Source organism: Mesoplodon mirus, assembly GCF_964341445.2.
Source record: "Mesoplodon mirus genome assembly, chromosome: 6".
In the NCBI taxonomy this organism is placed as follows: Eukaryota; Metazoa; Chordata; class Mammalia; order Artiodactyla; family Ziphiidae; genus Mesoplodon; species Mesoplodon mirus.
The window spans coordinates 130,855,692-130,927,780 of NC_138982.1; the positions used below are offsets into that span (position 1 = coordinate 130,855,692).

Here is a 72,089-nt window from a genome sequence, read left to right on the forward strand (position 1 = left end):
GGAATGATATTCTGGAAAAGATTGAGTATAAGAAATAGTATGAATTATACTCTCTTTTTGTGATTATTCCCTCTGCAATGTCACTATTAACCAAAGCCAATAAATAGTAAACTTCTCATTTATTCATTATTCCTACTGTTGAAATTATGATGAGGCTCCAACATAACAGCTTCCCTCAATCATCATTTTGGACAAACAGAACATTCTTTAGAAGCATATGGATGTGTGGGTGTGGGTCTGTGGTGCGTGGTGTGGGGGAAGGATCATGAAGGCCTGGAAAAAATAATACTTTGAAACTCAAAAAGCAAATTGCACCTATTTCAGCAAATTGGAAATTGATGGTGTGTAACTCTGAAGGGCTTAGCAGTAGCTATTATTTCCATCCAGGCTATTATTAACTGGTAATATTTTCTCTAGTAAACATTCAATTACCATAGCAACAGGAGTCATGTCATGTGGACACAAGCACTCCCCGGTTTTGCCAGAGAAACGGATGGTGTTTTAAATGAACTTTAGAAAATGTAAAGAGACCTGCCAAAAAAATATTTTGGGAATACTAAATTCAATTTTTACTGGAGACAAAGGAAAGAAGAGAACTCTGATAAATTGGAAACTTCACAAACTCCGCTTCTGTTATACTGCACCTGGAACCTTCTCAACAAGCACAGAAGTGTCTTTCCTCCTGTCTGAGCCAAACCCTCTGCTGTGCCCTAGGTGTCATCCCATGTCCCCTTCTCATGCACTTACTTACAAAGTCAAATACAGCTTCTAAATCTTCTAGCTTCAGTCTCTTCCCCCACTGTCTCCCCATGGATATCCTTTAAATTATCATTTGTATTGACATGCAACATGCCTGAAAAACATAGCAAATCATAAGAGTACAGCACAATAAACTATTTCAAAGTGAACTAAAAAAAAAACCTATGTACCCACTGCACAGTCAAGAAATAGAATACAGCAGTACCCAGAAAGTCTATATACACTCTAGTCTATATATTAGTCCCCTGACCTGAAAGGTGACTGCTAGGAGTTAATTTTCCTTGTGTTTGAAATTTATATAAATTGGCTTCATATTACACACTCTGTAGCATCCAGCTTCATCCACTCAAAAATATAGTCAGTAGAATTATCCATATTTTTGCATGGAAGAAAAGTATGTCCATTTCATTACTCTATTAGTTTTCTACGGCTGCTGTACCCACAAAGTAGGTTGCTTAACAGAAGTTTGTTGTCTCACAATTTTGGAAGCTAGATATCCAAGATCGAGGTGTCAGCAGGGCTAATTCCTTGTAAAGGAAGATCTGTTCCATGCTCGTCTCTCCATTTCTGGTGGTTTGCTGGCAATCGTTGGCACTTCCGGGCTTGTAGGTGTATCATTTTGTTCTCTGCCTTCATGTTCGCAAGGCATTCTCCCTGTTTGTATCTCTCTCTCTTCACAAGGCATTCTTTTTATAAGGTCACCAGTCATATTGGATTAGAGACCCAACCTATTTCAGTGTGACTTCATCTTAAATAATTATAACCACAATGACCTGATTTCCAAATAAGGTCACATTCTAAGGTTCTGAGGATTAGGACTCCAACATGTGAATTTGGAGGAGAACACAAAGCCATAACAAGTGCTATAAATTATTCCATTGTATAAATATACCACAGTTTATTTATTCATTCTACTGTTGTTGGATATTGGGTAATACCTAATTTGGGCTACTCTACACTGGGACCAGGGTTGATCCTTGACAAAATCAAAGAGCATGAAATTTGCCTTTGACATTGCTTATTTCTTTGTGATGGGCATCCCACTGTATATTTTCCTCCCTTCTCAATGTCTTTTTTCTCTACAGATTCTATATTTTTCCAGCTGCTTAACAATTAATAACAATAAGGTTTGCTGATTTGGTCTTCGGAAGTTACACCTCTGCCCAAATTTCCCTGTAGAAGGAGATTCCAGAAGAACAGAAATCATTTAAACTGAATGGAATGCCTCTCTAGACTTGAACTTCAGAATGTGGGAAATATTCAGAGGAGAGCTGGTATGATTTTTCCCAAATCAAACAGGAAATCCCATGGAGACTTCCATTACACAATAGGACCCACACATAGTGTGCTAGTAGATACCACATGATAAAATGATAACAGGTACTTCATTACTTCCTCAATAATGCTGCACGGAAAACATCCACTTTGACTATCCATAGCTTAGAACAACAATTATTTATTCTCACAGAACTGAGTGTCAGCTACAGTTTGGCTGAGCCAGGCTGGACTCCTGATCCAAGCTGCAAGATAGGTTCAAGTCTGCTCAACATTTTTTTTTCCTGGGGTCCAAATTTCAGAGGCAAGAAAGGTAAGGTTAGTGGGCAAAAACATTTCAAGCCTCTGTTCAATTCAGCATCTCAACCTCACCTCAATTCAACATCTAATTGACTAAGGTAAGTACCATGACCAAGTAAACAGAAGTAGGGCAAGGAGGTATATTCCTCCATGGAGATGAGGAGACTGAATATTTGTTAAATAGTAAGGTAATCCACCACAGAAAAGATGAGAAATTTCTATGTTTAGATGACATAAGGTAGAGATAGAGACAAGTTGAAATTATTTGCCTCTGACTTGATGATTTTCTTAGATTAGCTAAGGACTTCTTAGGCTGAATATCTTTCCTGATATTCAAGATATAATGGTGAGCTGACAAGATATAATGGTGATTGCATTAGTTTGCTAAGGCTGTCATAACAGATACCATAGACTGGGTGGCTTAAACAATAGAAATTTATTGTCTCACAATTCTGCAGGCTAGAAGTCCAAGATCAAGCTGTTGACAGGGTTGGTTGCTTCTGAGGCCTCTCTCTTGGCTGGTAGATAACTGACTTCTTCCTGTGTCCTCACATGGTCTTACTTCAGTGTGTGTCTGTGTCCAAATTTCTTCTACCTATAAGGACACCAATCATACTGGACTAGGGTCCACCCTAATGACCTCATTTAAAATTAATTACTTCTTTAAAGACCTTATTTCCAGATACCATAACATTCTGAGGTACCAGGAGTTAGGATTTCAACATAGGAATTTGGGAGGGACACAACTCAGCCATAACAGTGGCCAAGAGCATAGACTATGGAATCAAAGAGAAGTGGATTTGAATCATGCATCCACCACTTTCGAACTGTATGACCAACTTTTCCAAACTCTCCAAACCCCAGTTGTCCCATCTCTAAAACTGGAGATCATAATACCTCCTCAACAGATTGCCTTGCCATTGCTTTTAGGAGTAAATGAGATAAAACACATAAATTACTGCCACAGTATCTGACACAGTATTATAAAACACAAATAATTACAGCTGCTGTTATTATATAACATTTAACATGTAACATATTATATAACATACGATCGATTTGTAAAATCATGTAATATAAAAATCCCCTTTCATCCCAATGAAAACAAGATACCTTCATTTGTAGGCCAGAAACAACCCCTAAATAATTTTATATATTTTTATAAACCCTTTTTCTTTTTAATTAAAGAAAAAAAAACCCACTTTCTTAGTCTTTCCCTACAAAGGTCTTCTGAGCCAGGTATGCACGTTATTTTGCAGCTGAAGAATGTGGATCACATGGAAGTTTAGTGATATGACTGGCAACATGGAGTTAGTGGAAGATAAGCTACTACAAGAATCCAGTCTTTCTCTACAAGCTTGGCTCACAGATCTCAACTGAACTGACTTTACTCCTTTCTTTGCTTTGATGATCACACACAGTTTGATTGGAAAGTTACACTATAATTTCACAGTGATTACATGCCCCTGAAGATCATTTTGTAAGTAAATGTTTTGAAACCAAAGATAATAATTGTTATATGACCATAACCCTTTTTCTTATGCCATATTCTCCACCAAGAATTTAACCAAGCTAAAGTTACACTTCGGAGTCTCAGTAGCCTGCTCTGGGCTCTGTTCTGCAGTTCTGGAACTACAATGCCATCAGGCTCTCTGGAGATGCATTACTGTTTTCTGGCCTCTGGGATAACATCTATCCTTTCTACTTAAGCACAAATACAAAGAAAACTGCCACAGTGCTCTCGACACGAGGGCTCTCAAACACAGCACGCTAAGATGAATCAGAACACAGGTCTTGCATAAGTCATTCAAAAGTGGAACATCCTGTCCAGAAGCTCTGAAATGTGTTCCCAATATCTGGACATACCAAAGGTCCTACTCCCTTTTTAGAAGCTTCCTAATTGCTTGGCCACATTGCCTCCAGGAACATTGCCAGGTTTGAGAATTCTGTACTCTAGGTTGGTAGCTCAGAGCTAACTCTACCTAATAACTCCAGAGGGTAACTCAGAATTGTGGCTTATTGAGTTCTCTGTTGACAAATAAAGCAATAAACTACAGTACTGTGTAATAGGGACCCCTGTTCTAGGTAGTCTATATTTCCTGCATTTTCAAACCTGTCTGAAATTTTATAACAAGTGATAAAAATTTAGATTGTACCCATATATAGACCTACAGAGTGAATAAGCAATTCTTTACCCATAAGATTATCCTTCTAGCTCATAAGTCCCAGAGTAAAGAGCAAAAGAGAAGTATCTTGACAATTACATCTGCCTTTGGCATTGGACAATAAATTATATTTATCAGCTACCATTTTTCCAGAGTCACAAGAGAAAATGTGACACTTTTTAAAGATAATAACAAAAAAGGCTTACAGTTTACATTCCTTCAGTCTCTGTCACTTAGTTCTCAGAACCCTGTCTCACTCTTCTGTTGTCATGTGGTAAAACTCATCTGGAACACATAATGTTTATATTGATTTTCCTTTTTATTCCATCTTCACTGTTTGGTGTAAAAGCAAAGGCTTTCTGGGCTTAATAATGTTTTTCACTCATTTCGTGGCAATGATTTTTAGAAACAGAAATGATAGCAGTTTCCATATTCACAGTTCCCAATAAACTTGTCAACAAAAATTCTCAAAGAGCTCTCATTAATCACTTTTAGTCATTTCTTCCATGCAAATGAAGAGGGCTAGAACTGATCTGAGCTGTGCTTGCAGTGGATTCCATGGCAAAATCTAAAATAATATTGCTTTTTTTTCCCCAAAGAATTGAAGTTGTCCCTCTATAATTCCTAGATACTGATAATACTAGGGAATCTGACTTTCCTGAAGACAGGAAAATAAGGAGAATGCACCTCCTGTTTGAAGCAGGAAAAACAAGAAAAAGGAGAAAAAAAAAAAAAGCACCTTCTTTAGAACCGTCTTAGGAAAACATATAATTTATGTTTAACAGTTTATATTGTGCTCATTTGAATCCGGAGGATATTGTTTTGAACATTGAACTATTGAAATCAAGAGATAAACAATAGAGAGGATCAAAATTAAAAGTTAAATTCTTGCATGTGTGTAGATGTGTGTCTCTGTGTGTGTTTTCTTCAAATGGGCAAACCAGCTTGTATTTTCTTTCATCTGAAACCTGCTTTGGCAAGGATTGCCCTTCCAGAACTTCGGATAAACTATTTAGGTGGGATTTCTGGATTGGTTGCTGGAAATGCGATCCCAATTGGCTCCCTGATTTCCTGTGTAACCTGGAGAGCTTAATCTCTGTACCCTGTTTCCTCATCAGTAACTTTATTCAAATGTGGTTGGGGGTGAGGGCGGAGCGGTGGGAAAGTCACACGGAGGTCAAGAGGGCAAAGGGAGAAACGCAAGGGATCACTTTTTTTAAGAGTAGTAACGTAGATTGCCTGAATATCTCATCAAGCCTTCATGGGCCACACATTTTTGCTGGGAGGATTCATTATAAAAAGCAAGAAAGAGAAAAGATTTTGTAGGTACATCTATCTATATATCCCAAAACTATTATAGTTCTTTAAACTTAGGCTATGGATAAGATATAGAATGAAGGTGGAGTGGTATAAGTTTCTACATATCCATGACCCTCTCTCCTCAACTAAAGCCACTAAACCATCAGATTTGAAAGCAGAGAAGAGTGAGAATGTTATTTAAGTCAGTTTAGCTTTCTTAATGTGACTGTGAAACAGTGGTTTTCACCCCTGAGTGGGCATCAGGATCTCATCTAAATCTTTCAAAAAATATAAACGTTTGGCCCCACACTTACACTACTGAATTAGAATTTCTGAAATACTCATAAATCCCCACAGGTAATTTTGAGAAGCAGCCAAAATTGGGAAATATGTAGGCCTGAATGATTCTGATTTTTTTGGCACTCATAAAGAACATTCTAATCACTGATTGCTATTTTTCTTTACTCATTTTAAAAACGTTAAGTAGACATAGTCTGAACTAAGCACTTGAGTTTGTGTTGAAGAGTTACAATAGGTACTTTCCTGCCTAACACTGTCCAAAAAAGTTATTTGTATTTCAAATTCCTACCACCCCACCATGTAGATCAGCAGAATCTTAGCCCTTGAAAATATCTTTCCCTGGGTCAAGTTTTCACAGCCATGGCACTATTGACATTTTAAGTTGGATGACTCTGTTGTGAGGGACTGCCCTGTGCATGATAGGATGTTTAGCAGCAACCCTGGCCTCTGTCTACTAAGTGCAGTACCGCACATTCTCCCCCCAGTTTTAGCAAACAAAAATGTCTCCTTCATTGCCAAGTGTCCCCTAGAGGGCAGAATCAGCACCAGCTGAGAACCACTGCCTTGTCTGAATGGAGGAAACACACAGCAATAGCATTACATAAAATATTTCTCACCCATCAAGCTTTCCTTGACTTGGGTCTTTCAGAACACTCAGGTGATCTTCCTGATGCTCTGGCAGTAGGGAGAACTTGTTCCATCCATTGATGGAAAAGATTCTCCCTACTGCTACCACCATTTGTTGCATCCTTTAATTACCACCTCTACTCTACTATCCCTGCTGTCTCTACCAAGGAGAGGTAATTACTAACCACTAATCACTGCTCCATTCCACCATTTCTAGGGGCAATCATGGCACTATTAAAGGCTATTCTCCTTCCACAGACCTCTCCTGTGAAGCTATCCCCTCCAAGTTAAGTCCATCTCAAAGAATTAACTGCTAGAGGCTCTAGACATCAGGCATCACTGTGACCTTGGCACAGTATTTTTTTTAACATCTTTATTAGAGTATAATTGCTTTACAATGGTGTGTTAGTTTCTGCCTTATAACAAAGTGAATCAGCTATATGTATACATATATTGCCATATCTCTTCCCTCTTGTGTCTCCCTCACTCCCACCTTCCCTCTCCCACTCCTCTAGGTGGTCACAAAGCACCGAGCTGATCTCCCTGTGCTATGTGGCTGCTTCCCACTAACTATCTACTTTATATTTGGTAGTATATATATGTACATGTCACTCTCTCACTTCGTCCCAGCTTACCTTTCCCCCTTCCCGTGCCCTCAAGTCCACTCTCTAGTAGGTCTGTGTCTTTATTGGCACAGTAATTTGATGGACCCTGAAAATGAGTGAATTGTATTCCCTCTGAGGCATAATAACTATGGTTAATTATTTGTCATTGTACTTTTTCATTTCTTTTACCATATTCTTCCCTGAATAACTGAAGTAACAGGGAGGGCTTTCTTTATACAATCTTGGAGAGATATAGTCTGAAACAAAGTTACCTGAAGCACTGGATAGGTTTTGTAAGTCAATAGTAGAAGCAAATGTCATGAAAGCCAAGATGGTACATATGCCCATTCTGGGACTCAAATTACATCCAAAGGGTAAGAAGGTAAATGGGAAAGAGAAAATCTTGAACTGACAAAATTTAAATACTAAATTGATAAATGTAAAGGCAGAGTAATTATTTCAACTTAAATTGGAAATTCGAGTTTTCCTTGACAGTGGCAAGGAAGCTGTTAGAGTTAGGCTTGGGTATAGAAAAGTTATTTTTAAAAATATATTTCTGCAGGTGTGAATCTGTAAATGTTTAATGACAACCCCTACACCATTTTCACCCTGGACAAAAGCCTCTGAACTCTCCAAATGATCTTCCCACTTCTGCTTGAGCCAACAGTTTTTCCATTTCCCCCTCAGTGGAAAAGCAAACTCAATTCTATGACAATAGTTTTTTTTTAGCTTTTTTTTGTCCAAAAGATTGGTAATATCATGTAAAACTTTTGAGTTCACAAAGTGCTTTCTTGTCCATTATCTCAATAATTATCTTCATTTTTCAACTAAGAATCAGGCAAAGAAAGATGAAGTAACTTGCTCAAAGTCAATAAATAACAATTCTCAGACTACCATGTTGATCTGCTGATTTAAACATTGTGTACTGTACAATGTAGCCTGTTAGCTAAATATTCCAAAGTGTTTTCGGTTGACAGGAAATAAATTTTATGAATATCTTAGATTATAAAATAATTGAAGCAGAGGACTACCTTCCATGTTTGTTGATTTGCATCATTTGGTACATAACAAAACAGTATTGCAAGGGGCACAGATGGAAATGAGATCCTTGCAATGTTATGACAGCATCTTGGCTGGTTTCTTAACAACCTATTTTGTTTTATGTAGGCACCACTTTCTCTTGGCAGATCCCTGGCTTGACTTCCTTTTCATTCTGTGTTGTTTTTGCTGCTGAGGATCTCTGGGATAAGCCTCATCACGTACTGAAAGCCTGTGTCCTGGAATGGTTTGTCTTACAGTTCAAATACTGACTATTCAAACCTCCCTGACCCTTTCCTCTAAAGGTCAGTACATAATGGAGTCATTGTCGCTCATGCTCAGATACAAATACTGTGTTCAGTTTTATATTCCATTCTAATGAATACGGTGAATACATATCATTCCTCTTCCTGTCCACACCCTTCCCAAGGATCTATAAAAAGGGAGGGGACAGGTGGGGTTTTCCCTTTTTTTAATCAGGTTTCCTGGAGTTTTCTATTGTTTCAACTGGGAATAGTCTACTAATAAGCAATTAATATTCTGAATTTATCATCTTATCACAGAAATTTCCAAATCCTTTTTGATAAATAGAAATCATTTTCCAAATGTTCTCAAGGGAAGCAGGAACATCCCTAACTACTAGTCATCTGGTACAAGAACATTTGGTCATCCTAGCTCACAATCCTGATACAAAAATTTTCACCCAGTATAAAAGGCAACTGCTTAATATTAGTTATGACTAGGAAAATTCTGGGACAAAATACTATTAGTGATGCATTTTATTAACTGGATATTATTCTCATTCCTTCACTGCTTCCTATTTATGGAAACTTATGGGTAGGTGAATTATGCTAGTTACAACTATTAGACAAACAAATTCTCTAAATAAAATTCTCAGTAAATTGAGTAGGAGGAGAGAAGAGAGAGAGGAGAAGGGGAATGTGAAAGATAAGAAGCCCATAATTATCATCAGTACAGAGTGAAATTATTACAGCTACAGATTTGGCTTCTCTTAAACTCTGGAGGCTTGGCAAAAAGATCTAAATCTGCAGGGTTTTTCCAATGAATGTGTAAATATAGTATGAATTGTCATTTCTATAAAAGCCCTTTGAGGTTGTATGTGACTGTATTTTTGGCTATTTAGGGCAATTTCATCTTATTCCGTGACTACCACCAGCTGAGGTTTCTTCCTTTGCCTCCCCCATAACCAAAGGTCTACCTGACATCTCTGCTTAAATGGTTCATTGGTACCAGAACCTCATATATCCCAACTGAAGCAATTCCTTTAAGTAAAATGGAACAAGCATCTGAAATTCCTAAACTTGACATATTTTATGTCTATTAAAAAATATGTTTGACAGGTGAATACAAAAGTAGAATATGCTAGGGACTTCCCTGGCAGTCCAGTCGTTAAGACTTTGGGCTTCCAATGCAGGGGGCATGGGTCTGATCCCTGGATGGGGACTGAGATCCCACATGCTGCAGACAAAAAAAAAAAAAAAAAAAAAAAGTAGAATATGCTACTATAAAAAACTAAATTAACTATATGGGAATGAGGACATTAATACCTTAGTTAATATTATTCCAGTGTTTACTTGCTTTTTTGATTCTCCTAAAGGCATGGGTAATTATTAGGTTAAAAAACTGATGGTATTAAGTACCTTTATTATAATCATAATGTGTTCCTATGACACCATTTTCCCCTAAAACTCCTGTGTGTCTTCCCTCTTTCTTCCTATCCTTATTTGCTTACCTATTATTCTTCATTTTATTTACTTTACTATTTAGGATCTTTAATGCTCAATTAATTAAAAATATATGATCAATTATCTAAACAAAATTCTTTATTTTCAAAAATAAATATGGATTACCAGCCATTTAAAAATCAAAATATTCAATATATCAGAAAATAGACATTACTACAAGTGGGTTTATTTTTGCTTATTTGTAACACTTGGTTACTGTTCTAATCTAACAGTTCATAGTGATAATCTTTACTTTAAACAATCTCATAATGCTGTTAATGGTTTTATTTTTTACACTTGACCCATCCATAAAAGTACCTACATGACATTATAATTTAGCATTATTAGTGGTTAAATTCCAAGCTAAAGCACTCAATTAGAATGAGACCTCTGATTCTTGAATCAACAATTTTCATATGTTCTATTTTTAGAATGTATAAGTTATGTAGTCTGTGATGTGTCCAATAGGGTGAACATGATGAAATGTATAAAACCTTACAAGTAAGAATGAGGCCCATTAGTCAAATTGTGCTTTTAATCTGTAAAGGCATTACATCATGAGTCATTTAGAGGAAAGGGTAGAGTTTCCTCTTGAATTCATTACAGAATGAAAAGTAACATTTAGAAGATAGAGTGTACAAAATGAAATTGTACCTCTCAGGTATAAGTATTTTTCCCATGAGAAAGTACACCTTCTATTTAAAAAGAGACCAACAGTATTCTTTCTCTAATTCTTAATACAAAAATAACTGAAACCTATGAGCTCATTAGTGAAATCTCTAGGACTCCTGATGCTAAAAAGAGGGAGTGAAAATCAAGGCCATATAAATATATAGCAAAGAGAGATTGTTTCATTTAGGGAAATGGTATATGTAGATTTTTTAACTTGTGTCTAGAAAATTTTCTAGCAACAAAAAAATCCAGTCAAAACATATTTCTTGAAGAGCGCTGGGTAAATAAATTGGATGGCTTCTCTCACATTCTTACCTTATGATTTACCAAATTAATATTCAGGAATTTCCAAAATTCATATCCTTGATTAAACATTAAAACAAGTGAAAATTAAAATTTTAATGTATTTTTTTAAGATGGCAATAAGTAGGCCATAATATAAAAAGCTAGTGAGTATCAGTTCTCTTCTCTTCCAACCAATATCCTGACCTCTCAGCTTTCTCGTTGTAAATGGGGAGTTTTACAAATCCTTACCTATTTTACAATGTTACTATGAGAATAAATTCAAGTGACGTATGTGAAAGAATTAGAAACGTGAGCTATATCAGGATCATGTAATGAATAGTTGAGAGAATTTGAGCATATTTAGCCTGCAGAAGAGATGATTTGGGGTGCATGGAATAGATGTCAAAAATATTTCAAGGATTAATCCATGGAAGCAAGATTAGAACTACTCAATATTACCTTCAACACACACACACACACACACACGCATGTGTGAATGCACACACAAACTTATAGATATATATTAACAGAGAAAAGGGTTGGAGTCAATGGAAAGGAAGACATTTCTAAAGAACTTTGAGAAGTATGAGTTTCCCTACACCGGAGATGTTCAAATATAAGTTAAAAGACATCAGACGTTATTATAGGAGCTGAAGAGAAAGTTAATTTACCAAAGGGCAACTGGGCTATATGATCTTTATGTCTATTCCAGAGTTAAGAACCTAGTATCTTGAAATGTATACAGCATAAACATATAGAATTACTACTGATCTTGTTATTTTCAACGTTCTTTGCATAAGTGCCCAAACTACCTGAAGCGTGGGCTTCATAAAGCTATAAGGTTCTTTCACAGGGACAGTATTTTTATACTTTCATCATCTCCATATGAAGGAGAAACTAAGCAAGCAGAAGTGCTAGAAATGTTAGTAGGAGCAAACCACCAAGTACGTAAATACATATGTAACAGGCTGGAAAACTGGGCAGGGAGGAACGTCACAATAGAGGATGAGGCCTTACCTAATGGCATTGCTTTGCCCTGGGATTAGCTCTGTGCCTGCAAAAAAATGAAGAAATAAATAGGTCACTTATATGGTTTGGGTTTAACCAAATTGATAAGATCTGTGATGTTGAAGACTTTGTGTCTAGCTGTGAATAGATAAAACGTGTAAAAAAATCATTTTAAGTGATTATACAAATAATTTATTATAATTATGAAGAATAAAATTGATAATCACTAAATTAAATAAATTACACATAGACTAGTTAATTCAGGTCCTAATCTTTCTTTTCCTCAATATCATTGTTCCTCGTTGTTGTTTTTCCATGAATTACCCAGATAATTTCCTCAAAGCTCTATATCTTTGCCTTTCTGCAAACACCCTGGGTGAGCTGTGAACACAATGTTAACACTCTGGCAGTGTTCTGAGGAACTTTGGCAACATCTAGCCTTTTGCTGGGAGGCCTGGAACTGCCTCTTAGCCCAATTTTAGTATCAAATTAAAAATATACTCAATATTAAATCAAAGGGACATAAAAGTTTATTTAATAAACATCTTGGGGTGTCGTGCTAGAAGTTGGAGCCATGAAGATAAACATCACCAACAATGAGATCTTGTGGTTCAACAGACCCATTTCAATCTCTCCGTATCCCACCTTAAAATATATATGTACACATATTCAGGAGTCTCAGATGAGTCCTTCATAAGGTACTTGTGTACCTTATTATAAAGAAATTTCACAAATATGGTAAATATTTGTCCTAAAAGCCCTTTAAATAGAGTACCATGTTGACCTATAAATTTTAGTCTAGATCAAATGGCAATTTTATAAAGTTTTTTATAGTAAAGGCATATATATATAACCCACTAAGTGAAACTTATTTCAAGTATTATTTCTTAAATTAGCTTTTAATTATAAATAGTTGAAAAATCAATTTTAGATAAATATGGCAATAGAGTTAAGCTGTGGCTTGCCTGAAAACTCAGATATTAGTGTACAGATATCTCACCAGAAATGGAAACAGTGAAATCTAAAGTTCTCAAAATGTTCAAGAAAAGTCATCCTATTATACAAACAGCAATACTTCATTCCTTAATCTTTTTTTTTTCTTTTTAGCCACTACAGTCCACTAAAATAGTTATCCATGTTACAAACCATTTCAACAGAAAGAAAATCTCAGAAAATTAAACATATTTAACTGTCTAGAAACCATCAACTAAATAGGAAGTTCAAACTAAAATTTTGCACTTATAAGATGATAATAGTTATATGTGCTTTATTCAAATCAGAAAATATCAATTTGTAGCAACTAAATAGAGTCCAGATGAAGGCAGAGATGTAAAAATTCACCTCTTTCCTGGTAGCTCAAAATAAAAATGGAAATACAAAAATGTTTGAACTTGAATGAGACACAACAACAGGCAAGAACAACTTGTACAGAATTTTCCGTTGCCCTTGTTTCATCTTCTTCCTCTCTCCTTCATTAATCTTGATTCTCTTAAGATGGGGAAGGAGAAGGACAGTAAGATGGGAATGGGGGTGAGTAGACAGAATTGCTGGGAAGGAAAATAACATGGACACCTTCTTCTAAGAACTGGGTCTTTTCAATTTATAATTCCCCAGGGTCTAATATAGTCCGTATAACAAAACAGACATACAATAAATATACATAATGGAATTAATGTTTTCTTCCAATCTTTGAGTTTCATTTCTCCTCCTTTCTTCTCCTCATTCTTCTTTCCTTTCACCTCCTTCTCACACAATTACCCGATTTAAGCATATGTCTTTCAAAAGCATAGCCCACTTCCCAGATACCTTTTCTAGATGAATTCAAGCTCCTAGATAAAAGTGAAAGACCATAAAAATATCAATATCTGGAGATAAAAATAACTAAAGGGGTAGGTACTCTTTTAGTTCAGAGCCAGGCAGGAAAATTCTTGCCCTATCCATCATGGTCTGCCCAATCCCATTAATTTCTTGGTCTGGTTTTGCTAGGGGATAAAATCCAGAACCCCTATGCTGACTTAAAACACTCAATTTGCTGGTATACTGACCAACTGAGTCAGAATCACCTGACATCCTTATTAAATATACAAATCCCAGGGTCTCACCCCAGACCTGTTCCATAAGAATTCTCTGGGGAGGAGAGATATGAGTATTTGCCTTTTTCTTGAGCTCCCAAAGTGATTCTCAGTGCAAAATATAGTTTGAAAACCACCGTTCTAGAACATCTGACCCAATTTCTAACTTCCTTGAACTTAGGTTTTCTACACATTTTCCTCAAGAAGATTTTTATTCATTCATTCACTATTCATTAAAGGCCTGGTTCAGACTTCCAGATTCCAAAAGAAAATTAGCCTGAGTTTAAATATGTTAAGTGTTTTTAACCTCCTACAGAAAAGTATCTGCCTAATCAATAAATTAATATATACTTCAGATCATGGATTTTTAATTTTGTTAATTAAAATTTAATTAATTTTATTAATTTTCCTTTAGAATAAATTTCTAATAGCAAAAGCAATTTCTTAAATGTTTCATTTGAATCCGTCATTATGAATATCAATAGCTCCATAAGAAAGGTTATAAACATGGTACATTAATAAAGAGTGAGGGACTTCCCTGGTGGTCTAGCGGTTAAGACTCTGCTCTTCCACTGAAAAGGTCACGGATTCGATCCCTGGTGGGGGGACTAAGATCCCACGTGTCATGCGGTGCAGCACGCCCCCCCAAAAAAAAATAAAAAATGAAAGGCTATTTGACTCAATAATGATACAGAGGATTCCCTTTGGGGTGGGATAGGGAAGGTGGGAGGGAGACACAAGAGGGAAGAGATATGGGGATATATGTATAAGTATAACTGATTCACTTTGTTATACAGCAGAAACTAACACACTATTGTAAAACAATTATACTCCAATAAAGATGTTTAAAAAAATAATGATACAGATCCAATTTGGAAGCATAATTTCCATCACACCTTCCAGCATGACGGCCTTCATGGGTGTTACACCTGTTTAGTTACACGGAGTCTCACTCTCAGAAGAGGCCCAGCACTTGGTTTAATGTACTGCTATTGCCTTCTTGAAATTATTAATAATCCAAACTTTGAACCTGAGTTGTGTAAGCTGAACCCACTGGGACCATGAAGCACGTGCATGAGCAGAGGAGATACAACCCACTGGGAGGCAGCCAACACATGTGCGGGCTTAGGAGGTGAGCTCAGCCCGTCACTGCTGGAGGTGGGCTGCGTGGAGTCTCTGGCTTGGCTAATCATTGTGCACACCTGGGGTAGCTCTGGGTTCCTCAGAACCTCCAGAAGCAGCCGTGGTAAGATAGGGACCCACATTGACATTGACAGTGGCAGCAATAGCAGCAGTGACAGCAGTGGTTGCAGCCCTGGAGGAAAGGAGGGCCTCCCATGGGGGAAGGACCCTCAGTGGGAAAGCAGCTGGTCTGACCCTGCTTGGAGCTCATCCTCATAGCATCTGCACAGCTATTAACTCCCTGGACTAGCACAGGGACAGAAACTTCCAGTACACAAGCAATAAACTTTGTCAGTAAATTATTACAAAGTCAAAGTGGACATTGCAATAAGACATATCAGTGAGCTATTAGATTTGTCATAGTTTAGAGCCTCTGGTTTTGAAAACTGCTGCAACATTGCAAAGCAGGTATCTGCAGGCTTCAGAAGGGAAATTTAAAGATCATCACATTTGATGGAAAAGATGTAGTATTATTATTTTATTCTGGCACAGAAATACTGTATTTTGTATTTGCAAGTTTATGCTGTTATACATTTATCACTATTACTCCTATTTCATTTTATAAGTAACCGATTATTTTTTAAGGAAAAAGCTGTGTATTTTACTCTTTCAACTGAACTTTATAAATTTTCTTTTTTGAATGAGGAATCCTGCATTTTCACTTTCAAGTGTGTCCTGAAAATGACATAGCCATCCCTGCCTGAGAGGAAAAGGCCTTTGAGGCCATTTTATAATTGAGAGGACTAAAATCTGTGAGAGTTACATGGCTTGGCCATCTTCCCAAAGCCAGCTAAGGAGAGTTGGTTCCTAGACTTAGAATTTGAGAAGATAGAGCCTTGAGCCCATCAAGAACCCACCTAGAACCCATCTAATTATGAGAAGGAAAGACTCAGGAGTACTTGCCTGATTAATAATAACCACAGGGAAACAGAGGAGCAGCCAATTGTACACAGTCACCAGGGACAGCAGAGGAAAGTAAAAAATAGGCGTGCGCTCAGTTCCTGGCATCCAGCAGGGGAAGGAGCCCTCAGATTCAGTAGAAACTACTTGTGTTTTTCTTCTCAGTTAAAACCTGCACTCTTTGGTGATTGCCTGTGGGCACCAGCCAAAATCCCTGTGCATTGTAAGTAATTGAGGCCTATTTTGTATACCATCACTTCCAAAATTGTAAGGTGCACACTGATCACCTGGGGATCGTGTCAAAATTCAGATTTGGATTTGGGAGATCTCAAGTGGAACCCAGGAATTTGCCTTTTTAAGCAGCTCCCAGGGACCACTGCTGCTGCTTGTCCAGCCATCATGTTTTGAGAGACAAATTTAGAGAGACCACTTCACCCTAGAACAGTGCAAATGTGATAGTGTGTACTTACTATGGTGCCATGTCAGTTGTGAAAACACTGACATAATTCCATAAAGACTAATAAACAGCCATTGGACCAGGGCCCACCCTCCCTGGTAATCCAGCTTCTCTCTAGGCCTCCCCAGGACCCAGCAACAAATGGCAGATTCCATTGGGGGCCTCCAGAGTGGATTCAGAACTGTCAGAATTCATTCTGATGGGTCAGTGACAGGCTGACCAGTTCTTCAATGTTCCGACTGTCACTCTGGGAAAGGGCTCCCAGTAAATAAGTGTTAAATGGCCCTGTGGAAAGAGTTCAAGACTTGCTGCAGTATAGACCCCTGCTTATCTTTCCCCAAACTTATTCAACTACTGGTCCTTTTTTGGCAAACGCTGATCTAGCCCACCCCACTCATCTTGCTCATGAGAAAACTGAGAATCAGAAAGTTAAGGTTATTCACCCAAAGTCCGACAGGAAGGGAGAAGCCAATGCAGGGTCAGAAATCAGTTCTCACTCTCAAATATCATGCCCTGTTGAATTTTCCTAAGATAAAAGATGATTTAGTCTGACTCTCATAGACTGGTGACAACCTATAAAGTTGATATTGTGAATCAGTTAAACTATTTGCGTTAATATTATTTAATATATAGCACCATTTCTTTAACTTCAAACTCTCAGCCTTGAAATATATTTTTATCAGGGCTTTAAAGATATTATAGGAAAATTCTCCTGTATCTAAAAATTTTAGGTCATACTGTTCAAAACGCCTCATTGCAGATGCAGAATTGAACTAAAGTGACCTGCTTAACATCACATAGCTATTTAGTGACAAATCCAAGAGCAGGACCCAGATCTCTTTACTCTTCCTGTGGCACTCACTCCTCACAACCACCATTGCATTCACTTTTATTTTTTAAGGCAAGTATCTGTGTGAATGACCAGTTTAGCAAAATGCAAGCTGCCGTGTAACCAGTGTAATCATGTAACCTGACTACAAGTTTACTTTTCTCCGGGACAAGGTGTGAACAACCACTTCTGAGAAGTGAGGGGAGCTTAACAATGATGTACTACTGTAGGCTTGAGGAAACTGCCCTCTACTGAGATGCAGAGGGGCATCCCTTAACTGTACCTAAAGGAAGAGTTTTTGAAAAACAAGGACTGAATCATTCAGTTCCCTGAGGTCCAATGAGAAATAAAGGGAGTAGGCAGAGATATAAGTAGATGGAAGCAAAATGTCTTGCCATGTACCTTGATAGAAAATTATTTTCCAGCTGCAATCATATTCACTTTTACAAGGGCATGAGCAATTGTAATACCCATCGTCCAGCATCTGGCTTCTCCGGCATGGCCTTAGGGCATATCTGTTACTGGGCTGGATGCTCTCTTGTGAGAAATCTGGGAGCTACATTCCCTGCTTTACATCCACCCCAAACCACGAGGACACAGTGGTTACCTTTGTGTTACCAGATAAGATTACAGAAGGAATTAGAGAGGTGCCTGTGATTCCGTTTAAGGCCAACGTAATTTCTACAACCTCGTCATTGAAGGGCTTTGCAGAGGAAATAAGCATCATCAGGTTGCAAGGATGATTTTCCTGTCCAATCCTAAAAAGGAACTGCCCTCAATAAATCATCTTCCTAATGGAAATGACAGAATTATTCTCCCAGGAGGGGTCAACCTGGAGGACTGCACAAACCACACGTCCCGCTCAAGGGTAATAGGAAGGAAATGCACAGCCATCGCTGCCTGGGAGGATCTAAGGCTTCCTAGGGACTGTTCATCTCTCTCCCTCTGAGGTCACTTTTAATGCCTTTTACAAGTCATTGTTTACATATAAAGATAGAACTCCTCTTAGTAAGTAGGCTGTATGTTTTTTTGTTTGTTTGTTTTGTTTTTTTTTAACTCTCTCTGTGGTTAATCACAGAGGAAAGGGAAAAAAGTCCATCATGTATTTTAAGTAAAAAGGAAAGGTGTAAAATTAATATAAAATAACTTGGTATTAATGATGCCAGCAAAAATTAAATAATATTGGGGAAAAAAATCAACTGGTAACAGGGGTAGCTTTTGTGTAAGATTTTATGTGATTATCTTTCCTTCTGTGTGCTTTTTTAATTTTAAAATTTTCTGTGCTCTAAAATTGGATTTTAAGATACTTGTTATTTAAATTCATTTATTCTATAATTCGTAACTTAAAATAATGGTTGGGCTGCATACTAATATCAGAATCTACTTTTTGAAGTGGAACAGAAAGATATGGATACTGTAATGGAATTTTAAAACCAGAAATAATAATTCACTTTCTTCATCAACTGCATTAGTTTAAGAATTTGTAATGAGCTTTGTAAATGGCATTAGGCAAAGAAACTTCAGCTCATTCTTTCTGAAATGAATTTGTTAGAACTCAAGTTTTCTTTTCCAATCAAAATGTTAGGAAATGCCACTCCCAATCTGACTGAGCAGTCAGGCCTTTGATTTCTGAGAAATTCTTGCCCAGCTCACCAGAGAATGAAAGGTCGGCTTTAAGGAAGTTTCTGGAACATGAAGAATCTCAATGAAATTGGCTGGAATTTTTTGAGTGGTGAAAAAAATATCCCTTCAATAAAGCATGGTATATGGGAGTTAAGATCACAGTTTTATCAAATTCAACCTAGGCATTTAGTCAGATCCTTTGAAACTTTTTCCCATGATTAAAATTCTTATTTGTTGCATTTTTGGCATGATGACTAAGTGATTTGGGGCACTGGCCCAAAAATCATAGATTTTTTTTTGTTCTTGTTGCAACAAATTAGAGGAAACCTTTTTTTTTTTTTAACATTCACCATGAATAGCCAGTTTTGGGGGAAAAATCACAACTTGTTATATGTTCTTTTTGCATTTTTAACTCTTTTCCCAAAGATTGCCATGATAAATTCTATGGAAAACTTGAAGACAGCAGTTCTCCAAGTATGGCCCAAGGAATCCTAGGGGTCCCCAAGACCCTTTTAGAGAGTCTACAATTTCCTCCCTCTTCCATCTAAAGATCTGCATAGAGTTATATCATAATAGATTCAATGCAGATGTATATAAGAGAGTTTAACTTCTATTAATCCAGACAATAAAAATATTTGTGAAAAAATGTAAAATAATGCCACTTTCTCAATGTTCTATTTTGAATAATATAGTTATTTTCACAAATATATGTCAGTTGTGTTAAAAATTTGTATTATTGCTTTTTATTACTTTTGTTTATTACTGTTATTTTAATGTAGTAATAAAGATTTTTAATTTTTCCATTTTAATTTATAATACAGTAAATATTGATAGCTATAACCAACCTAAATCAAAGGTCTTTGGTATCTTCAATCATTTTAAGAATATGAAGAGTTCCTGAGACCAAAAAGGTTGATAACGGCTGAAATAGAGAAATTCCTTTCAGAACAAGCTCAGAAAGGAGGCTAGAGGTTGAGAGAACACATGGAATAGAGCTATGTTCTTCTGGCTGAGGTGATCCTCAATCAGCTGGCCCACCATTTGTATAAGCCCAGCCAAGGGCAGATGTATTTGGCCTAGATTAAAAGATACCCAGCCAAACTGTAAATTTCTGAGAACTAATAATTTTTGTTTTGAGCTACTAAGTTTTGGTGTGGTTTCCTGTTCAACATTATTTTTACAATAAATAACAATTTGTTCCTCCTCTCATTTCCACAGAGAATTCACCATATATTTACAATGAATCCCACACATTTATGCTTCATTATATATTGTCCTATATTGTGAAGTGATGTTTCTAAACTGTTTGAAGGAGGAGAAAGATCAAGATAGCAGAGTGGAAAGATGGTGAGCTCACCTCCTCCAAAACTCATCAAAAATACATCTACATGTGGAGCAACTCTCACTGGAAACAAGACTGGCAGGAGAGCTCTTCTACAACCAAGGTTGTAAAGAAAGATCCACGTGGAGTCAAGTAAGAAGGGTAGAGAAGCAATCAGATTGAAACCCACATCCATGGAAGTGGTGTGTGTCTATCACAGGCTCAGAGATCCTCCCTGGGGAGTGAAGGGTTCAAGCCACATATTGGGCACCACAGCCATGGGGTTCAATGCTGGGAAAGGGAGTCCACTTAGCTGGTTTGAAAACAACTATAAGAAAGTGAGACTCTGCTCATACATGCAAGAGTGTATGTACATGCTTGCTCACTCCCAGGAAGAGCATGAAGGAAGCAGATTGAAAACTGCCTGAAGCTCTGACTGGCTCGCTGGAACCACACCAACCTGCAACCCAGCTCACACCAGATGCCTGCTCCAGCCTCTCTTGCTCCAGCATTGCTTCCCACTAGGCTGGACGCTGCCATTCCCAATGAGGGTACACATATACATAGAGGAAATGAAACCTGCTTGAGCCCAAACCTCAGGACTTTTGCTCCAACCCTTTGGGCCCCAGCCACCTCATAAGGCAGTGACAGTCACTGAGCACAGGATAAGCCTCAGTTCACACCTGGATCTGGTTTTAGCCCTACCTCATATCAAGATGGCAGTTGTCAGCACACCCAGGGATAAGACATGACCCATGCTCACTTAAGATCCTGCTCTCCCACCAAAGTCACTGGCCACATACAGACTGCATAGGGATGCCCCCTTAAAGTACACCCCTTCAAGACCAGGACAGGTAACTCTTTCACCTAATTTCATAGAGACAAAGAAATTTAAACAAATGAGAAGATAGAAGAATGTTTCAAACAAGAGAATGAGAAAAAATAAACCTGAAAAAAACCCTAACAAAACAGAGAAATAAGTTACTAAACAAAGAGTTCAAAGCGGCAGTAATAAAAATGCTAACTGAACTCTGGAAAAGAATAAATGAACACAGTGAGAACTTTAACAAGGAACTAGAAAATACAAAAAAGAAACAGAACTAAAGAACACAATAACTGAAATGAATAATACTCTAGAAGAAATTAACAGCTGACTAGGTGATATAGAAAAATGCATAAGCAGTCTGGAAGATAGAATAGTGGAAATCAACAAATCAGAGCAGCAAAAGAAAAACAGTTTTTTGTTTTTGTTTTTTTTTTAATGAGGATAGTTTAAGGGACCTCTGAGGCAATATCAAACATACTAATATTTACATGATTGTGATCTCAGAAGAAGAGAGAGAGAAAGGGGCCAAAAATATATTTGATTAAATTATGGCTGAAAACTTCCCAAGCCTGAAGAAGAAAGATGTACATCCAGATACAGAAAGTACAGAGAGTCAAAAACAAGATAAACCCAAAGAGACCAACACCAAGATATATAATAATAAATTAAAAATAGAGAATTCTAAAGGCAGAAAGAGAAAAACAAAGAGTAACATGGGAACAACCATAAGGCTATCAACTGATTTTTCTGCAGACACTTTGCAGGCCAGAAGGGAGTGGCATGATATACTTAAAGGGCTGAAAGGGAAAAACCTACAACCTGGGATACTCTACCCAGCTAGGTTATCATTCAGAATTGAGAGACAATAAAGAACTCCTCAGATAAGCAAAAACTAAAAGAGTTCATTGATACTAAACTGACCCCATAAGAAATGTTAAAGGTTCTTCCTTAATAGAAGAGAAAAAGTTACAAGAAATAAAAATTTATAGGATAGAAAAAAAAATTCCATTAGTAAAAGCAAAAATTGCAAAAATCAACTATACTAGAATAAACAGTTAAGGGATAAACATGAAGGTGTGAAATATGACATCAAAAACACAAAATGTGGGGGGTGACTAAAAAATGTAGATCTTTTAGAACATGTTTGAACTTAAATGACTATCAGTCTAAAATAAGTATATATAATTATAAATCAACATATATGAACCCCATGGTAACCACAAATCAAAAACCTACAACAGATACACAAAAACAAAAGAGAAAGCAATACAATCATATTGCTAAAGAAAATCATCAAACAGGGGAAGAGACAAAGAAGAAAAAAGGAACTGAGAAGAGCTACAAAAACAACCAGAAAACAAGTAAGAAAATAGCAATAAGTACATACCTATGAATCACTTTAAATGTCAATGGACTCCATATGAATAACCCAGCAATTCCACTGCTGTGTATACATCTGAAACAAACAAAAACACAAATTTGAAAAATACATGCATCCCAATGTTCATAGCAGCATTATTTAAGATTGCTCAGATATGGAATCAACCTAAGTGTCCATCAACAGATGAATGGATAAAGAAGATGTGGTATATATATATATATATATATATATATATATATATATATACACACACACAATGGAATACTACTTAGCCATAAAAAATGAAATTTTGCCATTTGCAGCAACATGGATGGACTTGGAAGGCATTATGCTAAGTGAAATAAGTCAGACAGAGAAAGAAAAATACTGTATGATAACACATATGTGGAATCTAAAAAATACAACAAACTAGTGAATATAACAAAAAGAAACAGACTCACAGATATTGAGAACAAGTTAGTAGTTTCCAGTGGGGAGAGGGAAGAGGGGGGGGTAATATAAGTGTAGCAGTTTAAGAGGTGCACACTGTTAGATATAAAATAAGCTACAAAGAAGTATTTTACAACATGGGGAATATAGCCAATATTTTATAACAACAATAAATGGAATATAACCTTTAAAAATTATGAATCATTATATTGTACCCTGTAACTTATTGCACATCAACTATAATTCAATAAAAAAGTCAGTGCACTAAATGCTCCAATGAAAAGGCATAGGGTGGCTGATTGGATAAAAAAAAAAGAGAACCATCTATATGCTACTTACAAGAGACTCACTTGAGAGATAAAAACACACACAAACTGAAAGTCAAGGGATATAAAATGGTATTCCATGAAAATGTAAATGAAAAGAAAACTGGGCTAGCAATACTCACACCAGACAAAATGAACTTTAAAATGGAATCTGTAACAAGAGAAGAAATATATAACAAAGAAGGGCATTATATAATGATAAAGGATAAATACAAGAAGAGGATATAGTACTCGTTAATATATATGCATCTAATAAAAGAGCACCTAAATATACAAAGCAAATATTAACAGATATAAGGGTAGAAATTGAGGGAAAAGTTGACTGTAATGCAATATTAGTAGGGGACTTTAACACCCCACTTACATCAGTGGACCGATTATTGAGAAAGAAAATCAATAAAGAAACAGTGGCCTTAAATGACATATTAGACCGGTTGGACTTAACAGATAACTATGGGACATTCCATCCAAAAACAGCAGAATACACATTCCTTTCAAGTCCGTACAGAAAGTTCTCCAGGGTAGATCACTTTCCAGGCCACAAAACAAGTCTCAACAAATTTAAGAGGATAAAAATTATATTAAGCATCTTTTCTGACCGTAAAGGAATGAAACTAGAAATCAATTTCAGGAAGAAAAATGGGGAAAACACAAACACATGGATATTAAACAATATGCTACTGAAGAAAACCAATGGATCAATGATGAAATCAAAAAGGAAATCAGAAAATACCTCAAGACAAATGAAAGTAAAAACATAACTTCCAAAATCCGTGGGACTCAGTAAAAGCAGTTCTCAGAGGGAAGTTTATAACAATAAAGGTCTACATCAAGAAACAAGAAAAATCTCAAACAATCTAACATACCATCTAAAGGAGTTAGAAAAAGAAGAACAAAATCCAAAGTCAGCAGAAGGAAGAAAATAATAAAGATCAGAGAGGAAATAAACAAAATAGAGACCAAAAAAGATAACAGAAAATAATCAATGAAACAAAGAGCTGTTTTTTTGAAAAGATAAACAGAATTGATGTCTTTAGCCAGGTTCACCAGGAAAAAATAGAGAGGACACAAATAAACAAAATAAGAAAATAAACCAAAGAAATTGCAGTAATCAATATCACAGAGATACAAAAAATCATAATACTACAAACAGTTATATATGAACATATTGGGCAAGCTAGAAGAAATTAATAAATTAGGATGAATAAATTCCCCAAATCATCCCACAAGGCCATCATTATGCTGATATCAAAACAAAACAAAGATTCTATAAAAAGAAGAATATTAGAGGCCAATATCTCTGATGAATATAAATGCAAAAATCCTCAACAAAATATTAGCAAACTGAATTCAACAATATATTAGAAAGATCATACACCAAGATCAAGTGGGATTTATTCCAGGGATGCAAGCATAGTTCAATATCTGCAAATCAATCAATATGATACACCACATCAACAAAATGAAGTATAAAAATCACATGATCATCTCAATAAACACAGAAAAAGGATTTGACAAAATTCAATACCCATTCATGATAAAAACTCTTATCAAAGTTGGTGTACAGGAAATATATCTCAACAAATAAGGGTCATATGTGTCAAACCCAAAGATAACATCATACTCAATGATGAAAAGCTGAAAGCTTTTTCTCTAAAATCAGGAACAAGACAAAAATGCCCTCTCTTGTCACTTCTATTTAACACAGTTTTGGAAGTCCTAGACACAGCAATCAAACAAGAAAAAGAAATAAAAGAATCCAAATTGGAAGGGAAGAAGTAAAACTGTCACTATTTACAGATGACATGATACTATATATAGTATATCTAAAGTCTCTGCCAAAAAAACGATTAGAACTAATAAATGAATTCAGTAAAATTTCAGGTCACAAGATTAGTATACAGAAATGTTTTGCTTTTCCACAAACTAAACAGGAACCATCAGAAATAGAAAGCAAGAAAACAATCCCATTTAAAATCACATCAAAAAAATAAAATAAAATATCTAGGAATGAACTTAACCAAGGAGGTGAAAGACCTATGCTCAGAAAACTGCAAAACATTGATCATGGAAATTGAAGATAATATAAAGAAATAGAAAGATATCCCGTGTACATGAATTGGAAGAATTAATATTATTAAAATATCCATACTGCCCAAAGTAATCTAGATTTAGTGCAATCTCAATTGAAATACTCATGACATTTTTCACAGAACTAGAGCAAATAATTCTAACATTTATATGGAACTACAAAAGACCCCAAATAGCAAAAGCTACAATGATATATTGCACAGTACAGGGAATAAAGCCAATAATTTATAAAAACTTTAAATGGACTATAATCTATAAAAATGTTAAATCACTATGTGTACACATGAAACTAATATAATATTGTAAATCAACTATACTTTATTTTTTAATGACATAAAAAATTTAAACTACTTGAGGGAATATATCATACCTTTTCTTTTATGGTTCAGTAAATATTTAATTCATGGACTATTTGGGAACCTGAAATTTCTAGACAGAGAAGGATTCTTTAAAATTCCTTATTTCTTACCTCACTCTCTTTTACCCCCTTAATGTCAAAAGAGAGAGAACTTCCCTTTTGAGGAATTAGTTTATCTTTCTTGTGTTTTGTTTGTTTGTTTGTTTTTCTCCAAGGTTCAAACTCAGTGGGCCCCAGAACTCAATGGGTATACAACAATGGCCTGATCATACAACATACAACAATGGCCTGATCTGCCAGAAGAAAACATTTTCAATGTAATAATTTTCACATTCCTATCATCAAAATTCTAGAACTCTGTAATCTGCTTTCTCCATTACTTTTGCTATTACTATTATTTGGGGAACTGTTCAAAAGAAAAGTGAGGAGGAGAAGAACTAAGATGGCAGAGTAGAAGGACATGCTCTCAATCCCTCTTGCGAGAACACCAGAATCACAACTAGCTGCTGGACAATCATTGACAGGAAGACACTGGAACTCACCAAAAGAAGATACCCCACATCCAAAGACAAAGGAGAAGTCATAATGACATGGTAGGAGGGGTTCAATCACAGTAAAATCAAATCCCATAACTGGTGGGTGGGTGACTCACAGACTGGAGAACACTTATACCACAGAAGTCCACCCACTGGAGTGAAGGTTCTGAGCCCCACGTCAGGCTTCCCAATCTGGGGTTCCAGCAACAGGAGGAGGAATTCCTAGAGAATCAGACTTTGAAGCCTAGTGGGAATGGATTGCAGGATTTCGACAGGACTGGGGGAAACAGGGACTCCATTCTTGGAGGCCACACACAAAGTAGTGTGTGCATCAGGACCCAGGGGAAGGAGCAGTGACCCCAGGGAAGACTGAACCAGACCTACCTGATAGTGTTGGAGGGTCTCCTGCAGAGGCGGGGGGTGGTGCTGTGGCTCACCTTGGGGACAAGGACACTGGCAGCAGAAGTTCTGGGAAGTACTCCTTGGTGTGAGCCCTCCCAGAGTCTGTCATTAACCCCACCAAAGACCCCAGGTAGGCTCCAGTGTTGGGTTGCCTCAGGCCAAACACACAACTGGGAGGGAAACCAGGCCCAACCATCAATAATCAAGTGGATTAAAGTTTTACTGAGCTCTGACCACCAGAGCAACACCCAGCTCTACTCACCACCAGTCCCTCCCATCAAGCCTCTTAGATAGCCTCATCCAACAGAGGGCAGACAGCAGAAGCAAGAAGAACTACAATCCTGCAGCCTGCGGAACAAAAACCACATTCACAGAAAGACAAAGAAAATGAAATGGCAGAGGGCTATTACCAGATGAAGGAATAAGATAAAACCCCAGAAAAACAACTAAGTGAAGTGGAGATAGGCAACATTCCAGAAAAAGAATTCAGAATAATGATAGTGAAGATGATCCAGGACCTCGGAAAAACAATAGAGGCAAAGATAGAGAAGATGCAAGAAATGTTTAAAATAGAGAAGAGGCAAGAAATGTTTAGCATAGAGAAGATGCAAGAAATGTTTAACAAAGACCTAGAAGAATTAAAGAACAAACAAACAGAGATGAACAATACAATAACTGAAATGAAAACTACACTAGAAGGAATCAATAGCAGAATAACTGAGGCAGAAGAATGGATAAGTGACCTGGAAGACAGAATAGTGGAAGTCACTGCTACAGAACAGAATAAAGAAAAAAGAATGAAAAGAAATGAAGACAGCCTAAGAGACTTCTGGGACAATATTAAACACAACAATATTCGCATTATAGGGGTCCTAGAAGGAAAAGAGAGACAGAAAGGACCTGAGAAAATATTTGAAGAGATTATAGTTGAAAATTTCCCTACCATGGGAAAGGAAAGAGCCACCCAAGTCCAGGAAGCACAGCAAGTCCCGTAGAAGATAAACCCAAGGAGCAACATGCCGAGACATATAGTAATCAAATTATCAAAGATTAAAGACAAAGAAAAATTATTGAAAGGGAAAAACAAAAAATAACATACAATGGAATTCCCATAAGGTTAACAGCTGATATCTCGGCAGAAACTCTACAAGCCAGAAGGGAGTGGCATGATATACTTAAAGTGATGAAAGGGAAGAACCTACAACCAAGATTACTCTACCTGGCAAGGGTCTCATTCAGATTTGCTAGAGAAATTAAAAGCTTTACAGACAAACAAAAGCTAAGAGAATTCAGCACCACCAAACCAGCTCTACAACAAAGGCTAAAGGAACTTCTCGAAGTGGGAAACAAAAGAAGAAAAAGACCTACAAAATATATCCAAAACAATTAAGAAAATGGTCACAGAAACATACATATTGATAATTACCTTAAACATGAATGGATTAAATGTTCCAACCAAAACACACAGGCTTGCTGAATGGATACATAAACAAGACCCATATATATGCTGTCTACAAGAGACCCACTTCAGACCTAGAGACACATATAGACTGAAAGTTAGGGGATGGAAAAAGATATTCCATGCAAACGGAAAACAAAAGGAAGCTAGAGTAGCTATACTCATATCAGATAAAATAGACTTCAAAATAAAGAATGTTACAAGAGACAAGAAAGGACAGAACATAATGATCAAGGGATGAATCCAAGAAGAAGATATAACAATTATAAATATATATGCACCCAACATAGGAGCACCTCAATACGTAAGGCAATTGTTAACAGCTATAAAAGAGGAAATCAACAGTAACAAAATAATAGTGGGGTATTTTAACTCCTCACTTACACCAATGGACAGATCATCCAAAATGAAAATAAGTAAGGAAACAGAAACTTTAAATGACAAAACAGACCAGATAGATTGAATTGATAATTATAAGACATTCATTCCAAAAACAGCATATTACACTTTCTTCTCAAGTGCGCACAGAACATTCTCGAAGATAGATCACATCTTCGGTCACAAATCAAGCATCAGTAAATTTAAGAAAATTGAAGTCATATCAAGCATCACTTCTGACCACAACACTATCAGATTAGAAATGAATGATGGGGAAAAAACATAAAAAACACAAACACATGGAGGCTAAACAATACGTTACTAAATAACCAAGAGATCACTGAAGAAATCAAAGAGGAAATTAACAAATATCTAGAGACAAATGATGATGAAAGCATGATGATCCAAAACCTATGGGATGCAGCAAAAGCACTTCTAAGAGGCAAGTTTATAGCTATACAAGCCTACCTCAAGAAATAAGAAAAATCTCAAATAAACAATCTAACCTTACAACTAAAGGAACTAGAGAAAGAAGAAAAAAACAAAACCCAAAGTTAGCAGAAGGAAAGAAATAATAAAGATCAGAGTAGAAATAAATGAAATAGAAATAAAGAAAACAATAGAAAAGATCAATAAAACTAAAAGCTGGTTCTTTGAGAAGATAAACAAAATTGATAAACCATTAGCCAGGTGCACCAAGAAAAAGAGGGTCAAGACTCAAATCAATAAAATAAGAAATGAAAAAGAAGTTATGACAGACACTGCAGAAATGCACAGCGTCCTAAGAGACACCTACAAGTAACTCTATGCCAATAAAATGGACAACCTGGAAGAAATGGACAAATTCTTAGAAAGGTATAACCTTCTAAGAGTGAACTAGGAAGAAAAGGAAAATATCAATAGACCAATCACAAGTAATGAAATTGAAACTGTGATTGAAAATCTTCCAACAAAAAAAAAGTCCAAGACCAGATGGCTTCACAGGTGACTTCTCTCAAACATTTAGAGAAGCGTTAACACCCATTCTTCTCAAACTCTTCCAAAAAATTTCAGAGGAAGGAACACTCCCAAATTCATTATATGAGGCCACCATCACCCTGATACCAAAACCAGACAAAGATACTACAAAAAAAGAAAATTACAGAACAATATCACTGATGACTATAGATGCAAAAATCCTCAACAAAATATGAGCAAACAGAATCCAACAACACGTTAAAAGGATCATACACCATGATCAAGTTAGATTTATCCCAGGGATGCAAGGATTCTTCAATATACGCAAATCAATCAATGTGATACACCATATTAACAAATTGAAGAATAAAAGCCATATGATCATCTCAATAGATGCAGAAAAAGCTTTTCACAAAATTCAACGCCGATTTATGATAAAAACTCTCCAGAAAGTGGGCATAGAGGGAATCTACCTCAACATAATAAAGACCATATACGACAAACCCACAGCAAACATCATTCTCAAAGGTGAAAAACTGAAAGCATTTCCTCTAAGATCAGGAATGAGACAAGGATATCCACTCTCACCACTATTATTCAACGTAGTTTTGGAAGTGCTAGCCACGGCAGTCAGAGAAGAAAAAGGAATACAAATTGGAAAAGAAGAAGTAGAACTGTCACTGTTTGCAGATGACATGATACTATACATAGAGAATCTTAAAAATGCCACCAGAAAAATACTACAGCTAACCAATGAATTTCATAAAGTTGAAGGATACAAAATTAATGCACACAAATCTCTTGCATTCCTATACACTAATGATGAAAAATCTGAAAAGGAAATTATGGAAAGACTCCCATTTACAATTGCAACACAAAGAATAAAATACCTAGGAATAAACCTATCTAGGGAGACAAAAGACCTGTATGCAGAAAACTATAAGACACTGATGAAAGAAATTAAAGTTGATACCAACAGATAGTGAGATATACCATGTTCTTGGATTGGAAGAATCAATATTGTGAAAATGGCTATACTACCCAAAGCAATCGACAGATTCAATGCAATCCCTATCACATCAATGTGGCATTTTTTACGGAACTAGAACAAATCATCTTAAAGTTTGTATGGAGACACAAAAGACCCCGAATAGCCAATGCAGTCTTGAAGGAAAAAAACAGAGCTGGAGGAAGCAGACTCCCTGACTTCAGACTATACTACAAAGCTACAGTAATCAAGCCAATATTGTACTGGCACAAAAACAGAAACATAGATCAATGGAACAAGATAGAAATCCCAGAGATAAACCCACACACATATGGTCACCTTGTTTTTGATAAAGGGGACAAGTGTATACAATGGAGAAAAGAATAAGTGGAGCTCTTCAATAAGTGGAGCTGGGAAAACTGGACAGCTACATGTATAAGAATGAAATCAGAACACTTCCTAACACCATACACAAAAATAAACTCAAAATGAATTCAAGACCTAAATGTAAGACCAGACACTATAAAACCCTTATAGGAAAACATAGGAAGAACACTCTTTGACATATGTCACAGCAAGATATTTTGTGATCCACCTCCTAGAGTAATGGAAATAAAAACAAAAATAAAGAAATGGGACCTAATGAAACTTCAAAGCTTTTGCACAGCAAGGGAAACCATAAACAAGATGAAAAGACAACCCTCAGTATGGGAGAAAACATTTGCAAACAAATCAACGGACAAAGGATTAATCTCCAAAATATATAAACAACTCATGCAGCTCAATATTAAAGAAACAAACAACCCAATCCAAAAATGGGCAGGAGACCTAACTAGACATTTCTCCAAAGAAGACACACAGATAGCCAGGAAGCACATGAAAATCTGCTCAACATCACTAATTATTAGAAAAATGTAAATCAAGTCTACAATGAGGGATCCTCACACCAGTTAGAATGGGCAACATCAGAAAATCTACAAACAACAAATGCTGGAGAGAGTGTGGAGAAAAGGGAACCCTCTTGCACTGTTGGTGGTAATGTAAATTGATACAGCCACTACGGAGAACAGTATGGGGGTTCCTTAAAAACTAAAAATATAATTACCATATGATCCAGCCATCCCACTACTGGGCATATACCCAGAGAAAACCATAATTCAAAAAGACACATGTTGTGCTTCCCCGGTGGCGCAGTGGTTGAGAGTCCGCCTGCCGATGCAGGGCACACGGGTTTGTGCCCCAGTCTGGGAAGATCCCACATGCCGCAGAGTGGCTGGGCCTGTGAGCCATGGTCACTGAGCCTGCGCGTCTAGAACCTGTGCTCCACAATGGGAGAGGCCACAACAGTGAGAGGCCTACGTACCGCAAAAAAAAAAAAAAAAAAAAAAAGACACATGCACCCCAATGTTCATTGCAGCACTATTTACAATAGCCAGGTCATGGAAGCAACCTAAATGCCCATCAACAGACGAATGCGTAAAGAAGTTGTGGTACATATATATAATGGAATATTACTCAGCCATAAAAAGGAACAAAACTGAGTCATTTGTTGAAATGTGGATGTATCTAAAGACTGTCATACAAAGTGAAGTAAGTCAGAAAGAGTAAAACAAATAGCGTATATTAACACATGTATGTGGAACCTAGAAAAATGGTACAGATGAACCAGTTTGCAGGGCAGAAGTTAAGACACAGATGTAGAGAACAAACGTGTGGACACCAAGTGGGGATAACCACGGTGGGGTGAGGATAGTGGTGTGCTGAATTGGGTGGTTGGGATTGACATGTATACACTGATGTGTATGAAATTGATGACTAATAAGATCCTAAGTATAAACAAACAAACAAACAAAAACAACCTATACTTAACTTTCTTTGGGTTATTTGTATGGAAATATGTTAATATAAATATTTCAGACATTACATGAAATTTCTAAAAAAAAAATTTTTTTTAAGTGAGTCACTGTCTGAAGAGAGCTTGGATCCTGTTCTGTGGTAGCCTCCAAAACAATCCCTAAATGCCTTATCATCTCTGCCATATGTCCCCTGAAACCTTGTGCTCTGAGAAGCCCAAGACAAAGATGTGAAGCTTGTGTTCTAGATCCTCACATTCCCTTTCCTGTCTCTCTCTTTTCTCACCTCGACCTCCTAGGAACTCAAGGCCTCCATTCTTTTTCTGACTGAGGAAAGCCCTACAATAAACCAACTATTTTCCCTTCAAAATGTTCCAAGCTCCAGAATTTACTTGCTTTCTTCCCCGACTGAGTCCTTACCAATGTCACCACTCTCACTAAAGTGTCCTTTACCTCACTGTAATGTCTGGTAGAAGAATTCTACTAAAGTAATTAACGTGAATGAGCATTAGCTTAATAAATTAACTTGAACAAGTGTTTGCATAAAGGAGACACTTGTTAATAAAATTATGCCAGTGATAATGATACTATGTGTGGCACAGTTTGCTATCTGCTTACCACAATATTCTGTTCTATTTTCCTTCCTGGGAACACAGCCTACTTCATATCCAAGGTTACTTTGGAAGCTGCCTGTTGAAGAACTTGCATTTACCAGGTTCCCTGAATGACTGTGTGGAGGAGGGCTTCTTGCTAACCTGTTAACTGTTAATATGCACTACACAGAAACTTTGATTTTGTTTACATTCAAAAATATTGGGGTTAATTTGTATAACAGCTATAGTTACAGTAATACACCATTCTTTTTTTTCAACTCACACATGCACACTGTATTTTATTTTTACGAGATAAACTGACACCAAGCATGGATGACCACAACAAAAGCAACAATGATTGCAAAGTAATACACCATTCTTTTTTTCATAATGTGACCTATCCTTTTCATGTCCATTCATTCACAAACAGAAGTACCAAACTTTTTCCCTATAAGGCCAAATAGTAAATAGTTTAGGCACTGTAAGCCATAGGATCTCTGTTGTGACTGTTCAACTCTGTCATTGTAGCATGAAACAAGCCACAGACAATCCATCAAACAACCGGGCATGGTTGTGTTCCAAAAAAACTTTATTTACAAAAAGAGAAGAAATGCTGGATTTAGCCCATGGTATACTTTGTCAACCCCTCTGATAAATGATAGGTAATCAAAAATCAAACAACAGTCCCTTCACAAAAGAAACTAGAAACTTAGCTTTCAGGGTGCTTGATTGGGGCTGGAACTTCTAAGATGGTTTCACACTCCGATCTGGTGTCTCACCCATTGTGACTGAAACATCTGGAGGCTGACTGAGCCCAAGCTTCTTTACATAGATCTCTAGAGTTCAACAACGGAAGCTGCAATCCTTAAGACCTTAAAACGTGTAAACTGCAAAATGGTGGTCTGAGTACATTGCTAGAGTTTTGTGCAAGTTAGAGTAGGAAGAGCAAAGAGAGTGAAGAGTGGTAAGGAAAGTACTACGGAGGTTTCATACTGGAAATGACGCTTCAGCTGAGCCCTGAGTATAGCTGGAGTGTAAAGTACGATGTAATAAAATGTTCATTTCAAAAAAATATTGATATGAATACAGAGAGATTAAAAATTAATAAAAGGGAAAAGGAACTTCAAAAACTGACTTTTGAAACCGTCTAGGCAAGAGATCTTAGCTAAGGCCATGGAATTGGAAATGACAAACAGAGGTAGAAATCATAATATATTTAAGACACAGAAACTGATAAGATTCAGGAAGTAAGGGGAAGTCCAGAAGAGTAGGATCAAGCCCATGTTTCTGACCTGGCAAAAGGATTATGCTAACAAACAAAACACAGGAGCCAAGGTTTGGCAAGTGTCAGGGGTGGTAGCAAGAAATTACTGAGTTTGAATTACCTCTCACATATTCAGGCAGAGAGCTTCAAAAGACAGTAGGATAATTCAATAACAGGGACTAGACCAAAAACATACATTAATAATCCTCAGATTAATAAATGAGTTAAGTCAGGGAAAGTCTAATGAGAAAAGAGGCTTGAAGAAAGAACACTGGCCCACAACCCTACGTTAAAAAGAAGTGATTGATGAGCAGTTAAAACATGACTGGAAACAAACAGTGAGAAAGATGAGTGGAAAAACCACAAAAGCACTGGGAAAAATAACTTTCCAGATGAGGTGAGTATTCTCACTAGATTTGGAAGTTCAAAGATCATGGGTGAGTTGTTCTGGCAAAAGTTCAATTGAGACGGAAATTTACTTAGAGTAGGTGATAAAAAGTGAGGAAAGTGTGTGTAAATAATCCCCATAGAACTCAGCCATGAAGCAAAGAAAAAAAAAGAATTTAGAAAGAGTTCAAGGTGAGAAAAGAATCTTAATAATAGTGGAGAAACTTGAAATGTTGAGGAGGAGCTATTGCAGAGGTTATGATAGAAAATAGAGAAGGAAGAAGTGCTATTTTATGAAACAAATCCATAAGGAAATAAAGTGGGAGATAGCAAAGAGAAGAGATGGAAAATTTAAATAGAGGAACACCTCATCCTCCCATGAAGAATGTATCCGTGTGGAGGCAGAGTTCATGCTCTATCTCATCTCTGAAGAAGGACTTGAGGTCATCTGCATGGAAGGATGTGAACTGTGAACTCCCACGTGGCACAGAGGACCTGCCTGAACACTGTGCTAAGAGACCACCAAACTTCAGCTTGGCTTCCACCTGCACTAGACCATAATCCTAAAAGTAACCCTAACCCTCAGGCTATCTTTGCTCAAGAAAACACAAAGCTGCCAAACTGCAAAAAAGTACATTGTCCCAACCCACCTTGCTAAACCATTTTCAGTAATTATCCACCTATCTCCTTCTGTAATTTTTCTACTTCCACTTCACCCCCTAGTCCCTTCCCATTTTATTTCCCTATGGTTCCTTTTTGTTCCCTAACCGTTCTCCATTTAAAAACCTCAGTCAATGTTGTCTTAATTGGAGTGAAACTCAGTTTATATTGGAGTCTCTCTTCCTTATTGCAGTAGTCTGAATACAGTCAGTTTTGCCTCATTTAACAGTCTCTGTTTTTCTCGAACAAGGGTATGTGAGTAAGTGGGGGAAAAACTGAAGAAGGGTTCCATCATCCCCAACAACTACTTCACTAAACCACACTCTATTTCCCCTCCGAAAATGGAAGTGTATGTGCAAGCAAAATTACCTTTGGACTTGGTGATTGTATCAGTTATCTATTGCTGCCTAACAAACTATCCCAAGTCTTTGTGGCTCAAAGCAACAAAAAGCTTTATAGTTTTCTTAATTCCGTGGATTGGCTGAGATCAGCTAGGTGGGTGGTTTGCTGCTCATTATATTACAGTACACTTAACAGGGTGTTGGACTGGAGTTGAAGCTCCCTTGCATGATGCTGGATCTCAAGAAGCCAATAATACTGTTTAAAACCTAAGTCTGACAACCCTCAGAATGGGAGAAAATATTTGCAAATGAAGCAACTGACAAAGGATTAATCTCCAAAATTTACTAACAGCTCAATATCAAAAAAAAAAAAAACCCAATCCAAAAATGGGCAGAAGACCTAAATAGACATTTCTCCAAAGAAGATATACAGATTGCCAACAAACACATGAAAGAATGCTCAACATCATTAAACATTAGATAAATGCAACTCAAAACTACAATGAGATATCATCTCACACCAGTCAGAATGGCCATCATCAAAAAATCTAGAAACAATAAATGCTGGAGAGGGTGTGCGTAAAAGGGAACCCTCTTGCAAAGTTGGTGGGAATGTAAATTGATACAGCCACTATAGAGAACAGTATGGAGGTTCCTCAAAAAACTAAAAATAGAACTACCATACGACTCAGCAATCCCACTACTGGGCATATACCCTGGGAAAACCATAATTCAAAAAGAGTCATGTACCACAATGTTCACTGCAGCTCTATTTACAATAGCCAGGACATGGAAGTAACCTAAGTGTCCATCAACAGATGAGTGGATAAAGAAGATGTGGCACATATATACAGTGGAATATTACTCAGCCATAAAAAGGAATGAAACTGAGTTATTTGTAGTGAGGTGGATGGACCTAGAGACTGTCATAAGTGATGTAAGTCATAAAGAGAAAAACAAATACCATATGCTAACACATATATATATGGAATCTAAAAAAAAAAACTAAAAAAAAAAAAGAAAGGTCATGAAGAAGCTAGGGGCAAGATGGGAATAAAGGCACAGACCTACTAGAGAATGGACTTGAGGACACAGAGATGGGGAAAGGTAAGCTGGGATGAAGGGAGAGAGTGGCATGGACATATATACACTACCAAATGTAAAATAGATAGCTAGTGGGAAGCAGTCGCATAGCACAGGGAGATCAGCTCGGTGCTTTGTGACCACCTAGAGGGGTGGGATAGGGAGGGTGGGAGGGAGGGAGATGCAAGAGGGAAGAGATATAGGAACATATGTACATGTATAACTGATTCACTTTGTTATAAATCAGAAACTAACACACAATTGTAAAGCAATTATACTCCAATAAAGATGTTAAAAAATACTCCTAAGTCTGAGATCACACAGTTGCATCTTCTCTCTGTTCTATTGGTCAAAGCAAGTCACAGTGTCAGCCCGGATTCAGTAGGAAGGGAAATAGGCTACCCTTCTTGATAATGGTGTGACACATAGCCAACAGAAATGGGAAGAATTGGCAGCCTTATTTGCAGACATCCTACCACGACAATTCACATCCTTCCCACATGTAAAACCCTCTCACTCCCCTCCCAGCACCTTGAAGACCTCCCAGTATCTTGATCACCTAGTGTTATTACGTGCTCGTGGGAATATCCCACACTTAGATGGAGGAGAAAAAAAGGATTGATCAAAGTTTGGAGTTTGTGAAAGACTTCAGTGGGAGAGAGTAAAAAGCATGGTTGCTGGGGGATGGAGTGCAAACCTTGAAATAGCTCACTTGAAAGAACATGGGGTGGGTCCAGGATGAGTAATAAAGGCTGTAAGGTGAAGAAAGAGATGATAGACTTTTACATTTATCCCATTTGATGAGATAAATCATCTCTTAAGTGGGGAAACCTTTATCTTTATCCTTATCCCTTTCAATTACATCATTGGCATTGGTCCTAATCCAAGGGAGTGACAGTTTCCAGTACAGTCACTTTCTGCAAGCTTCAGCTTGAAAAATAAAAATTAAGAAGATGAAGTTCAGCACTTACCTTTCAAAAAGGCAACTGTACAAACTGCAATAATACTTTCAGATGCTTGTTATGCCTCTAGCAACTGCATTTCATAACTATTCTGAACACGTAATTATAGCTTCTAGCAATTTTTTTCCCATTGGGTCAGGAAATTCATTATTTTATGAAAGAAAAAATCAACCACATTTGATATATATCATGCAAGGACAAGGTAATAAGCAAGATTTTCATAATGCAGTGTAATATGAATCTCTAAGACAACTTATGAAGGAATAAAAGTACAGAGAAATTGGCATGAGATATCTCATCAGTTGATTTCCAAGGCAGACTGGGTCTCCAAAACCTTCTAAGGCTAAGGGATTTTGGGGAGAAAGGAAGAGAATGAAGGGTTTTTTTTGCTGACACCAAAAAAGAAACACCTTTTATTTTATTTTCTAAATGTGGTACTACAGTGTGAAGGGGAAATGTGTGGGAAAAAAAGGAAGAAAAACCTCTTGGGAACTTCCATGGAAAACCACTCACTGGGAACATTTTGACCAATATTTCTAAAAAGCTTTGTGCTGCATTTTACATCCTTCTCTTTCCCCTCCCACTGCAGAGCATTCCTAACGAAACCAATAGAAGATCCTTCTTCCTAAGGTCACAAGCCTTGACTAGGTTTTTCCCAAACCAAGGAAAGGAAATTGAAAGTTGACAGGAAAGGAATAAATAGAGAGAAATAATAGATAGATGATAGATAGATAGATAGATGATATAATTCATTTCCCATTTCATTTACTTTTTTTCTTTTACTGTCTTTATTAAAAAGAACTGTTAAAAGAAATTTCACTTATTTGAATCTAGTACTCCATTCTTAAGTCAAACTATGTATAAAGCCAGCTGAGATATGAGGCCACACCGAACAGCCACCAAATAATACTACCAAAGCTACCATAGATGGGTGACAGAAAAAAGTTTGAGTAAATTTATTTTGCAGGGGAAATTTTTGTCCTCAGGCTATATCCCATGAGGGATGTAGAAAATCAACTGAGTTGTAGAAACAACTGAGATGTTTAAAACCCAAATGCAAAAGATCTTCTCTGTAGAATTATGCATTAACTGGACACATTTTTATGGTCATTTATTCCATATTATTTTTAATTTTTAGATTTTTAATTGATTAGGAACCAATTTTAACTGAATTTTGTTTTATAATTATATAAACTATTTACAGGGTGCAAAAATTATATCTGCAAAATGACATGTACTCAAAGAAGCCTAATTTCTCCTCCAATCTCCAATGTAACTTCTTTAATTTTATGGTTTATCCTTTAATTTTTTAAATAAAAGCAGATGTATATATGTATGATACTTTTTCTCTCACAATTAATAAACTGTAGCATATTACAAAATTGGTTTCATCTCATATTTTCACTTATCCAGACAATTGCTCCATAGTAGTGTATGAAGACTACGTAGAAAAGTTTATCTGATTTTCCAAAGGGTAACCTGTATACAATATCTTTATATTTATATAATTCCATTAGGCTCCATTTTTGGTCATTATCAATTGGTTTTCTACTATATACCATACAAATATAATGCATATAAATTATATATATATTGGTTATAAATTTCCTACTACAAACGGTATTAAAATTAACTAGTATATTCTTTTTCCCTTTCTTCTCCTGTTATCGCACATTTGGTTTGAATTATTATCTTTTGCTTTCAATTATTAACAATAAGGTGAATAATTTGTATTCTGTATTTTATATGGCTTCTCCATTCTGCCTCCATTTTTTATATTTGTACTATGTTGATATTGCCAGAGAATATAGCTATTACATATGTATGCTTCTCTGCTATAGTCATCATTTTATGTGACTTATACAGGTCAGTATATATTTTAAGCTCACAGTAATTCTGTTTTCAGCACTTTTCCAGTCATTTGGTTGTCTGAAAAATCTTTCTCTAGTAGATGCCTCAGGAAGCACTCATGAAAACTATAAATCCTAAGTTCTCATATGCTCATAGTAGTTTGTCTACAAGCCTTTATAGTTAAAAGGTAGTTTGGCGGAATATAAAGCCCTTGGCTCATATTTTTTTCTCAAATATCATAATAATGCTACTCCATTGCCTTCTGGCATAAAGCATTGACATAAGCAAGTCGTACGAAAATCTGATTTTATTTGCATGATTAATTTGTTTTACTAAAATTTATCTTGATATTGGTAAATCTGGTTGATTGTCTCTGTATCTGTTTTCTGTTGCTGTGCAACAAATTGCCACAAATATAGTAGCTTATATTTATTAAATATAGCAATAAAATTTATTATCTCTCAGTGTTCATGGATCAGGAGTCTAGGAACTTAGCAGGATTCTCTGCTCAGGGTCTCACTGCAATGAAATCAAGAATTTGTCTGGGGCTGTAATCTCTTCTGAGGCCCGTGGTCTTTAAATCCTGCTGGTTGTTGGCAGAATTCAGATCCATACAGCTAAATGACTAAGATCTCTACTTTCTTCATGGCCGTCAGTTGGGGGACACTCTCAGCTCCAAGAAGCCATCCATCATTTCCTGCCATGTAGCTCTCTCCACAATATGGAAGTTTGCTCCTTCAAGGCCAAGAGAATAGCCTTGTTTTAAAAGACACTATAAACATATTTTTTCTGAATATTTTTTAGAAGTCACCCTTTTTGTGTATTACTTGTTGAGTTATATATTTATTCCATGTTTAATATTTAAAAGGAGTTGTAAGAGCATAAAAATTATGTAGTATAAAAAACAGAATAAAGAAATTAAGGCAAAGAGAAATTAGTATAGAAGGAATAATGATTTATTAACAGGGTTCTCCAGAGAAACAGAACCAATAGGATGTATATATAAGTAGGATGAGATTTATTTTAAGAATTTGGCTCACAAGATTATAGAAACTGGCAAGTCCAAAATCTGCAGGGTGGACCAGCAGACTGGAGATCTAAGATCAATCAATGTTCCAGTTCAAGCCCCAAAATGATCTGCTGGCAGAGACTTTCATTCTAATCAGGCCTTCAACTGATTGAATGAGGCCCACCCACATTATGGAGCACAATCTGCTTTATTCAAAGTTCACCAATTTAAATATTAATCTCATCCAAAACACACCTTCACAGAAACATCCAGAATAATGTTTGATCCCTTATCTGGGCTCTGTGGCCCAGCCAAACTAACCCATATAATTAACCATCACAAATGGCCAAGTTTAAATTCATACCCCCAAATGCATAATATGAAATCATATTTATATAGCTGGTCTACAATTATATTCTAAGTTCTCTATCTAATGAAGCAGGGAATGAAATAAACTTTCCCTCTGAAAATTTTTTTCTAATAGAAAAACTTAAGAGAAATTTTTCCTGTGGATCCTCATGAAAAGGGCACTTTGTGGTACAGTAAGCAACCTACCAGTTGGTTTCTCTAAATAACACCAATGGCGTAGTTCCAACATCTAATTTCCATAAAAATAATTTTATGAGCAAACAAAAAATATGGCTTAATTCAGCATCATCTAGGGTGGAATTTAGAATATTTCTGGAAGCACATGGATTACAAATTCTTTAGTCAATTCTCCATGAATATTATTACACCCAACTCTTTTTTGATAAAAATTGCATAGCAGGGAATTTTAAATTATATTCTCTGACTAAAACCTGAAGGTCATATGGCATGTAGGCACATAAGCACTAGCTAGCAGAGTTTTATATGTTAATGGGCCCATAGGGAGACTGACATCCCCTTATTAAAATGAGAAACCCAACCAAGACTCAGGCTTGAATAGACTCTCATCCAACTACTGCATGGATTTGATCCAAGGTAGTGACTCTGGGAAGACCTAACATTTTACTTAGTTCTCAACTGCAACTGAGGCCCCAAAGTCATCCATTATAGATCATGGCTACAAGTATTTTGACATAGAAAATATTGTGAACAGGTGTTACAAATCACCACAGCAACCATTTATAATGTCAGTAAAGCATTTGTAGAACAATGACGATTGTCTAGAATTTAAGCTATGTTTGCCTTCTAGTGACCTTTTATAGTGAACAAAAAAGCCTTGTAAGGTACAGATTTTTCTCCAGTTCTACTAAGAAGCCAGGGTTGAAAATTGTTGAGATGTAGTGACAGATTTACCATAAATTCCATGAATGGCAGGAAAGAAAAATGAAACCAAAAGAAGGATGTTAGATCTGGAGAATACAGTAGATCCAAGAAACTGACAATTATGGTAAGAGTTGAAGAACAAGAAAGAAGGGAGTGAGAAAATTGGAATGATAAAATAAAGGACCCAAATGTTAAAATAGGAAAATTCCAGCTTTCAATTTCAGGAAAGACCCAGTTCCACTTAGAATTTCCAAGGTGTGATAACATAAATTAATTACTGATGTGAAATGAAGAAAAGTTTTTAGAGGAGAAAAGGCTAGGGGCTGTAAGCCTAGAGTTGCCAGAGTCTCAATGTCCATTAAGCCAACATATGCTCACTTCTCAGAATTATAAACTGAATTTCAATGATTTACTAATTGTTATTCCCTGTTATTTATGTAAGGTGAACTGACTGAACTGATTGGTTGGAAAACAACAGCTAGAAAATTAAACACAAATTGGTTCATAATTCATCCATTTTGTCAAGTCAATTAAACTCTGCATGTTTGAAACTTTGTCATCAACAATAGTGATTAATGATTGAAAAGGGAAATATAGAAAAGTTAAATGAAGGAAAATGAGAACTTGGATTTATACAAGTTGACTAGTTTTGAAATAACATTGACACACTGATAGTAAATGGGAAAGTCTAGTGGTAGAGAAAATGGTTAAAATTTCACAGAAAATTACTTCTAACAGAAATATCATTTTTGATTGCTCATCTTCTAAATGAATATTTTGTTAACAATCATCATTTTCAAGATGATTTTTCATCTTTCCATTGTGGTTACTAATGCATCTGAGTGTCTTGTACATTCTTCTCCAGTGTTGTATATAAAAGGTCAATGGAAAAATAAATCACTTTTTTACAACCTATACTGTTGTAGGTTGAATTGTGTCCCCCAAGAACCCACATGTTGGAATACTGGCCCGCAGTGCCTCAGAATGTAACCTTGTTTGGAGATGTAATTGATTAAACTAAGGTCATCCTGGAGTAAGGTGGTCGTCTAATCCAATACATTTGGAGCCCTTATAAAAAGGGGAACCATACATGCATACAGAGATTGAGTTATGTGTCTATAAGCAAAGGAACACCAAAGATTGCCAATAAACTCCAAGAATCTAGGAGTGAGAATAGAACATTTTCTTCCTCAGAGCCCTCAGAGAGAAGCAACCTTGCTGACACTTTGATCTCGGACTTCTTGCTTCCAGGCCTGTGAAGCAATAAATTTCTGTTCTTAAAGCTACCTAGTACACAGTATACTTTGTTATGGTAGCCCTAGCAAACTAATATGCACAATATTGGGTAAATATTTTAGACATGGGTAGGATGGATTAAAAAATTGTTCATAAGGTTTAGTATCTATAAATTAAATCAAATCCCTGAACTAAATAAAATATGACAGAGGCAAGAAGGACATTTCTCTGTGCTTTAAGAACACGTGGCAAATGAAAAAAAAAGAATTGCTAGCACAAGGAATGACAATCTTTTGTGCTTTCTCAGCTCAGACTTCAAGTACCTTCATTTGCTCACTCCCCTGCATTTATTCTAAGACCAGCTAAGAGAAGAGAATTGCTGCCCTTCGTTGGGGAGTTTGTATTCTATCCAACGAAGTGGATAGAACAGGATACTGAGCCTCCCATTAAAAGTTTGCTAGGGGGCTTCCCTGGTGACATCCTGGTTGAGAGTCCACCTGCTGATGCAGGGGACGTGGGTTCATGCCCCAGTCCGGGAGGATCCCACATGCTGCAGAGCGGCTAGGCCCGTGAGCCATGGACACTGAGCCTGTGCTTCTGGAGCCTGTGCTCCACAGCGGGAGAGGCCACAATGCTGAGAGGCCTGCGTACCGCAAAAAAAAAAAAAAAAAGAATGAATATGAGATATCCTGGAGAAGGAACTATTGGCATTGATCAGGAAGTGTGGAGAAGAGAGATGAAATAGCATAACTAAGCTATGGACATGTGAAATAATGTGGAATGTTGTTTGCCTTACAAATGTGTTTGGGCCAGGGCATCATCTTAATGTGGGAGAGTAGTGAAAGAGGAGTTTGTTCAAATTATGAATGATTTTGTATGCCATGCTGAGTTGAGACTTTATCCTCAATAATACGAGGAGACGTGAAATGACTTTCAACTTAGTGGGAGGTCACTGAGTTTTAGAAATCCTATTCATGTAACAGTCAGGAAGATGATTTAAGGAGTTTAAGATTAGCAACTGAGAGACCCTCTCCCATCAAGTCATTGCAATAATCTCATAGTGAATGCTGATGCCTGGACTAAGGTAATGGCAGTGCAAAAAGGTAAAAGATTTAGATATATATTTATGGGGTAGAATGGGCACTTGAGCCAGATTGGCTGGAAAGGAGGAGGAAATCTACAAAGTTTAGCAGGTTTCTGGCTTGGACGTCTGTGTTGTTGTGGTGTCATCACCAAGAGTGGAACATAGAAAATGAGGGTCAGTTTGGTAAGGATGTGTAGACTCTGAGATGTCTGTGAAACGTTCTTCCAGGGAGCCCTGGAACACACTTTGTGAAGTTATATTTTCATGATATGGTGGTTGTGTATTTTGTCAAGTGAACTGGATCTCCGTATCCCAGGTTTTCTTCTCTTCTTGTGAGAGTAGGTGACAAGAGGCAACTTGCATAAAATTTAAAAGACAGAAGTGAAGTAGCAACCATATTTTTTTGCTTTGTAGTTGTTGTAACTGGACATGAGATGCTGTAGCTACATACCCATGTTCTACCTGGTAACTAATCATGGTGACAGCATTCAGCATTCGAGCCTGCATAATCTCCTGTCCCTACTGTAGACTGCTCTTCAGCACTGCATCTTTGACTTCTGGGCCAGTTGAATCACAAATTGCCAGATTCTTCTCCAGGACACACTCGTTATCAAAGTAGGAGGCTTAGAGGTATTAGGAGACTGATGAGGGTCCCATTCCATCTTCATGTGTCCACTCATCTCATTGGCTCCAGTTTGTCCTCAAAGGTTCTACCTCATCATCAGAGGTTACAGCTTGTCCATGCTTCCCTTCTTGAATGCCTGCTTTGATGACTTCAGGTTGCAGTATCAGATACAGAAGAAAGAATCTCTCATTTACTGTGAACCAGCTCCCAAAATTGCATAAGGTCAAATCTCTGTAGGAAATCCCTATTAGGTCTACTTCTCTGATTAAACCCTGATGGACATAACAAGGGTAGTTTTTATAGAAAGCTTTGTCATTGTACACAGCTTTGAATACATAGTCCAACACTCCAAACACTTTGGCCCCTGGGACAAAAGGTCAGAAGTTTTAGGGTTCCACCAGCCTAGGGCACCATTGTTCAGTTTTAGCATTAAGCTCGTGGTCCATCTCCTCAAGCTGATAAACGATGTGTACAAAAATAGACAATTTAAAGCAGAGTGTGGTAAATGCTCTCTATAAAGGGCCAGTTAGTAAATAATTTAGATTTGTAGCCCATAAGGTCTTTGTCACAACTATTCAGCCCCCATTGTTGAACAAAAGTAGCCATTGGCAACACATAAATGAAAGAATATGGCTGTGTCAAAGTAAAACTTTACTTATAAACACAGATGATGTGTTAGATTTAGCCACTGACCATGATTTGCCAGTACCTGATTTAGACAAAATAGTACAAGTTCTTTATCATAAAAAGTGCACTTTAAAAATTCATTAATACATTTAGCATGGAGAAAAATATTAATGTCGGGGTCAGATAACCTAGGATGTAATCTCAAGTCTAGCACTTTCTGATGCTCCATTTCCTCATTTTAAATGAAGACAAAAAGATAACTACAGTGTTGTAAAATATGTCCACAAACTTTTTGACATGTCTCTTTTCAAAAAAATAGCATCTAATTCCCTTCCCCTTGAATATGAACTGTACAAGGTGACTCATTCCAAGGGAATAGAACATTGCTGAAGTGGCATTTACATAATTTCCAAGGATAAGTTAGAAAAAGGTGATTCAGCCTCAACTTGACTCTCTCTTCAGGTACTCACAACCTAACTGCCAAGCTATGAGGAAGCCAAATGGCCAAATGGAAAGCTCGTATATAGGTGTTCTGACCATAGCCCCAGCAATAGTCCCAGCTGACAGCCAGCATCATCTGTCAGACATGCAAATGATCAAGATATACCATGATTCTCATCCCAAGCCTTTGGGCTGGTCCAGTTAATGACAAGTGGAACAGAAACATTTGTCTCCACAAGCCCCATCTAGATTGCAGAAACATAAGTAAAATAAATGCTGTCATTGTTTTAAGTTACCAAGTTTTGGGGTATTAGTAACATAGCAATAGATTGCTAGAATATAAAGACTCCTCAGTTATTACAGTAAAAGAATTTTGTAGGAATCTCCCAAACCTACTAACCTACTGACTTGTATCTTACTACCATACATAAGCATGTGTGTCAACTGACTATTTTTTTTAAATGGAAGTATAGTTGATTTACAGTGTCGTGTTAGTTTCAGGTGTACAGCATAGTGATTCAGTTATATATATATATTCTTTTTCAGATTCTTTTCCCTTATAGGTTATTATAAAATACTGAGTATAGTTCCCTGTGCTATACAGTAGACCCTTGTTGATTATTTTATATATAGTAGTATGTATATGTTAATCCCAACCTCCTATTTTATCCTTCCCCCCTCCTTTCCTCTTTGGGTAAAAAGTTTGTTTTCTATGTCTGTGAGTCTCTTTCTGTTTTGGAAATAAGTTCATTTGTATCTTTTTTTTTTTTTTTTAGATTCCATGTATAAGCGATATCATATGATATTTGTCTTGGTCTGGCTTACTTCACTTAGTATGATAATCTCTAGGTCCATCCATGTTGCTGCAAATGACATTATTTCATTCTTTTTATGGCTTAGTAATATTCCATTGCGTATGTATGTATATGTGTGTGTATGTGTGTGTGTGTGTGTGTGTGTGTGTATATATATATATATATATATATATATACCTCACATATTCTTTATCCACTCATCTTTATCCACTCATCTGTCAATGGACATTTAGATTGCCTTCATGTCTTGTCTATTGTAAATAGTGCTGCAATGAACATTGGGTGCATATATCTTTTTGAATTATAGTTTCCTCTGTATATATGCCCAGGAGTGGGATTTCTGGATCATATGGTAGCTCTAGTTTTAGTTTTTTTAAAGAACCTTCATACTGTTCTCCAAAGTGGCTGCCCCAAGTTATATTCCCACAAACAGTGTAGGGTGGTTCCTTTTTCTCTGCACCCTCTCCAGCATTTATAATTTATAGACTTTTTAAAGATTTGTTTTAATGTAGACAATTTTTAGTCTTTATTGAATTTGTTACAATATTTCTTCTGTTTTATGTTTTGGTTTTTTTGGCTGCTAGGCATATGGGATATTCCCCAACCAGGGATTGAATCCACACCCTTTGCATTGGAAGATGAAGTCTTAACCACTGGACCACCAGGGAAGTCCCTATTCGTAGACTTTTTGATGATGGCCATTCTGAGCAGAGTGAGGAGATACCTCATTTGTAGCTTCCCAACAATCCAAAGAGAGGATTTAAGAGGCCACAGAGAAGATTTAAGAGGCAGAACACAATGACCTAACCTGGAATTTGGCCAAAACTCTAGGCTTAACACTTCTAATTATATCAAAAACGATGTCATGGGACTTCTGATGACCAGCCTAGAATAGGACTAGAGCTGGCCAAACCACCTTTATTTGAAATGAAACACCACTGCAAACTTAAACCCTTGTGAATTTTGAACTAGAAAGTTTGGCCTTTAATTTATTTTGGCCAGAGTGCTTTCCAACAGAAGTGTAAATCATATTTTTTAAAAAGTTACCTCGGAAAACACATGAATAGTTATAGGTCAGTTACAGTTGGTTCATTTAAAGTTCTTTCTTAAGTTCAAGATAATAAGATAGAGTCTGGGGCTTGGGGGAACAGAATGTCTACTCTTTTGGTCTAAATATTGGATCTATGCTTGTATATTTTTATTTTCATAAGGATGGAGATAATACTGAAAGTGAAAGAAAATAGAGATAGAATAAACCTAGAAACATGGGTTTTTAGTTTGATGTGATGACATGTATATGCCGATCAGAGAAGTAATGGTGATAGCTGTATAAGTGAGTAGATGTGAGTGAATATAAATATTGAAATTACAGGATAAGCCTTAAAGAGAATGGAATACGAGACAATACTTCAACTTTATTTCCTTATAGCACATTTTCCCTTTCCCAAAGCTACACACTGATGACACTGGCTTACATTTTCTCCAACTTACCATTCTGTCCCAAAATGCCATAACTTTGCCACTCGATGATCTTTTCCTGGAATGTCCTCAGGGTAGTATTTTGAAATGAAAAAAATATGAAGTCATACAGTCCTGGATTTGGAGGACAGCTGCCTCAACTAACTGTGTAAACTTGAGCATTTGTTATTTATGACCATCAATTTCAAGACCTGTAAAATAGAGATATAGAATATCCTTCTATATGGTGGTTATACAGTTCAAGTAAGAAAATATTCATGAAACACTTACCACTATATCATAGGATAAGATGTAGGGCAATTACGTAAAGGATTATTTCCCCAGAACCCCTAATTTCTTACTCAGTGACTCCTACTTATGCTTTGCAATCCTTATGCAATGTCACTGCCTTTTTACGGTCCTTGCCAAGGCCCCCAAGCAAAGTTTAACTTCTTTCTCCAGACTGTAATAGAATGTTGGCCACGTTGTATCGTCTTAATATGATTATGTGTCTGGCTGTCTCATGTAGATTTGGGACCTTATTAATTCCTTGTGTGTTTTGTCCCTTCATGATGATAGTCTAGAAATTTTTATTTTGTAATAAAGGCATTTATAAACATGTCATTTATAAAAATTAGTATGTGCCATTTGAGAGAACTGAAGGGTGGATTACTCAGTATTTGGAAATGTTTTAGTCTGCCTTATAGAATCCATCGCTCCCCCTCATCTGGCTCCCCCTTTCCCAACTATCACTATTATTTGATTAATGGCTGGTCCCTGCTCATCTTTATGACCTTGCCTTCATGTTTTCTCAAGTCAGAGGGATTTTTTTTGGTAAACCTATACGCTTATTAATGAAATACGACCAATCAATGCTATAAAGTACTCTTGAAATGTGTAAATATTATGCATTGTCCAAAGGGGCAGTACTAATTGCAAAAGGAATGGATGGAAAAACTACTGCTGTACAAATTTAATTTTAGAAATACATTTTTCTCCTAAGTAAGGTGTTCACAAAAAGATTAAACTCTGATCCTTTTAAATCTACATATTCTTAAGCTGCTAAATTTCTAGAAATAATAATTATTATGTAGCTAATATTCTGTAGAGTATTTAATATGGCACAAGCACAAAACTGAAAACTTTTTCTTCTCATTTTTATCACCATGGCAAACCTTAAGAGAGAGATATTATCATTGTGTTAATTTCACAGATGAGGAAGTCCAATTAACAGGAGACTAATTCAAATTTTATTAGCCTGGTTTGAACATTCTGTACAATTTATATACAGACTCATGTATTGGCAGAATTAGCCACCATCTAGGGTTTATGATTTTTTTTTATTTTTTTTTTTGTGGTACGTGGGCCTCTCACTGTTGTGGCCTCTCCCGTTGTGGAGCACAGGCTCCGGATGCGCAGGCTCAGCGGCCATAGCTCATGGGCCCAGTTGCTCCGCGGCATGTGGGATCTTCCCAGACTGGGGCACGAACCCGTGTCCCCTGCATCGGCAGGTGGACTCTCAACCACTGCGCCACCAGGGAAGCCCTATGATATTTTTATTATTACCTTTTCTCTTATTTGGGTAAGTGTATCAATGACTTATATGAAGACTTTATTGGTCATCAATAAAGTGAATTTGCTTATCTGATTACCTTCTCTCATCTTCGAACTCACATGAATGGGAAAACAGATAAATACATTTCATTAGAAAAAAGGAAGCAGAGAAAGAGAAAGTCACTAAAAGTTCAGGATTGGATGCTTCTTACTACAAGTAGTAAAGGGAAGGAATCTGGGCAGTCAGACGACTTCATGAACACATGCAACTTTGTGAGCAGATGAAACATTCAAAGAAAAAATATGGTCATCCTGGTAGTCATTTTTATTTTCTTTTACCAGTACTGCAGAGGTCTAAGACCTAAAGTAAATCATTTTTTTTTCATTTACTCCACTGACTTTGATGTAATAAACAGAAAACTGATTTGAGGTAGCCTTTCAAATTACTTATATATACTATAGGATTACTCCAACTTATCAGATGATTCTCCAAAATAAAATCATGTAATCCTGCAGACCAAATATTTTTATTGATACACATTTCACCCTAACACACATATTCCTTGAAGGTAGAGGTTAAAGCACCTAGGGGCTCCTAACATGGTCCACTAGTCTCTAAGTGATAAAGACTTGGGGTCTTTTTTGCAATCCATCAAATGTGGTTGAATCTTTTCTCCTGGCATCTTCCTAGACCATCACTGAGGTCTGAATCCAATAGGAAATATCTCATTAGAGCAAACTCCAAAAACTTGATCTTCTAGAGGGAGGAAAGCAGAGGGAGAGAATACTGTGCTTCAGTGAGAGTAACTGGATGGAGAAATTAAAGGTAATACTCCCATTCTGTGATTGGTTCCTCCAGGAATTTTGCTGTTTATATCCTTGATAAGATTGCCTGTCTGCAAATTATAAGACACCAATATGTTGTTTCTAGATGTGATTATTATGTATGCTGGTTTGACTACCTCATCAAAAGTGGTTATAAGTTTTATCGTATTGCTATGCAAAGTAGGCATCCCTAATGTATTGATGCTGATAAGTTTAGTGGTGTTGATTAGTGCTGAGGCAAGAATTGGACTTAGAATCATAATTCATATATTCAAACACTCTACAACTTTGCCATGAGGCACTATAATGTAGTAAAAGACATCATCTTTGAGATCATATAGTTCTAAATTCAAATATACTTATACGATACACACACACACACACACACACAAAATTAACCTCTTTGTGTCTTATATTACACACATTTAAACTAAGAGTAGTAATATTTTCCCTGCAATATTATTTTGAGAATTACAGATAAATGTTATAAAATGCATGATGCACATGGTGGGCATACAATAAAATTTATTAATATTATGAAAACAGGAAAAAGACAACAGAGAAAATCAAAGCCCAAGTGTTGGACTTGAAATGATTAACAAAGTGTATAAACACCTAAAATGACTAATTTTTAAAAAGAAAGGAAGGTAGAAAGGAAAGAAGTGAAGAAGGGAAGGAGGAAGGAAGGAAACACCAGTAACCAATTACCAACGTTAGAAATGAATGTGGGGACATAACTACAGATCTTACATCAAATGGTTATTAAGGAAATATTTTGAAGACATTTATGTAGAAAATAATTCAGTAAATTTGACAACTGAGATAAATAGACAAATTCCTTGAAAAAAAACACAACTCAAAAAACTGATGCAAAGTAAGAGAAAAATCTGAATAGCACTAAAGAAATTGAAGTCATAATTTGAAACCTTCCCACAAAGCTACAAAGAAAGCTTCAGACCAAGATGGTTTCACTGATGAATTCCATCAAACATTTATACCAGTCTTGAATAAACCCTTTTAGAATATAAAGGATGAAGGAATACTTTTCAATTGATGTTATGAGATCAACACAGCCTTAATACTAAAACCTAAGGAGGACATTACAAGAAACAAAATCCCTAATGAATATACATGTAAATATTCTTATCAAAATATTAATAAGTCAAATCCAGCAATACGTAAAGTGATAATACATCATGACCAAGTATTCAAGACTGACTTTACAACTGTAAATCAATCAATGTAATTGATTAACGGAATAGAGGAGAAAAATCATGTGCATATATTCAATGCATGCCAAATAAGTTGAGAAATTCAACAAAAACTCATGAAAAAAATCTCAGTAAACTAAAAGTGCAGGAGGACTAACTCAGTATTATAATAGACATCTATGGAAAACCTACTGCTAACATAGTACTTAACAGTGAAATATTGAACACTTTTTCAAGATTAAGGATGTTGACATTCACCATTTTTATTTAGTATCATTCCAGAGGTTCTAACCAATGAAATAAGGTTGTAAAAATTGAGTAAGGTCATAAAGATTGGAAAGAAGGAAATAAAAATGTATTCAGACATGATTATATATACAGCAAATCCTAAGGAATATTATTGATATTCAGAATATCCCTAATGTCAAATTAATTCTATGCTAAGGAATGAAAGAAATATCCCCTTATTGTTTGTATGCTTCATCAGTTAACATATTCATCAATATATTACAGGTTGTATTTGACTATTACTTCCATGTAGAAGAGGAATATTAATTCAGGAATAAAGCATATGTAGGTTGAGTACCTACCATCAAAATTGGCCCTACCCTCAAGGAATTTTCAGTCTTATAAATTCCAGGGCTTGCTTAATATGGGACTTGGATCACACTCACATTTTACAAGTAAATTCACAACCAGCTAGTATGTATGTTGGTTGTGCTGTCCAGGAACTACAACTTACTGGTCAGCCTCCCCACTGTTATCATATACATAAATCTATTGTTCCATGACAATTTACTAGTCAGATGGGATAATAAGTAAATCTGAGAAGTGACAATTCTTGGGTAAAACAGGGTCCTAGAGAACTTGTCACCCAACACAGGGAAAGGAAAACTATTATTCAGATTACCTTTAGATAATCTTCCTAGAAAATAGATTTCATATAGCTCTTTTATTGTTTCCACTTTATAGAGGAGGGCAGAATCCTATCAGAGTAACGATTTTCAATTTCAGGAGTCAGAAATTAAAGACCTGGGACCATAATCTTAAAACCTGTGCAACTTTTAATGTTATTCTTTTTACCCTCATGCCATAGGTCAGGTTGCCCAGGAAACAAACTAGACAAGGATATGTAGGCAGGTGGTTAATTAAGGACAGTCCTCAGGAACACCTATAAGGGAGGTGGGAGGAGGCAGCAGGACTGAGCAGAGGGAGAAGTTGAACTGTGATGTGGTTGCAATAGAGGCTATCAGTGATGCCTCAGGGAGCTCTAAAGTTGGTTGGCCCTTTAATGATGGGCAAAGGGGGCCATCTTCTTTGCACCTTCTCATCAACCAGTCATTGAAGGTGGGCTGTTCCACACTTAAGGTGCATAACCATAACTGTGGGCAAAGTTGTTTTCTTTGGCAGAGGACAATTCCTGAAGACGGACTCAGTTGTGAGCTGTCAGCGGGTAACATTCTTTGCAGCAGGAAGAATGAGTGTCTTCAGTGCTAAAGGGAGCACCCAGTAGTGTATAACAACATCCTGTACACCTCCCAGTAAATTGCAATAAAATTCTGGAGCAGAAGGGATCTGTGTGTTTCACTGAAGGCATCTAAGAAGTAGGGGTTTACGGAACTGCATCTCACACTGAAGCCAGGGGAAGAACTAGAGGCCCTCCCAAGCAGAAATGAGCAAGCATCAGGCTGTTTGGGCACCTGATTCTAGAAAGAAGCAGAAGCAAGGAGTAGGTCCAGGTCTAAGAGGCAGCCCTGATGCCAAGCAGTTAAAAAGTGGTTGTGTGCAGAACTCCCTCACATGTGACAGGGAAGCATTGACTCGAATAGATAGCAGAGCACTGTTCCTGATCCCCATTTATGGCTCAGGCTGTACTTCTTGATAGACTGGTGTAGGTCATGGGAAAGCCAGAGCTTTTGGTGATGAGGTGGCGGCCACTTCAAGATGCATTGTTAGAAACTACTAAAAACAAACGAGAAACAGTGTCTATTTCAGTAGGCAGAACTGGAGAGATAGAAGATATATTTTCATGTCTTTCTTTTTATAAATTCATGGGGCTAAATGTAGTAGAATTAAAGTGATTTTTACTTATTTTTTGTGTTTTTCTGTATTTTTTATATTTTAATTTATTTTTAATATGTTTAAAAAAATTTTTTTTACTGAAGTATATTTGATTTACAATGTATTTTTAAAATAGAGTAATTGAATTAGTATCATCAGGGTCAGCAAAATATTGCATAAGAAAGGTTGTATGAGAGTGTCCCTTCCACCTTACAGTCATTCTACCATGCAAAGTACTCTTCTGAGCTCAAGCACTACTTGGGCCATCAAACTTTCTTACCTTGCTTTCTTTCTATTTTTATTTTTATTATTATATTTACTAGTATTTATATTATTATAATACATAATTAACACATATTATATAATATATGATATATTTTGCAATTATGTATTTTATGTATAAATGTAATATTTTATAATTATGATACATAATTTTTATATACTATTATATTTAATATAAATCAATATTTATTATTCTATTTTATTAATGCACCCTATTTATCCTTTGCTTGATCTATAATAGTCCTCATAGGTTTCAATATTTTTATCCCAAAATGCATGCATTTAGGGTGAGTTAGCTAAAGAAGATAGCTTCTATAGGAAATGAAATTTTAATCTGGAAGAAATGAAAATTGCTTCATCTCATATGGAGAGAAACTCACTAAAAAAAAAAAAAAATGCAAACCCGCCCTAATGTTGCAAGACATGTCTTTGGCAGTGACCTTTTTTGTGCTGTGTAGCCACTGGGTTATCTAGAGCCCTGTTGGGTGAGCCAGAAAACTTGGAAATGTTCAGATAAGTCAGGGTCAATGTGACCTTTTTATGCACTCAATTCTTGGGAAGGTTGCTAGCTTAAAACGTCTCTGAACGTAAACAAGAGAAATAGTTACTATTCCAAAACTGAAACTAAACTAACAGGTTGGAGAAGATCATTTACTGCTTCAGAAATTTGCAAAAGGAGATGACGGCAGTATAAATTTATGACAGTTTTATCAAATAACTGAAATGCCTTTCATGTAACCTTTATTTTGAACATGCTGATAGTTTTCATATAATTTCTCTGTATGATATATCAGGTTGTTAAAATGTTTTCCATATGCAAAAATTAGTTGTAAAAAGCATCCAGACTATTATTGGTGATTGATTATTCAAGAAAAAAAAAACATAGCTCTTTATGTCATATGAACAAACTTTGGTTCTGATGGTTATGTAAATATGCAAGCTGAAACATATAGGGTGATAAAAGCTGAAGAGACTGGAATATTAGAGTCAGCTTGCTGCAGTAGTGTATGTCCACTTGATTTCTCAGGAAGTGATGAAATATGGTGAAGGAACAGGGGTGATATAAAAGAGACCCAGAGAGAACATTTTAAAACATTTTTATAACTTAAAGTGAAATGGTTAGATGATGTTGTCTAGTGTTTTAGAGCATGGTTTTGAAGCCAGACAAGTGTGAATTTACAGCCTGGCTTCCCACTTACTCCACACATAACTTATGAATGCATTCCCTCTGAGCCTCAGTTTACTTCTCTGTAAGCTGGGGATTAAAAGATTGCCTCGCTCATAGAATTGGTATGTGTAATAAGTGAGATAAAAATGAAAAGCAACTAGCAACTACTTATTATTGTTGTTAGAGTAAATGAGTTTTAATTGTTACATAAGCATAATAAATGGTAACTTTATTATGATAATTGAAAGCAAACAGTCTAAACAGGATATTGTGTTTCACCTCCTTGGCTAATATTTTTCATTAAGCCTACATCTAACAACTAATATATAACATATTTTCTTTCCAAATGCAAATCTTAACATTTTATCGCATCGTTTAACCTTCTTTTTGTTCCTACGAATCCTAACAAAACAACGTATTTCTTCCTCTCCCTAATGATTAACCTCCAATAGGATATATGAGAGAAAATCCAGCACCAGCTGCTAGCCTGATGTATTTTGCAGTTTCTAAGAGAAAAAGGAACAGAAACACTTGCTCTGACCATGCTATAGCTCCCAGGGCTGGGATGGTGCCAGTAGGAGTCCGTGTGCCATGGTCCTCAGCACGGCTCTGCCAATCCTAAAAAAAAAAAAAAAAAGGTGTGTCTATATTGGCTGATTTATTCATTTTTTTTAAAGGAGCAAATATTTATTGAACACTCATTATATGCCACAACACTGTATAGATACAGATAATAAAATATATATTCCTATATGAGTAAAACATACTCCCTTATTTCAAAAGAACCTATGACTCAAGTTTCAGGCAGAAACAAATTCTCAACATACTACATTAACCAGTTATTTTTATTTTATATCACACACAAGGTGTTGTTCCACTCAACATAAATATGGAATATAATAGAACTGTAGCTTTTTCATTAATAAAATTGAATTGCAGCATATATCATGCAATTTAAGATCAAATTCCTATTTTTAATGTTTCCATTAGCCATCTTAAATACTTTGTGAAAAAAAGTTCAACTAATAAACAATTCAATATCTCTGTTGAATAAAATGTGTTAATGAATTCAATGACAATTAATACTATAATCATAGAATTAATTGAAATGGTTTCAAAGACTACCTTCCAAAGGCTTAGATGGTTTCAGAGGTGAATTTTTTCAAATGTTTAATATATAGTATTTTGTTGTTCAAACTATCCCTTATCTTACAAAAAAAATCATTATGTATAATCATATTAGTAATAACAAAATTTTAAGTATCACAAAAGTTTGCAGACAAATGTCACTAATGAGTATAGATTTTAAAGTACTAAATAAAATATTTGCAAATAAAATCATACAGTAAAATTTTATAGGTATAATTCATCACATTTATAAGTCAAAGGAGAAAAATCATATGGTTTCCCAATAGGTACCCAAAACTTAATTTGTAAAAGTTAGCTTCTATTCCTGACTGTTTTTTTTTAACTTAGAATAAGAATAGATGACTATTAATTTAATGTAGAAAATTATACACATTTATGTATATATAAATAAAATAAGCAAAAATCAGGTCTAATGGTGAAATTTAAAAGCATTTCTATTAAAATCCATCACAGGCAAGCTGCCCATTTTTCCATAATTATTTTCCTGTAAGTACCAGTCAATGAAATACAGTTATAAAAATAAATGAAATGTGAAAATATTAAAGGGGAAGAAAACCCCACTACAATTATTACAGGTGATATAATTTTATATCTAGAAGCCCCAGTTGGAAAATAGTAAACTCAGAAAGGTGGCGAATTGTAAAAATAAAATAACTATAAATCAGCAGTTAGTTGGAGTATTCCAGTCTCTTGAAGTTTAGTTAATATGAGGCATTCTATGCACTGTGGAAGTTCAAAGCCATCCTCAACATTTCTTTTTAATTTCCAGGAGGCTTGTGTTCTCATAAGCACATTTGACTCTGCACTCCTGTTTTGACATAGACTATGTCTCTTGTGTTAGAAAATTGTATTAAATAGTAAGAATATAGGCTTTAAAATAGAAGTGTATACAGGAGCAGTATTCATTTACTTATTTTTCACCCATGTTCAAATCAGGTATCATTTATAAACCTGTTAAAGAAAGAAACAAAATATATTCTCTCTTCATTTTTTGATTGTTTATTAAAAGGGAAAAGGTATAACATTTTAAATTGAAATAGTATATCCCTTATTCCTCATTCAGTAGAGTGTTTATTTCATAAGTCTTAAATTTACTGAGAGGAAGAAATTTGTTAACTCTCTTAAAGAAACAGCATGCTACTGGAATCTCCATAAGACAATATTTCCCTTTTATACCTCTTGAAAATTCTCACTACAGATGTGAGAGATGTTTGAATTGAATGTTTAACCTGTAAATAATATGATCATAATTTCATGAGTTCATTAGTTTTAACTTGCATGCTACAAAGCTTGTACTTTTTATTTCATGTCAGTTACGTTAATAAGCTGATTTGTCATCTCAGCATTACTTGAGAATCTGTGAGTATTTTAAATTACTAATAGTGTCTTCAAAGTGTGTTCCATAAGACACAGGACAGAGATTCATTCTTGGGAAAAATATTTTCTAGAGGAAAATATGTTTCAAAGTAGTTCTTAAAAAGAAATAAATTTGAGTAGCTCTTTTTAAAAAAGTCTTCCCAGTGATTAAACAAGCAAAATATTTGAAAACAATGTCATATAATTTGCAAACATGCTCTTTAAAAATATATAAATCTTCTCTCAAGACTTTCTCTCTTTTTAAATATTGTTGATTGATTCTGTGTGCATGAGACCAACCCTATGTGAACTGATTTGAACAAACTCTTCAACATATTCATCAGTCACCACTCAGGACAGTAACACATATGAGAAAAAGAAAAAAGACTGATATTTCCCGATATGTACTTACCACTTGGATTTCTACTAAGATCTTTTACATATGTAATTTTATCCATATTGTCTCAGAGAGGATGGTGAGTTTAAGAAATTTGGATGATATCAAGAGAATCTAGCGTGCAAACCTGAGCCTCTTAACTTTCTCTCCAATGATGACTTGTGTTGCCTTTGCATTTTCATCTTATGTGGCAGGAAAAAACATCTGTGTAATTTATTCTACTCAAAAACAAGAAAGAGTTTTATCACTGTCTAGTTTTCTATTATCTTTTTAATTGTGGCATAATTTACATGGAGGAAAATGCCCAGCTTTTAACTGTAGAGTTCAATTAACTTTGGCCAACGTGTACACCCACATAACTGCCCTTTTCCAGCCTATCCCACTCCATACCACCTCTGCACAACCATTGTTTAGATTTCTGTAACATCATATAAAGTCACATAAAAGGAGCCATACGGTATGTTCTCTTTTGCACCCGGCTTCTTTCACTCAACTTAAAGTTGTGAAATGCACCCATGTTGTTCTGTGTATCAGTAGCTTGTTTCTTTTTTCACTGAGTGTTACTGCATTTTATGATCATGGCACAACTTGTTTATTCACTGGTTGATGGTTATTTGGATTTTTTTCTGTTTGGGTTTAGCATGAATAAAACATCCATAAATTTTCTTATATAAATTTACTTGTGGGTGTATGTTTTATCTCTCTTGTATAAATGCGTAGGAGAGGAATTTCTGATAGATATTTGTTTAGTTTTATAAGAAACTGCCAAACCATTGTCCAAAGAGGTTGTACCATTTTATTCTCCCACCAGCATGTTTGAGTTCCAATTTTTCCACATCCTCGCCAACAGTAACGTCAGTCTTTTTAATTTTAGCCATTCAAGTGGGTGTTAAGTGCTATCTCATTGTAGACTTCAGGAAAATACATTTCCCCGAACACTAACGAAGTTGATTATCTTTCCATGAGTTTATTGGCTGTTCATGTATCTTCTCTTGTGAAATGTCTTTCTGTTTTTTGTCTATTTTATATTAGGTTTGTCTTTTACTATTGAGATTTAGGAGTTTTAAGAATATTTTTAATACAAGTCCTTTGTCAGATATATGTACTTTGAATATTTTGCCCAATCTATGGATTGTCCTTTCAATTTCATAACAATGTCTTTGATAAACAAAATTTTAATTTTTCTAAAATCTGACTTACAATTTTCCTCTCTTATGTTTTTTTCCTTCCACATCTTATTTAAGAAATCTTTCTCTATCCTGTGATTGTGAGGTATCCACTATGTTTTCTTTGAGAAGTTCTATAGGTTTAGCTTTTACTTTTTGGTTTATGATTCATCCCAAATTAATCTCTGTGATTCATTACCTTTAGATGATGAGATTTAATAACCAGAATCTCACTTATTTGCCGTTGAAAGTTAATAAACCCTACTACTTTTTTGAGTAGAACAACCTCCCTTAATATAAAGTAAAACTCACATAAAATCACAATGAAAAGCAGAAACAAGCATAACTATAGTCACCTGACATCAAAACAATCCAAGATCAGGGTCTTCTCACCTCAGACCCTACTCACCTTCCCCTAAACAGAACTCCCTTTCACAATATACTGCTACTTTATCCTCCCATCTTTTATTTTATTCTATTCCTGACAGTTCTTCCTTTCATCCCAAGGAAAAAAATTCAAAATATACCATGTTTTATGAAGAAGATCAAAATGTAAAATCACCTTCATAAAGATGTGTTTTTGCAGTGGGTTTTCTTTGTGGAATGTTTGATTTGTAATAAGCATTCATATTCTGAGTAAATAGAAAATCCTTGTTTCACTCCTCTAACAACTTTATACTTCAAAAACCTGGGAGTCATCTAACTCCTCCTTCTTCCTCAACCACACATTTAGGGTTGGCAAGTAAATACAAATCACCCAGATACATTTGAATTTCAATTAAACAATTAATAATTTGTATGTTATCCAACTATTGCTTGGAACATACACTAAAAAACTTATTTGTTGTTTATCTGAAAATCAAATGGAAGTGAACATCCTGTATTTTTATTTGCTAAATCTGGCAACTCTACCCACATCCAATTCATCACCAAACCCACTAAATCCTAATTTCTCAATATTTCCTAAATTAAGCCCATTTATTTCCATCTCTACTATTCGTACTCTTGGAAAAGACGCCATATTTATACCCAGATTGCTTTACTAGCTACCAATCTCTATTCTAAACATTCTTCACTCTTTGTTAAAGCTATAAAGATTCTTTTAAACACGACCCTGATCACATAACACCCTCTTCAATCATTCCCATTGCTTTTAAGATAAAGTCCAAATTCCTAAACTTGGCTTTCACTGCTACATCTTACCTGTCCAGCTTATCTCTAAGCAATCATGATCTTGTACTCTCCATATATTCCAGTCATTTTGAAAAAACTTTCAATCTCTTGAAGAAGCTAGACTCTGCCCTTTGGTTTTAATATTCACACATGAATTTTCTTCTACCTAGAGCATTCTTTCAACCCATGAGTCTCACTCACCATTTCTGTTGGACCTTGGTCTGTTTGCCCTTAGATATATTATTTTCCCTTCCCCTGCTCTGCTCTTATTCAACTCTCTAAATTGATGTTGTAATCATCCCCTATTTACCTATTGATGAAGGAGAGATCCCTACCCTCCAACTATAGTGATGGCTGAACCCTGACACACAACACAGGACAGATAAGACTGACAGTAGCATTAGTCACAGATACTCATAGCCTGGGAGCTAAAGACATTGCACAGAGACACACAAGGGTTGCACTTGGGCACAGAGTGAGCAACCAAGGTCTGTGGGAGGCAGGTTTTGTAGTATCAAGAGGGTGAGGTGCCCCTGGTTACCACAGGAGGATGTGATTGGCTTGTTTGAATTACTATGTGGGCTGGTAGAGAACACCATCTTTACTCAGGATTAAGCAGGAAATATGCCTTGTCCCCTTGATAAGAAGAGTTGTTTGACTAAAGGTCAATATCAATAGGAGAAGAGTGGGGAGGAGAACTTGCAATTGGACTATTCAAGGCCCTCTCAGTTTCCTCAGATGTCAAGGCAGCACATAATATTGGACCTTAATTTTAGGCCATACACCATAACTAATGAACTTGTAAGGATGTACAACATATCATGCCTCCATCCAAAATGACACCTGAAAAGGATTAGATTTACCTCTCACCAAAGTCAGAAATGTAATTAAATGTAATGTCAGCCCAGCAATCCCAATCCTAGGCATATACCCGGAGAAAACCAAAATTCAAAAAGATACATGTACCCCAATATTAATGAAAACACTATTTACAATAGCCAGGACATGGAAGCATCCTAAATGTCCATCAAAAGAGGAATGGATAAAGAAGATGTGGTACATATATACAATGGAATGGTACTTAGCCATAAAAAAGAACAAAATAATGCCATTTGCAGCAACATGGATGGATCTAGAGATTGTCATACTGAGTGAAGTAAGTCAGACAGAGGAAGACAAATATCATATGATAACACTTATATGTGGAATCTAAAAAAATGGATACAAATGAACTTATTTACAAAGCAGAAATAGAGTCACAGATGTAGAAAACAAACTTCTGGTTACCGGGGTGAAAGGCAGGGAGAGGGACAAATTGGGAGATTAGGATTAACATATACACTACTATATATAAAATGGATAACTAATAAGAGCCTACTGTATAGAACAGGGCACTCTACTCAATACTCTGTAATGGCCTATGTGGGAAAAGAATCTAAAAAAAAAAAAAGAGTAGATATATGTAGATGTGTAACTGATTCACTTTTCTGTACACCTGCAGTACACAACACTGTAAATAAACTATACTCCAATAATTTTTTTTAAATGTAATGTCAGGAAAATTGTCCAACAGTTTAAAATGGGCAAAAGAGATTACTGGTTGTCCTTTCAGTGGAGTTATGGAAGCCAGAGGTTATCTGATTCTTTTTAACTATGTACATTTGATTCTATTTCTAATGATTAGGTGATTTTAAAGCTTTGCAGAGGTAGAAGTCACATTGCAGAAAACTGATGGTAATGCAAATGATTATTATTTATATCACTGCAAATGAAGTTTGCTAGTAGACATATTTATCCCCAGCCTGCAGATGACCCTAAACATACATCATTAGGTTATATTTTTTTCATCCTGTAGGATATTAATCAGTTTTGTTCCACCTATTAGTAAATTCATGTCAGCATTCCTGATTATGTGTGTGTATATATGTTTATATTTATATATTCTTCAAATTCTCGTTTGAACAAGTTTGAACATCTTCCTGGTTCTCTCATTAATTAGGGAGTTTAATATCATCTTTGATACATGTTTACATTTTCATGAGTCATGATTTTACCTTTTTGAAAATTATACCTTAGCAATGAAGATAACCATGATTTAAAAGAAAACAAAAAACTATCTTGGTAAAGGAAATACAAATATACTTAAATATAAATGTTGTCTTGAATTAGGCAGTGAAACTAAGACTTTTTTAAATTTTATTAGTTTTTTTAAATAATAGGCTTTTATTAGATTTGTACATTTTATTTAATTTGTGAATTTAAAATGATAAATATTTAAGAGAACTAAGTAAACATACCACAAAAAAAATAAAATAAAATGGGACAGGAAAGACATATGTGCCCATTTAAAAAGTGTAGCAATTTTTATTTATTCTAAAGTATGCATATTTGCTAGTCCTTAGTCTAACACGAAGGGCATTAGCCCAGGTCCAATCCTTTGCTTGGAAATACGGAAGAATGTTTCACCCTCAGGGAGTGCAGAAGGCTCCAGTTTTGCTTTCTTCCAAATTCAAAGTTTGGCTGTTCACTCTGGTGACTAAACTTTCTTTGAAAAACCTTAATTCCAAAACTCTCCTTACCCTGAAAGTAGCTTAGGTCACACCAGAAAATTGCAAGTGTCATTTTGACTGACAAAGCATAAAAGAGGCTTGGCAGCAAATTTTCGTATACAAGTAGTTGGTAAATGACAATTCTGAATCTCTAAAACAACATTAAGAAACCTGACAGTATGCAAAACCTGAGATTTTGTTGCTAAAAGTGAACAACATTAATTTCCGAATATAGTTTACATGTGACTTGGCTTTTACCATTTGATTCACTTCTTATGTAAATGAGCTTGGTGAGAAGCAGTGGCTGCAGGAAACAGGTGGGCAGAGAGGTTCTTTGCGAAAGAAGCAGGTGATTCTCCACCATCATCCTCTCCCAAATCTGAACAAAATTTAAAAAGAAGACCCTAGAAAAGTTCCCGCTACACTTTCTCTTGAACCCATTCCCATCACGATGGGCCCAGTGAATTATACTTTTCCACCTCAGGGCAGGGAGCAGTTATGTACTGGGCCCTGCAAGGTCAGATGTTTCAGAAAAAGAATGTAACCTGGGGAAAGAGGGAGGATGGGATGGGCAGAGCTCCCCAACAAGTTGCTTGCTGAATCCTGTTTAGCCTCCCGCCCCACTCCCCACCCATTTAAGCAAAAAATGACAGCATTCCTGGCTTCTGGTGCACCATCCCAGCCATTTTTACCAAGTCCAACTGGCTTTGCTACAACAAGAAACTCTAATGAACTAAAGAAAGCCTTCACATGCAAAAGCAAAGTGCTTGCCATGTTCCCTGTAAAACCAGTGAAAACAAAATGTCACTGAAACTCACCACAAACTATGCCTCCTACACTAAACTCTCTCCAACTCATCAGCCAAAAATTACCCCTCCCCCTCAATATCTGTAAGCAGTTATTGCCATTGCCCCTCATTCTGCTGTGTACATATACTGCTCCTGCCGTTATTCTCAAATTTGTGTACAAGTTTTCCTTCCTCAACTAGAAAGTTAAACTAAGAAAGAAACCAAGAGAAACCATGGGTCATGCCTTTTGTATTTACTAAGCAAGCTCGGAATTTATACTTAAGTATATGAGAGTTTAATAATAATGAGTTCCCCATACCTCGATACCCAATGTAGATTACAGCCTTTGCTCTGGAACCAATGAATCTTGTTATGTTAACTTAAGAAGGACAAGGGTAAATCCCTTGCCCCTCCATACCAAAAATATAAATCTTTTATATTTACAAATTAAAAAAGAAAACTGAGCTGAGTCCAGTGGTCTTAGGAAACCCTGAAATGCAAAAAAGCTTCATAGAAGCTTGGAATGGCTGATACATTAAGAAAGAAAAACAATTTTTTAATGCCTTAAAAGTCATTGTTGATGATGTAGTGTAGATATAATTCTTTACTACGTTCCTAAAAACTAGAGAATATATTTCCAAAATATGTAAACTGTTTTTATGCTTTCCCTTAAAATATTATAAGCAGCAACATATCATACAAATTCACTAAAAAGGAGTCAGAACCACTGAGGTTACTCCACCAGTTGGGGATTAGTTTATTGCTGAGTGTTAAAGAAACTTAAATAGCAAAAGACTGAGTTATTGAGTTTTCTGTTTGGGAACCACTCAGTTCTTATAGTTTAAACTGAAGCTGACATTTTAAGTGAATTTATTAGTCTCACTTCATTCCAGGACCAGATGGTAGTCCAGCTCACACACATGGACACCTTGGGTTATATAACTTAATCCAAAAGGGACATATTAGTATCACATCTTTCTCAGATGGTGAACTTTCCAAGGCCAGTTCCTTAATTTGATGTCATATTCTAGCTTGCAACTGAAACTTCCTCTTATACCACCCAGGAATCAAATATGTTTTACCAATAAAATATCATTCTGCAAATTGTACATTATAGCCTTCAGGGTGAGATTAAGATACTAAGTTTCTGGTAACCTGTGATAAAAAGAAATGTTCACATATTGAGGTATGGGCAAGTCATTCTGGCTTATACAGGAGCTAACTTGCATTTTGTGCTAACTAAAATAGCCTGTTTGTTGCCTATCAAACATACATTGTACATCTGCTTTAATTATTAAAGAAAAGTGTGCATTGACCAGAAGTAAAGAATGTCCATGCTAAAAATAAAGATTAAATGCCTCCCTTCCTGGGACGCCAATGCTGGTACTCCTTCCATACGAAGACTCCCTTCCCAGGTGCCAAGGCCATATTGACTAGCTGTGCATGAGCTGATCTGTTTTTTTTTAAACCTTGAAGGAATGTATCCCTGACTTGCTTGATGTTCTTTGTTCTCACAAGACATAAAACTGTACTGAAAACCAGTCTTCCCTAGAGCAGTTTCTCAAAGTGATCTGGGAAGCTGGCTTCCAAACTATAGTCCTCAGTTTGGCTCAGATAAAACTCTTTTCTATTCCTATTGTTAAAAAAAAAAAAAAAAACGAAAGGAGACCAGCCCTCCAAGGCTCTGCAGAGGGTTTGCCAGCTTACTCAGTCCTAGAGGTAAATATTTAAAGTAAGAATGAATTTCCCCCAGAGGGCTAAGAAAATCAAGTTAACAAGATTATATAGTAGAGAATAAATTAGGAAAGATTAAGAGGAAATACTATAGTTGGTAGTTTTTTTAATACAAATTTTCATTTCATTCATTCTAAGATACACAATTAATGATATCTTATAATTGCTAGTAGCCAGGCTATTGTCATACCATAATTGCCATTACCTCATACAAACCAAATTGGAATTTTTCCTGGTGGTATAACTATCAGCCAGCAAACTATTTAAGGACGATTTGATGAAGAAATGTGAATCCTGACTGTTACCTGAAAATCTTCCCTTGATATTTGCTCATAAGATCCAGAGAGTTCACATATTGCATCAAGACTTACAGAATAGGTGTCATTGGAAGAGAATTTCAGAAACAGCAGAGGAATATTCTTAAGAAATGTTGTGCTACCAACATTCTTAATGGCACAGATGATGATATTGTTGGAAAAGCGCTAACATCAATGTCTCCAAGTCAAAAAGTATTTCTAAAAAGATGTTATGTGAAAGCATCTTAAGAATAAACAATTTACTTGGCATATGTTCTTTTTACCTATGCTAAAGAATGATATGTGATAAAAATACATCTCTAGATATAAAAGAACTATTTTAATGACTATAAAATAAAAATTCTAGGTTATAAGAGAGCATTACTACATAGTTCAATTTGTATGGTTTCTCTGTTATAGTACAGAAAACAATGGATCTGCTTCCAGTTGATGGTGTCTTAGATTAAAATGATATACAATATCTTTAGATTATTGGGCACAAAAACAAGATTCAAGCCAGAAGACCCCCTTAGGAATACTTTCCCTTTCATCCAAAGCATGCAACCCTCAAAAAAGGCTTTTCTGCCCTCTGGTTGTCCCTGTGTAAGGGAGTCTGAGAATGTTGATGGGATTACAGAAGAAAAAAGATCCTTACAATAGGCTTAAAGGCATCACAATGAACATCTCAATAATGTAGTCGCCTGAACACGTCACCTCAGATTTTACAAATCCAAGTGCCAAAAAGTGTCTCATCACTTTAATTACATTACATAATTTCAGAGATTACATCTATCATTATATCACAATTGAAAGTTTTGTTGAGAAAAGTGCATTTATCACCATAGCCATATTTTGTTCAAACTGTGCAGCAATGCATGTTTCTGTGAATGATGTTCCTTTTATCATTAAGTTGTACCATTTTATAAAGTGTTCTCAAACAGCTACTATTTTCCACTTGAGAACTGAAAGCATCTACATTCACACGTCTTACGGTTTCCATCAACAGGACTTTACTATTCCAGGAATATAAAATTTATTTGCCCAGGAATATAAAAGTTGCAAATCACTTTACTTTTCATTCCGAGATCTTCCTGAAATACCCATCAAATCTTCAATAGAAAGAATCAAAAGAAAAATTATAGCCCAAGACTCTTTGAAACCCTTATTTCAAAATCTTTGCTATACACAACAGAACTAAACAATTATATTATGATTCTTACCCAATTACAACCAAGTCCCTGCACTGAAAGACCTGCCTTAAACCAGAGTTCAAAATCTCACAAATATATCAATTTTATCCTCCTCCATCTGAGATACTAACAAGGTTCTCTCAAAGTAGTGTTCTCTTTCCACAGTAAGAATAAACTCAGCTTTGTTTTATCAACAATTTGGTGATATTTTGGTGGAGCTGCCATTCAACACAATATTTTATATGAATTCTCAATAGATTTAGGATTCAGGAACTTGGGTCTAACTTGTAAGGATTTTGCTTTCTTCAGCAAACCCATACCAGTAGTAATGGAAGCAGTACTTACTAGTAAAATAAACATAGTTCTGCCTTGCATCTTCTGCATATGATTGAGGAAGAAAATTAAATGAATTTATTACCATATATAAAGGCAACTGAAAATTTTCTTTCCAGTAATTTCTTGGATGAAAGATTCAAAATTCCTCCTGAAATATATCACCAAAAAAAAGTCAGGAAAATAAAACTTTTGAAATAAGTAGAACATACAAGGAAATATGAGAAATCACATCTCATTAAGGTGAAAGTTCTGCTCCAGGAATGAGAACTGTCCCATACCCTAAGGACACCATCAGAGCCTGGTGGTCTGGAGGTCAGAGGGCTTGGGTAGGTGGTAGAGAGGCCTGGAGTACTAAGCCAACTAAACCTGGGAACTGGGTAGAACAGAGAACCATACTAATGACAACCCTACATAAAGCTGAGGCTGAAGGAGAGCCGCACCCCGGAAAAAATAATGAAAAAGAAGAAAAACTGTACAACAGAGACAAAAGGAAAATAAAGTCAATAATTTCTTCAAAACCCAAAAACAAAGCCACCCACCATGGCATAAATGTATACTATGTGCTATGCAAAAGCCCAGGGTGAGAATTTTAGTTAAAAATGGACACCAGTTGATGGTATCCCTGGGTATTCTGTAGGAACAAGGGCAATTCCCTTCTAAATAAAATTACCTTTCACCCAAACTTCACAGGATTCCCAGAGGTGGTTACAATAAGCATGTGCTCACATTAAAAAAAAAAACAAGTCAGAAGTAAACTAAAGTAATAAACTATGTTCAGTGAAAATCAGTTGTAACACCAAAGCATATCCATAAAGATCTGAGATATTAGATAAAGAGCATAAAGTAACTATGTATAAACAAATATGTGAATATGTGTAAGGAATAATAAATATGTGTAAGGAAATAAAATCTATTTAAGGAAATATGTGCAAGGAAATCAAAGAGGGGATTGAAGCAAAACTATAAAAATGACAAAGAAGATTTGAAAAATAAAGAATTTCTAGAAGTGAAAAATATAGTAATTAAAATTTAAAACAACACAAATGTAAAGTAGAAGAATAGACAAAGTTGAAAAGGGAATCAGTGAGTTGTATGATACATCTGAAAAAATTATATGGAAAATATGAGGTTAAAAGACATGGAGAAAAGGGCAAGAAGTTTTAATATGTCTATTCTGAGCTCTAGAGGTAAATTATGAGAAGGGGAAGGACAATACTCAAAAAGATGATGGCTGAGATTTCTCCCAAAGTTTTGAAAGACATGATTCCTCAGGTAAAGGAAGTCCAATGAATGGAAAATAGAATAAACACTAATATAACTATATTGAGAAGAGGGAAGAAAGCACAAGACACAGTGTAAGAAAGTTCAATCCTGAGTCACCATAATATCCAGTAAGTAGATATTCCCTAAAATTCATGAATTATAACATGGCAGGATACACACATTATTTATGGAGATGCACAATATTTACAGAGATGCACAAATTCCAGAAGAAGCAATTAGAAAATGGCGTTAAATAATGCCTCTGGGAAATAGGATATGGGAGCAATAAAAAGGTATGAAACAAAAATAGTACATACCTAAACATTTCCCCTTTTCACTATAAAGATTTCCCAGTCCCCTGATAGCCTTTGAGTATCTACCAAACACAAGCAATGGTTGATAACTCCTTTGCTATGGCAAACTCTGAATAAATGACCTCTCTCCATTCTCATTTCGGTGGTCTTCCTTTATTTCCACAAGGTGTATGGTTCATCTTACAATGGGATTCTATGTCACTGGTAAAAATAATGGAGTAGATTTGTGTTCACATATATGTAAAACTCTCCAAGATATACTATTTTTTAATGTAAGTTTCAGAACATTGTATTATATAATCCCTTTTGTGTAATAAAAAAGACATATACATTGTTAATAGTAGATAATACTGGAGAGCCACTGGGGGTGGGTAAAGTGCCCTTTACTTTTTAATTTTTTACTTCTTCATACTGCATGAATTTTCTACTCATATAGATGTTCTCTGGCAAATGCAATTCTGGGTCAGTTTTATTTCTTTTAATAATATATTAGGACTATTCCTAGATGGTGGTAGTTTTTCTCTTTTAGCTTTATACATCCCTAGAAGTTCCCTAGGCTTTTTGGAATGTTTCATTTAGAATTCCAGGGAGCCAAACAACCTTTTCAAACATGAGAGTCTCTGCAATTAAGATATAGGCAAAGTATCCTAGAATTTAAAAACGTGAAGGTAGTTAAGGTTTTAAATGTTTCTATTTGTAGGAAGAGATAAAGGCATCTCAAACTGATAACCTGATCAATCTTAGTTTGATGGTGTAGGAAAATGTGTTACATGTAAAGCTACTCGTCCTTTAGAGCACAACCTTCTGTTATCTGATTCTGATTCTAAGGAAGCTCCTGATCTTTCATTGTCTTTAGTAGATAACTGATGGTGATGCAAATAATTCTTGTCTATCGACATGCAAACAAATTCTCTCATTTAAAAAGAAAACTCTCCCCACATCCAAAAGAGATCCAGTTTTGCAAAGATTTGCAATTCATTTCAGTATTTCGATTCATAGATATCTCTGCTATTTACTTTTTCTTTGAACTAGTTGTATCTTCTGTCTGGGACCCTCATTAATAATGAGGGTAATAAAAATCTTTAACATGTGTTCATTTTATATCTGTATGAGAGTCATGATTTTAACTTTTTAGAATGTTTTCAATTACCTCTCCTACCAATTGATGGTTAAAAGAAACAAATGTTTTCTCTGGGCACTGACATTAAACAATGAGAGGCTGGGTTATGATTCCATATACAAATGGAAATATAACTTATCTGAATCTCATTTTGTATCTTCTCTATCAACTGAGAATAACATTTCCCTCAGGAATTCTTGTAGTGATTAAATGAGATAAAATTCATTCAATGAGAGAATTGAATGAGGCTGATATTAGAACAGCATTGCCTACAGATAAAGAGCATTTGCTGACTCACCCACCAGGTGACTCCTTGTGGGTCCCAAAATAGTTTTAGGATTGGGGTTGCCAGAAAAACCAACCATGCAATCAGAGGGTTGGGCCTTTCAGCCAGATAACTTCTGCCCAACCTCCAGGGAGGAAAAAAAAAATCTAGAGGTTGACTTCAGTTGTGTGGCTCATTATTTCATCAATCACACCTAGATAATGAAATCCAGATAAAAACTCTAGACATCAGAGCTTGGCTGAGCTTCCTGATTGGTGATACACATGTGCCAGGATGGTGATATGTCATGATGACATGGAAGTTTTATGTTTGGGACCCTCCAGACCTTGACCTGTGCATCTCCTCATTTCAGTAGTCCAGATTTGTATCTTTATAATAAAGTTGCAGTGCTTTCCTGAGTTCTGTGAAGCCCCAGATTTGTAACCATTTGTCAAAAGCATGAGTAGCCTGAGAATCCCCAGAGCTTGCAGCTGGTAAACAAAGTAAAGGCAGTCTGTTTAAAGAGTGTGCCCTTAACCTGTGAAGTCTGCACTAATTCTGGGTAGTTAGTGTAGAAATGTACACACTTACCCTTTCTATGGCTCTCAATGTTCCCATATATGAAGTGGAAGTAATGATGCTACTTACCACTTGTATGGTTGCTATGAGGATCAAATGTGTTAACATTTGTAAAGCATGTTAATTTATGCCTGGCAACAACAAAGCATTATACAGATGGGTTTTTTTAAATAATAATAATAACCTTTAATATCCTTTCAAATATTAACATTCTGTAATTCTATGTCTCTCAGCATAATTGTTAAAGTATGTGCTATAATACAGCTTGATAAACCCCAGACATAAATTAGAAAATGTTTTTTTAAAAATATACTAGAAATTAGGACCTTCAAGATGGTGGAGGAGTAAGAGGTGTAGATCACTTTCCTCCCCAAAATACATCAAAAATACATCTACATGTGGAACAACTCCTAAAGAAAACCAACAGAATGCTGACAGAAGACCTCAGACTCCCCAAAAGGCAAAAATCTCCCCACGTACATAGGTAGAGCAACAGAAAAAAGTAAAAACAGAGAAAAAAGAATAGGGACAGGACCTGCACCTCTGGGAGGGAGCTGTGAAGGAGGAGAAGTTTCCAAACACTAGGAAGCCCCTTCACTGGCGGGGACAGGGGGTGGGCGTGGGAGAGGGGGAAAGTTTCAGAGCCACAGAGGACAGCACAGCAACAGGGCTGCGGAGGGCAAAGTGGAGAGATTCCCGCACAGAAGATCGGTGCCAACCAGCACTCACCAGCCTGAGAGGCTTGTCTGCTCACCAGTCAGGGTGGGCGGGGGCTGGGAGCTGAGGCTCTGCCTTCGGAGTTCAGATCCCAGGGAGAGAACAGGGGTTGGCTGCATGAAAACAGCCTGAAGGGGGCTAGTGTACTACAGCTAGACAGGAGGGAGTCCAGGAAAAAGTCTGGAACTGCCTAAGAGGCAAGAGACCATTGTTTCAGGGTGTATGAGAGGAGAGGATTCAGAGCAACACCTGAACGAGCTCCAGAGACGGATGCAAGATGCTGCTATCAGCGCGGACACCAGAGATGGGTATGAAATGCTGAGGCTGCTGATACAGCCACCAAGAAGCCTGTGTGCAAGCACAGGTCACCATCCACACCTCCCCTCTAAGGAGACTGTGCAGCTGGCCACTGCCAGGGTTCTGTGACCCAGGGACAACTTCACTGGGAGAACACAGGGCACAC

At 36.1% G+C, this 72,089-nt stretch overlaps 1 long non-coding RNA gene across 2 annotated transcripts; it reads right to left on the reverse strand.

Annotated features, from left to right (window-relative positions):
* Window positions 1–757: 757 nt before the first annotated feature.
* Window positions 758–60,591, reverse strand: LOC309806421. 2 transcript variants are annotated; one of them, XR_014294386.1, is made up of 8 exons: window positions 60,506–60,591; window positions 55,776–55,852; window positions 48,167–48,345; window positions 22,676–22,744; window positions 12,088–12,124; window positions 4,706–4,784; window positions 2,783–2,929; window positions 758–853 (listed from the first exon to the last, which is right to left on the reverse strand). It is a non-coding gene; the product is annotated as an uncharacterized lncRNA (long non-coding RNA). The 2 variants fall into 2 exon arrangements; XR_014294385.1 differs by lacking the exon at window positions 48,167–48,345.
* Window positions 60,592–72,089: the final 11,498 nt, after the last annotated feature.